This window comes from Hemitrygon akajei, chromosome 12 (genome assembly GCF_048418815.1).
Source record: "Hemitrygon akajei chromosome 12, sHemAka1.3, whole genome shotgun sequence".
NCBI classification, from domain to species: Eukaryota; Metazoa; Chordata; class Chondrichthyes; order Myliobatiformes; family Dasyatidae; genus Hemitrygon; species Hemitrygon akajei.
Window position 1 is genome coordinate 115747854 of NC_133135.1, and position 72089 is coordinate 115819942.

The following is a 72089-nucleotide window of genomic DNA, read 5'->3' on the forward strand; positions in this document are numbered from 1 at the left end:
TCCACCTTTCTGCAGGCCCCCGTTTCCGCAGCACCTCCTCTGCTTTGACACATTTATCCAAATCCCAGCTGCCACCTAGTGGCCATCTCTCATTCCCTAGTGTTTTATTTAATGATGCTGACAGTCTGCGGAAATCATTTTCATCCCCCGGGTTGTCTTTGCAAATTTTAAATAAAGGCGTATTAGGTCCCGATTTATCAAGGGTCTGATCCATTTCAGAATTCAAATTATTCACCCTTTTTAACCCAGTGCCGTGTCTCTCTGCACCCACTTCAAGGTTCTGACCTTCACGTGCGGGATTTCCCCTCTTAACAACCAGTCTAAGGCAGGGTGTCCAAGACAGGCACTTTCAAACAATATTATCCACTATACTTCAAAGTTTTGAGGACTAACCCTAGATACCTTAATCTTGAGGACTCGAACCTTACCCTCTAATGCCTTAAGTTTGAGGACTCAAACCTCACCCTCATAGTACTCGGGCAGTTTAACTGTGGTTCTTCAAGAGCCCGTCAGACAAAAGGGTCACCAAAGTGGTCAACTAATGAGAGGGATTGAGGTGAACCTTACCTCGTGGGCCCAACCTCCTCAGGTCATTGCCACAGAGTCGACCACTGATGCTGTCTTTACAGAGATACCTCGTCTTGAGCTCCTGGCTGGCTCGCCAAATTGTTGTAAACTTCTTTCAATCTACCCGATGCAAAGATACCACGTACTACAGTGAAAATAACTTTTAACTCTTCAAACTCGAGAGAACCCTCCTTAAGCACTCTCTCTTAGAGGCTGCTTCAAGGGTCTCTCCCTCCTGAAGCAAATACAGTTCTTTCTATATACATGCAGTCACGTACACAGATACAAGTGGGTTCACCCCCTTAGTTTCTGTACAGATGAGTTTTGTTAACTTTATTAGTCATAAATTGTTCATATAACAGTTTTAATTGCTACTATGTCTGGATGCAGACAGGCACAGGCTTACCATCCAAAGCCTCCTGCCCTTGGAAATAGCCACTCTTTTTTATGCTTATCTTGCAGGTGCCATAAGGAATACAAGGATACAAATTACTCTAAGCAAAACCGAAGTTAAGCACAGATCGCATACCAAGGATGACGTCACCCGCTCAGCTTATCTTATAGAATATAGAACATAGAATAGTACAGCACATTACAGGCCCTTCGGCCCAAAATGTTGTGCCGACCCTCAAACTCTGCCTCCCATATAACCCCCCACCTTAAGTTTCTCCATATACCTGGAGGTATATGAGAAAGCAATTGTGCATCTATACTCTTTTTCTCAAGCTCAGCCTATCTTATGAGAAAGCATTTGGGCTTCTATAGGTTTTTTTTCTCAAGCTCTTAGCTGCTATGACCCTTACAGAAAATAGCCAGGGTCACAAGCGGCCTACGAGGTGCTAACTTCTTAATATTACAAAGCCAGATTGAGTGGTCCACCAGTCCTCCAGGTTTGGGGGTTCAGCTCAGGACCAACAACCCTGACTGGTCAAACAGAAACACCAATGAAGAATCCTTTTACATCTGAGTGTGACAGTATACTTGAGTCTCCACCCGGGACTTGCATGGCTGACAGAAGTGAAACCTGGGAGAAAGCTACTGGCATGTTGAAGGAAGCCCTGTGGCCAAGGACAGACAGAGATGGGTGACCTTCATTGCTGCCCTAAACACCAGCAGCATAATGAGCAGTGAGTAGATAGCCACATGAATGATAGAGAGGCGGAAGGTTCTGTGCGATGGAAAGGTTAGATTGATTTTAGAGTAGGTTGAAAGTTTGACTAACACCATGGGCTGAAGGGCCTGTACTGTACTATATTCTATGTTCCTATAATTGAGGACAGGTACAAACGTCGACCTCAGCAGTAATGACAGAGCCTGGAAAAAAATAGCAAATAAAAATACAACCAACGGAAAGAGGATAGTGTCCAAAACGTTTAATTCTGGTGTTTATGCTGCCAGCATTTATTGTATATTAATTATGATTTCCCTCGAAAAAGAGGGGCATTGCTCAGTCGCCTTGATCAACCGTAACGGTTCCTTCCTGCGGAGATGTTTTGCGATGCAGAGAGATCAGAGACCATGGAAACAGCAGACTGTCAGAAACATTCTAGTCCGATGTCGGCACCAGAGATGTCCACTAGCACTAAAAATCCAAGAAAATCCCATTCAGGACAATGGCGAGTTTTTCTTTTGTGCTGGAGGGCTGGAGGGCTGGAGGAGGGGAAAGAAGACAAACAGTATGGCAGCATCCTCTGATGTTGGACAAAGATTCCCAAAGGCATGTGGTTCTCCTGGTGGCAAAACGAGTTCTGCTCATCTGGGTTCAGTGGGCTTCCGTGGAACACCAGCCGCTGGAGCACAGCGTGGTGCCTCCGAGCTCTTAACAGTGGCTCAGCTGGGAAACGTTTCAAAACAAGCGCAACTATTAGACTCGACACGATCAGTGAAATGTTACGGGACCCCAAAGCACACGTGATGACACACCACTCTCCCCACCTGCAAATGCAGAGGCAAGAAATATTCAGGTACAGGGCGCAGGCACACATGTACAAGCGGGACTTTGTCAAAGTGTGGACAGGCATTTAAAAGGCAAATCACACCTTTGGGGCAGCAATTTCTCAGAATACTTCACCATAACTTACACGTGTCACTTGGCTTTAACCCATGTGGCAGTTCCCCCTCTGTGCCCATCAATGGGTTGTTTCCTCTTGGGTCCAAAGATCATTTTGTGGGCTTGGCAGGAAGTGACAAAACAAGCCGATTGGTTTCGCGAATGCGTGTGTCCAGTTCCTCAACTGTCAATGCGAGGTGCGCCACCTGCTGCTCTAAGCCCCTCAGGGTGCACTGTAGTTCCTCCTCCTTCTTGGCGCTATTGGACGACTGCCTCATGTACTCAGCCAAGATGCAAGCGCCTCCGATGAAAAAGACGATGGCCTCTCCCAGGAGCTCCGAACCCAGTTCTGCCGCTGTGTCCTCGTTCAAGCGCTGCACTTGGGCACCTTTAAACCCCATCATCCTCATCTTCATCTTCATCTCGAACCAGTGATAGGCTGAAACAGAACAACCAATGGGTGAGGCCACAGGCTGACATGGAAATCATCAGGCACAATACTGGAGGCTATTTGGCCCATCATGGCTGTGCACATTCTTCAAAACTCACTGAAACTTATCTACGGGGAGAAGGCAGGAGATTGCGGCTGAGAGGAAATTTGGATCAGCCATGATGAAATGGCGGAGCAGGCTCGATGGGCCAAATGGCTTAATTATGAGGGTCCAGCGGTTCACAAGAATGATCCTGGCAATGTAAGGGTTAACATATGAGGAGCATTTGATAGCTCTGAGCCTGTTCTCACTGGAGTTTAGATGGCGGGGGGGGGGAGAGAGATCTCATTAAAACCTAACAAATATAAAAGGCCCAGAGAGAGCGGACAGGAGAGTCTGGGACCGTAGGGCACAGCCTCAGAATAGAGGGACAGAGATGAAGAAGAATTTCTTTAGTCAGAGAGTGGTGGACTGAAGCTGTGGTCTGCAACTAGTGGAGTTCTGGGTCAGCTGCAGTGATGCCTGGCATTGTGAACTTCCGTTCTGAATGCTGATTGCTTGTTCATTGTTTGCAGGCTTTGTATTTTTTCCTCACTCTGCACACTGGGGTTTGACGTTTTGTTTTTAACGGGTTCTATTGGGTTACTTTGTTTTGCGGCTGTCTGTAAAGAAAATGAATCTCAAGGATCTCATTTATATTTACACTGCACGATGCATCCGCAAAGCAAACATCATTATGAAGGACCCCACGCACCCTTCATACAAACTCTTCTCCCTCCTGCCGTCTGGGAAAAGGCACCGAAGCATTCCGGCTCTCACAACCAGACTATGTAAGTTTCTTCCCCCAAGCTATCAGACTCCTCAATACCCAGAGCCTGGACTGACACCTTACTGCCCTACTGTCTTATTATTTACTGTAATGCCTGCACTGTTTTGTGCACTTTATGCAGTCCTGGGTAGGATTGTAGTCTAGTGTAGTTTTTTCTCTGTGTTGTTTTTTTACGTAGTTCAGTCTAGTTTTTGTACTGTGTCATGTAACACCATGGTCCTGACAAACGTTGTCTCGTTTTTACTGTGTACTGTACCGGCAGTTATGGTCGGAATGACAATAAAAAGTGACTTGCTTTGACTTGACTTGAGGTTGTATAAAGTGTACATACGTTGAACTTTGGTGAATCTGTGGAATTTATTGCTGCAGACAGCTGTGGAGGCCAAGTCATTGAAAAGAGGTTGATCGGTTCTTGATTAGTCAGGGTGTCGAAAGTTACAGTGAGAGGGCAGGGGAATGGGGCTGAGAGGACACTTGATTGGAATTGTCTAATTCTGCTCCGATGTGTTATAATCTTACAGTCTCGAAGAGCTCTCCCATATATACCAGTTCCTCCAATTCTTTTCTCATGGTTACAAGTAAATCAAAACACATCATTTTGCGTTAATGAACACCACAATCCCGGGTAAGGCCACAAGTGTCGCCACACGTCCAGTGCCAATGTAGCAGACCCACAACTCAAAAACTCAATGACTCAATATACTCAATAACTCTAACCTGCATGTCTGTGGAAACCCACAGGGTCCCAGTGAGAACATACAGTCTCCTTAAAGACAGTGGCAGGAATTGAACCCCAATTGGTGATCAGTGGTGGTATAAAACAATTACGCTAACAACTAAACTACTACGCCATTCATTCTGATCCCAATGGATTTCATGTGGTTCTCCTCATCTCTCACTGGCTCTTTTCACAATGGATACTAACTCCTTCCCCCAGTCACCAGAAACAGCAGATGAGATGCCTGGGGTGGATGATCATTCCAAAAAGCAGGACAGACTCAGGCTCAGAGTACATGGAACAGTGCAACACAATATCCGGGCATATAGCAAATATTAATCTCAACCAACTTACAGATCTTAGTATGGATTGCAGATTAAATTTAAAATGTTTGTCGGAACAGGAAACATCCAACTGTCTTGAGCTGTCTGCAAGTGCATGAACTCCATCAACATCTCAGTGCACGAATACAACTCAGAGACTACAGCAATCAACACTTACTTTGGGAGTGCTGGTGGAAAGATCTAGGCATTTGAAAAATTACATGCAACTCAGAAGAAGCATTATGAGGGGATTGAATGGTTTGTCATATGAAGATTTTTTGACGGCTCTGGGCCTGTATTCACTGGAATTCAGAAGAATGAGGGGTGACCGCATTGAAACCTGCCAAATGGTGAAAGGCCTTGATAGAATGGATGTGGAGAGGATGTTTCCTATGGATTGGCTGGAGGCAAAGAGTGGGAATACAGGGAGCCTGTTCTGGTTGACTCCCAGTGTTCCACAAGGGTCAGTGTTGGGACAGATTCTTTAAACGTTATACGTTAATGATTTGGATGATGAAATTGAAGGCTTTTTTGCAAAGTTTGCAGATGATATGAAGATAGGTAGAGGGACAGTAGTTCTGAGGAAGAGGAAAAAGTTTAGAGAATGGGCAAAATAGTGGCAGATGGAAAACAGTGTCAGGAAGTGTATGGTAATGTACTTCTGTAGAAAAAATGAAAGGGCTGGCTATTTTCTAGATGGAGAGAAAATATTTAAAAAAATGAGATGCAAAGGGACTTGGGAGCCCTTGTGAAGGATTCCTTCAAATTAATTTGCAGGTTGAATGTGTGGAGAGGAAGGTAAATGCGATGTTAACATTCATTTCAAAAGGACTAGACTATATATAACATGCTGTAAGGTTTCACTGCTAATGTAATGGCCTGTCTGTAATGTTTCACTACTAAGATACTGGTTTCTCTGTAGCAGCAATGTTTGGGTTATGGCTAGAGATAACGGGGCATGTTAGCCAATGAGCGGGATGCTGTTCTTTCTTGTGGGTCTGGGAGCAGCGATTTCACAGTTCTTTTGCCGGGGGGAGATGAGGAGAGAAGACGTGAATGGAGAGTGGGTAGACCGCTGAACAGAGTGGACTTGGAGCAAGGGTCCGAAGGTCAGCAACCATCAGTGGAGGTCAATGGTGGATAAACGGCCTTGTCAGTGAGCTCCAACATTTGTGCATCAGACTGTTTCATAAGAATGGACCTTTTTTTGTTTCTTTACCTAACCATATAGTCAAATTAAGAGTTATAAAACTCAATCATTTAATCACATATTGTGTACTGTTTGTTATTTTGTGGTACTAATTTGTAACAGGGGACACATCGCGCAGCATCCACCCAAATGAGATTTCTTAAGTTTGACTGGGGGGGGGGGGGGCGCTATCATCCACTAGATTAAGACACTAGCTGAACTAAGAGTTACATACAAAAGCAAGGATTTAATGTTGAGACTTTATAAAGCGCCAGTAATACCTCATTTGGAGTATTGTAAGCAGTTTTGGGCCCCTTATCTCTGAAAGAACATGCTGAAACTGTAGCTGATTCAAAGGAGGTTCAGGAAAATTATTCCAGGATTGAACAGCTTGTCATATGAAGTGTGTTTGGCTGGCTGCCAGTTACCAGTGGAGTTCCACAGGGGTCAGTGTTGGGACCGCTGCTTTTTACCATGTATGTCAATGATTTGGACTATGGTATTAATGAATTTGTGGCTAAATTTGCCAATGATACAAAGATAGGTGGAGCAACGAGTAGTGTTGAGAAAACAGAGTCTGCAAAGAGACTTAGATAGTTTAGGGGAATAGGCAAAAAAGTGGTAAATGAAACACAAAGTTGGAAAGTGTATGGTCACATGCTTTGGAGGAAGAAATAAATGGGCAGACTATTATTTAGATGGGGAGAGAATTCAAAATGCAGAGATGCAAAGGGACTTGGGAGTCCTTGTGCAGGACATCCTAAAGGATACCCTCCAGGTTGAGTCGGTGGTGAAAAGTTTAATAGAATGTTGGCATTCATTTCTAGAGGAATAGAATATAAGAGCAGGGATGTGATGTTGAGGCTCTATAAGGCACTCGTGAGACCACACAGAGTATTGTGTGCAGTTTTGGGCTCCTTATTTTATAAGGAATATACTGACATTGGAGAGGGTTCAGAGAAGATTCACAAGAATGATTCCAGGAATGAGAGGGCTACCGTATGAGAAACGTCTGGCAGCTCTTGGGCTGTATTTCCTGGAGTTCAGGAGAATGAGGAGGGGATCTCATAGAAACATTCCGAATGTTAAAAGGCCTGAACAGATTAGATACGGGAAAGTTAATTTCCCATGGTAGGGGAGTCTAGGACAAGAGGGTACGTCTTCAGGATTGAAGGACGTCCATTTAGAACAGAGATGCAGAGAAATTACTTTAGTCAAAAGGTGGTAAATCTGTGGAATTTGTTGCCACGTACGACTGTGGAGGCCAAGTCATTGGGTGCATTTAAGGCAGAGATAGCTGGGTTCTTGATTAGCATCAAAGGGTATGGGGAGAAGGCAGGGGAATGGGGGTGACTGGAAGAATTGGATCAGCCCATGATTGAGTGGTGGGGCAGACTCGATGGGCTGAACGGTTCCAATATCTTATGGAGTGTCTGATGGCTCTGAGCCCATATTCCCCGGAATTCAGAAGAATGAAGGATGACCTATCAAAAAGTGAAAGGCCTTGATACAGAGGATAGGGAGAGGATGTTTCCTATGATGGGATAGTCTAAGACCAGCGGACACAGCCTCAGAATACAGGGACATCCTTTTACAAAATAAATGAGAAGGAATTTCTTTAGCCAGAGAGTGCTGAATCTGTGGAATTCTTTGCCACAGGCATTTGTGGAGTCTAAGTCTTTATGTGCATTTAAGGGAGAGTTTGATAGATTCTTGATTAATCAGAGCATGAAGGGACAAGGGGAGAGGCAGGAGACTGGGGCTGAGAGGGAAAATTGGATCAGCCATGATGAAACGGCAGAGAAGACTTGATGGGTGAAATGGACTAATTCTGCTCCTACATTTCATGGTCTTGACTGGATGCCCTCAGTACATACTGTACAACACACCGTAGCATAGCATCAGATTCCCACTGCCATCTGTAAAGAGGTTGTACATTCTCCCTGTGATCACATGGGTTTCCTCTGGGTGCTTCGATTTCCTGCCACATTTCAAAGACCTACGGGTTAGGGTTAGTGAGTTGTGGGCATGCTACGTAGGCGCCAGAAACATGGCAACTCTTCTGGGCTGCCCTCATCACCTGCACATCCTCAAACAGTTGATCATTAACGCAACGACACATTTCACTGTATGTTTTGATGCACATATGGTTCCTTAAGGTTGTTATAGCTGGGGATGGTAATGGAAATAAGCTACCACTACCTGATTAAATGCTCCCAATGGTGGTCATCTCAAATAGCCCCTGACAACCAAGTCCAGTTCCCGGCCTTCACGTGTGGCTTAGCCACTAAGCCTGGCGGAACCGTTTCTACTGACAGGAGAAGGGGCAAAGGTGGGTTAATGGCACCTTAAAAACAGACACTTTGGGCAGAAAGGGCTTGTCTGCCATGTTTGGCAGCTCAACTAGGAGAAAGAAAGGTCTGATCTCAAACCTCTGCTGCCTTGCGGCTAAACCCACTCATGGGAAAGGCTTCAAGAGTAAACCACCGAGGGAAATATCCGCAGCTGGAGTCCCTAAGGTAGTCTGATATTCTCTTATCCCAGATTTGATTGGGAGGAGTGTGCAGACGCAGTAGCTCATCATCGAACAAGGCTGCTGAGAAGATTTAAAGAGCCAGGAGTGTCCTCCTTAACGATACATTTGTGTACTGTGGGGGGGGGGGGGGGGGGGGGGAGGTGAAAAATGACCTACCTGGGGGAAGCAACAGTGGCCATGCCTCTGGCACCGAGTCTGGCCCTGGGGCTCAGAAGGGTAGGGAACTGAAGAGGATTGCAGCAGTTATAGCAAGACTATATATTCAGTGGGACAGATATGCAATTCTGTGGGCGCAAAAAGGAAGCATAAATAGTAGTTTGCCGCCCAGATGCCAGGGTTCCTGACGTTTCTGAACACATCCACAATATCTTGAAATGGAAGGGTGGGCAGCCAGAGGTTGATGGACAAATTGGTACCAACGATATGAGTAGAAAAAGGGAGGAGGTGCTGAAAGCAGACGACAGAGACCGGAAGCTGAGAAGCAGGACCTCAAGGGTAGTAATCTCAAGATTGCTGCCTGTACCATGTGGCAGTCAGGATAGGAACAGAATGAGGTGGGAGAAAAATGTTGTGTGGCTGAAAGATTGGAACAGAAGGCAGGGATTCAGATTTCTAGATCATTGGGACCACTTCTGGGGCAGGCATGACCCGTACAATAAGGATGGGTTGCACTTGAATCGAAAGGGAGGTTTGCTGAGGCTGTTGGGGAGGGTTTAAACTAGATTTGCAACCTGAAGTGAAGAGGCAGAGGATGTGGGGGTTGGGGGTTGGCGGATAAGTAGGGACAGCTTGTAGGGAGTTTGTACAGAAGGATAAGAGGTGATATAGCAAAGATGCACAGCCTGATGGTTTGAGTATCATAAACAAGGCGGATGAACTTAGAGGGTGGATCAATACGTGGAACTATGATGTTATGGCCATTATGAAGATTTGGATGTCTCAGGGGCAGGAATGGCTGCCGTGTGTTCCAGGCTTTAGAGGTTTCAAACAGATAGGGAAGGAGGCAAAGAGGTGGGGGTGTGGCATTGCTAATCAGGGATAGTGTTGTGGCTGCAGAAAAGGAAATCATGGAGGGATTATCTATTGAGTCAGTGTGGGTGGAAGTCAGAAAAAAGAAGGGGCCAATAACTCTACTGGGTGTTTTTTATAGTCTCCCAAAAGTAACAGGGACATCAAGGAGCAGAGGGGGAGGCAGGTTCTGGAACAGTGCAATAATAATAGGGTTGTTGGGATAGTTGATTTTAACTTTGCTAATATTGACTGGCATCTCCTTGGAGCAAGGGGTTTAGATGGGGTGGAGTTTATTAGGTGTGTTCAGGAAGGCTTCCTAACACAGCATATAGATAAGCCTAAAAGAGGAGAGGCTGTTCTTGATCTGGTATTGGAAAATGAACTTGGACAGGTGTCAGATCTCTCTCAGTGGGAGAGCACTTTGGAGGTAGTGATCTGAATTCCTTTACTTCCGCGCTGGAGAGGGATAGTGATGAAGGGAAAGGTAAACTGAGATAGAGGGATAGATAGATGGGGGAATGGATTAAGGGGTATGATTACCTTATGATCAATTGTCTTATAGATACCTTACGTTACTGAGCAGTCAGAAAGAAACTCTACCCGGCAACAAGTGACACACTAGGCATTGTTTTCTAAAAGTGCTAAGCATAACTAAATATGGGTATAGAATGATTGAAGGGGCAGCTCAAGGTGTAACTAAATTTGGGACAGAACGTTCGAGAGAAGGGGGGAAGTGTCAGGGGCAGGTGCCAATATGAGGAACTTAAGTTGTATCCAGGCTAGTCTTGGCAGAAGTAATTATAACTAACCAATAATGATTTTACATCTAATTGTATCTTAGCATGTGATTGAAACTATTCTAAAAACTGTATTAACTCGCGTAATTATAATATTTCCTGTAATGATCAATGTTATAAATTGTGTGGAATTGTGTTCGGGGGGGGGGGGGGGGGGTGGTGGGCAGTGTCCGGACTGTCTCTTTGGGAGATCAGTCTGTAATTCCCCCATAGCATACTATGAATAAAAGTGAAGTTTGACAAAGTATCGCTTGTTTTATGGTTTTATTGAATTTGTGGTACCCTGCATTATTGCATCGGGTCGATCCGCCTTTGACAATTTGGCGAGCCAGCCAGGAGTCCAAGACGAGGTATTCCCAAGAGACGGTGTTAGTGATCGCCTCGGTGGCCGTGACTTGAGATAGATGGGCCACAAGGTAAGATTTACCTTGATCTGTCTCATTAACTGTCCACCTTGACGACCCATTCGTCTGCCAGGTAACACTCTAACGGACTCCTTCCGAAACCTGAGTTGAGGATCACCAGAGTACCACAGGTCAGTAGATTCGGGGTAACAGAGGACCCGACGAGGTATTGTGAGTATTAAAGTTTATGAGGTACTGCGAGTATTAAAGTTTATGAGGTATTGTGAGTATTAAAGTTTATGAGGTATTGTGAGTATTAAAGTTTATGAGGTATCGGGGTAACAGAGGACCCGATGAGGTATTGTGAGTATTAAAGTTTATGAGGTATCGGGGTAACAGAGGACCCGACGAGGTATTGTGAGTATTAAAGTTTATGAGGTATTGTGAGTATTAAAGTTTACGAGGTACTGTGAGTATTAAAGTTTACGAGGTACTGTGAGTATTAAAGTTTATGAGGTATTGTGAGTATTAAAGTTTACGAGGTACTGTGAGTATTAAAGTTTATGAGGTATCGGGGTAACAGAGGACCCGACGAGGTATTGTGAGTATTAAAGTTTATGAGGTACCAGGGTAACAGAGGACCCGATGAGGTATTGTGAGTATTAAAGTTTATGAGTTATCGGGGTAACAGAGGACCCGATGAGGTATTGTGAGTATTAAAGTTTATGAGGTATCGGGGTAACAGAGGACCTGATGAGGTATTGTGAGTATTAAAGTTTATGAGGTATTGTGAGAATTGAAGCTTGTGCGTGCTGAAGAATTGGGCAGCGGATCATTAAGTGATCTATTACATTTTTCTTTGGGTGCGTCATGTGAATTGGGCAGTGGGTTAGTGGCAGTAACCTATTACATTTGTAGCTGGTGAGCACCTTAATTGGCGGGGGGGGGGGCGGGGTGCGTAGCGCGGTAAACTGACTAGCATGGGACAGAACGAAAGCTTGGCAAAACACAGGGGAAGTGGCTCTCCTGCAGTCTATCCGGATGTTGTAAATACGCTTTGGGGGTACGCTTATGATAATTTGCCTGTCTCAGCATCCTGCTTAGACCGGTTGTTAAGAGGGGAAATCCCCCACGTGAAGGTCAGGACCCTGAAGTCGATGCAGAGAGACATGGCACAAGATTAACGGGGAATAGGGGTTGTAGGGTATCTGGTGGTAAAAGCCGCACTCTGAAGTATCAGCTGCCAGCCTCAGACCGGTTGTTAAGAGGGGAAATCCCCCCACGCGAAGGTCAGGATCCTGAAGTGGATGTGAGAAAAGGAGGCGACTGACTCGCTCGGTTAGGAAGCATAGGGCAAACATTAGATAAGTCCGGGAATAACATGCCATTATTTAAAATATGCAGAGATGACCCTGAAAGAGAAAATGATTACCGAAGGTTATCGGCATGCCTGAATAAGAAATTGGGTAGTGAAATTTAGCTTTTGGGTGGGACCTGGGACTCAGATAAATGTCTGAAGGCAGAGGAAGCAATTTGGAAACGTAGTGCCAGACAAAAATGGAAGGTTTTAATGTCCAATTGGAGAAAACTGGCCAAAGAATTAAATAATAGATCTAAGCAAAATAGTTGGGAGTCTAATGCACGTCGAAGAGGGATTAGTGTATGTAATAATGAAGGAAATTTGAAATCTTGGGAGACACTAAAAGGACTGTGTGAGGATTATGATAGGAATAAGGGAAAACAGAATAGGGAAACAAAAGATAGGCGGGTTAAGGGTAGGCGACAAGGTAAAGGTGAAGCCAGCAAAGGTAAAACTGAGGTACCTCTTGACCTGTCTGGACTGCCCATGCTATTTGATGATAATGAGACTGAGGAGGAGGAGAATGAAGCCTGGCGACCCCAGCCCATGGTACCGCCACCCCCGTATGCTCTACCTAAGTGGTCACCCCAGGATAATCCCAACTCGCCCACACCAAGCCCAGTGGCCACCCACACGAGGGGACAGTTGAGGTAGCGGAAGGGACCAGGAAACCACAACGTAGGTGGAATTTTCTGGTAGGAGGCGGTTAACGGCATCACCCATCTCACAGAATCCTTCTGTAAGCAGGGCATTCTAGTCCCTTGCCAGTCCCCTTGCAATATTCCTATCTTGTCGGTTCTTAAACCGGGAAGGGAAGAGTGGCGGTTAGTACAGGACCTCTGTAAGACTATTAAAATTGTGCAGTCGACACATCTGATAGTCCCTAATCCCGCTACGATTATAAGCGGCATTCCACCGGGCTCCCGAATTTTTACCATAGCAGATCTGCAGCATGCATTTTTTTTGCGATCCCCTGGCTCCTGAGTCGCAATACCTTTTTGCATTTACCTTTCAAGGCCAGCAGTACACTTGGACTCGGTTACCCCAAGGGTTCGTGCACTCTCCCACCATTTTCCTGCAGATATTGCATAGGCAGCTTAGAGATTTACAATTTCCCGGGGGCTCTACAGTAATACAGTACGTGGATGACCTCCTACTGGCCATCACTCATGGGGTTACATGCTCCCTCCCCAAAAGGTACAGAGAGCCCAAAGACAAGTGAAATTTCTGGGAACCCTTTTGAGTGCATCCAAAAGGCAGCTCACTCCTGAAAGGGTGACCCCGATTCTTGCCACTCCCCTGCCCACTACGCCGAAAGCCATGCGTGCTTTCCTTGGTCTGGTAAACTTTTGTCGGCAGTGGATTCCGAATGTCGCTGTATACTGTATACGCGGCATTTGAGCCCCTGGTGTCTGGCGCGCTTAAAGGGCCCCTAGAACTGACCGAGCAACAGAAAGAGGCCTTTGAAGAATTGAAGAAATCACTCTCAAAGGCGCCCGCTCTTGGTCACCCGCTCTATGACCGTCCGTTTCAGCTTTTTGTGAATGTTTTAGAAGGCTGCGCCACTGCAGTTCTCACTCAGGCTCATGGGGACAGGCCTGTTGCCTATTACTCCACCAAGTTAGACCCTGTAGCGCAGGGATTGCCCCACTGCTCGCAGATGCTCCCGGCCATTTACTCCCTAGTTATGGCTGCTTCCAACATCACTCTCCAACAGCCGGTTACAATGTATTCGTCCCATGACATTGTAGCCTTGCTGACGTCCCACCAGACCCAACATCTTACTCAAGCCAGTCTGAGTCGCTATGAAATAGCTTTACTAAATAACCCACCCCTCGCCTTGGATTTTGGACAACTCTGGGCACAGCGGGAATTTCTCACCTCCTCCGAGACCCCCATCCAGAATGCCACGTATGTAAAGAAGCTTCTCCAGGCTATACTCCTCCCCGAAAATTTGGCCATTATTAAATGTTTGGCTCACCTAAAAGACGACTCTGCAGTGACTAAAGGCAACAACAGGGCCGACTTGGCAGCTAAACAGGCTGCACAGGAGGCGACCATTATAGTTTCCACTACTGAGCGACTGGCTTTCAACACGACTAAATTGCCACCAGCACCGGACACTCCAGACAGGGCTACAATTCAAAAGCTCCAGGGGAACACCCCCGATTCAGAAAAACAACTCTGGAAGACACACGGATGTGCGCATTCGGTGTCCACAGGCCTCTGGCAGACCCCAGTCGGCCAAGTTTGTATTCCTGATGCTTTGTTACCAACGCTTATTGATTGCCTGCATACGGACTCCCACCTTGGCAAGGAGGGAATGAGTAATATTTTGCTCCGCACACGGTGGCATCCAAGGCTGGAGGAGGCTGCCACAACAAAGATAAAAGCCTGCTTGATTTGCCAAAAGACAAATGCGGGAAAGGGAGTAAAATGTGCCCAAGGTAAAACCCCCTTGCCAAGTGGTCCTTTTGAATGCATTCAGCTTGATTTTATTGAATTACCGCGTGTACACTGTTATAAGTACTGTTTAGTGATTGTAGATGTGTTCAGTAGATGGATTGAAGCCTTTCCGAGCTTCCACAGTGGTAAGGGTGTTGCTTACAGAGATTCGGGGTACCAGACAGGTAAGTTCAGACAATGGCCCTCATTTTGTGGGAAAAGTAAATAAAGAGCTATGTGAGGGGTTGCACATTGAATAGCGGTTTCACTGTGCCTACCACCCAAAGGCTGCAGGAATAGTGGAACGGGCTAACGGCACCCTGAGAAATAAGCTAGCTAAGTTAAAGTCTGAAACCGGACTGAGCTGGCTGAAGCTCCTTCTGTTAGCTTTATACCATATGAGGATTACCCCACATTCCACTACAGGGGTATCTGCAGCTAAAATTGTTTAAGGACATCCTGGAAGGACCCCATGGGATGCTGACATGCAGCCTCCCACCCAAATTGACCTTAATGTCATAGAGGATGAATTGCAGAAGTACTTTCGCCAATTAACGTCCTCTCTAAAGTTTCTCCACTTCCAGGTAAAGAATACCCTTAAGGATTCTGGAGGGCAAGGAGCGGAGTAGCTGGAGCTGAAAATTGGAGATTTGGTACTGATCAGGGATTGGGAGCGTCCCAAACTTGGACCCCGGTTAAAGTACAAGGGCAGGAACGTTGGCTACATCTCAGTGACTGTAAAAGTCGGCTTCCTGGCTGCAATTAACCATTTGTGGACTCATTTCTGTATTGTGTGTTGCAGTTGATTCCTCAGAGGACAACTTGTTTTATCAAGTACGTGAATGACTGCACGGTAACCGTATTGCTTGTTATCCTTTGGTACAGTCTGTGGAAGCACAGTTTGTAGCTAACCCATTAGCGCTAGCCTGGAAGAGCCGTGACCTAATAGTGGAGGATACATCAGGGGGCAGAATGTAAAGGGATAGAGGGGAAGTTCCGTAGAGGGACTAGGCGAAAATGTATTGAGGGAATACGTGACAACTATGCCGCGTACCCTGAGTGTTTGGGGACCCGCAAACGGCATGCAGTGGGGGACGGGGAAGAGTGGGTACCTAGTACACGCTTTCGAAGCACCAGGGATTATCCCTTTTGTTTTACGGGAAAGGGATGGGGATGCGTTTTTGCCAGGGTACCCCGGGAAATACCTTGCCTGGAGAAGCAATGTTTGGACCACCGATGTAGGACAGACAACGGAATACTCTCTTGCAAATGTATCCAAAAACGATGCGTGCCCCTCTCTAAGGGGAGTTCAGTATGTATGTGGATATTCTAATGGGATTCATGTGTCAGCTGGTTCAGGGACTTTTGAATACTCCTCCCTGTATCCCGAGGAGTACTTATGGTATGATACAATAGCACTTCATAAGAATTCTTGCTATCGGACCAAACACAGATACGTGTTCCTGTTTAACGGCACCTATACTACAGCCACCACCAATATGCCTACCCTCTTTGCGGTAGGAACAATTGGACCACTCTCTGTTCCCTGGCCCCAGAAGGCTCACATTCGGCGACGACTGATAGCTCGAGCCGTGAGTCAGGAATTCTGTGCTGACTGGAGGAATCCTGTTACTCTGGACTCTTCTTTGGGCTATGGGTCCCTGAGCACTCTCTCTCTAGGGGTTCAGCAGGAACCATAGCTGCAAAGAACTTCATTTGTGGGCTAACGGCATTGGGAAACAGTACGGTGGAAGGCCTGGAGCTGTTAACAGGGAATTGGTGGAGTTACGACTCTACGCACAGCAAACCAGGTATGTTGTGGATTATCAGCTGGCCCAGCAGGGAGGGGATAGTCAGAGACAAATGCGTCACCCGTGTTACTGATGAGTCCTACAATGTAACCCATGCTATTAGGAAACAGCTGGATGACTTCAGGCAAGGTTCCAAGGAAGGAGAGGGCTGGATAGGGTGGCTGCTGGGAGGATCTTGGGGGGCTTATTTACTGCACGGGCTGATTGTTCTCATTGTAATAACTATTCTGTGTTGTGTGATAATGACCTGCCTAAATACTGGCTGTAGAATTGTCACAGAGTGGCTGATGATGATGTCCTTTTCGACCCCCGTGTAGTTGGTTATCTTGGTAGATAAAGGGGGGGGGGGGGGGAATGATGAAGGGAAAGGTAAACTGAGGTAGAGGGATAGGTAGATGGGGGAATGGATTAAGGGGTATGATTAGCTTATGATCAATTGACTTACAGGTACCTTATGTTATTAAACAGTCAGAAAGAAACTCTACATGGCAACAGGTGATGCAATAGGCATTGTTCTCTAAAGTGCTAAGCATAACTAAAACACACACAAAATGCTGGTAGAACACAGCAGGCCAGGCAGCATCTATAGGGAGAAGCGCTGTCGACATTTTGGGCCGAGACCCTTTGTCAGGACTAACCGAAAGGAAAGATAGTAAGCATAACTAAATATGGGTATAGAATGATTGAAGGGGCAGCTCAAGGTGTAACTAAATTTGGGACAGAACGTTTGAGAGAAGGGGGAAGTGTCAGGGGCAGGTGCCAATATGAGGAACTTAGGTTGTATCCAGGCTAGTCTTGGCAGAAATAATTATAACTAACCAATAATGATTTTACATCTAATTGTATCTTAGCATGTGATCAAAACTATTCTAAAACTGTATTTAACTCACATAATTATAATATTTCCTGTCATGATTGCTGTTATAAATTGTGTGGAATTGTGTTCGGGGGTGGGGGGGGGGCGGTGTCCGGACTGTCTCTTTGGGAGATCAGTCTGTAATTCCCCCATAGCATGCTATGAATAAAAGTGAAGTTTGACAAAGTATCACTTGTTTTATGGCTTTATTGAATTTGTGGTACCTTGTGTTATTGCATCGGGTCGATCCACCTTTGACAATAGGAGCAGACAATATAGTAATATGATGCTATTAGGCAGCAACTTGGGAGCATAAATTGGAAGATATTCTCAGGAAAATGCATGACAGAAATGTGGCAAATGCTCAGGGAACATTTGCATGTGTATGATAGCCAGTTGGAAGCTTTTCCCCATTTCAACTGTCCAAACTCAGGACAGGAAGACCAAAGAACTGATTGTGCACTTCAGAAAGGGCAAGGCAAGGATTCAGAAGTTAAAAGGGACAGCAACTTAAAGTTCCTGGGTGACAATCTATCCTGGGCCCAACATATCAATGCAGCTACAAAAAAGGCACCACAGCAGCTATTATTTCATTAGGAATTTGAGGACATTTGCCATCTCAGAGAAGACGTGCAAATTTCTACAGATGTATGGCGGAGAGCATTCTAACTGGCTGCATCACCGTCTGGTATTGGGGGGAGGGGACACTGCACAGGATCAGAGAAAGCTGCAGAGAGTTGTAAACTCAGTCAGCTTCATCATGGGCACAAGCCTCTGTAGTATCCAGGACATCCTAAAGGAGCGATGCTTAGAAAGGTGAGGAAATGAGGATATAAAAAAATCATTTTGAACCTATGAAATCTCTGGCTAAAAGAATAAATGGGACTGAACAGGAATTTTTGAACTGAAGTAAATTCTGTCTTCAGCGGTTGCTAAGACAGGCTCATTACCAGTTCTCCTCAGCTTGCAGAGAGACACTGAGAGTTTGATAACATTGTACATTGTACCCTCATTTGACTAGGGGAGGAGGACTAGCACAGGAATGAACATCTATCTGTAATTAAGTCAGGGCCCAGCAAAGGGAATAACTGATAAGGACCGGACAGCACATCCATCTGTAATTAAGCCTTGATCTAGCAGACTCTCTTATCTGTAACTAAGTTTTGCACCAACAGACTTGGTGGGTGTACCAGTTCAAATAACATCTTGCAGCAATAACGTATGGAGTTAACTGTGTATAAATATACAGTTGTAACCGGAGAGAGGGGGTCCACTTGTCGGATGGTGGCAGTACTTACATGCCTTCCCTCTGACAACTGGGTCTCAAACTCCTGCAGCAGGGTGCACAACAAACTCTTGTAAATATAAGAAGCTGGTCTCCCGAGTTTTATTTTATTTAACAAAGGTGGTGTCCATCATTAAAGACCCCTATCACCTAGGGCATGCCTTGTTCTCATTGCTACCATCAGGGAGGTAGCACAGATGTCTGAAAGCACACACTCAACGATTCAGAAATAGCTTCTTCCTCTCTGCCCTGATTTCCAAATGGATATTGCACCCATGAACTCTGCCTCACTAGATTTTTGCGCAATTTATTGAATTTAACTAATATATAGTTACTATAATTCAAAGTTTTTATTATGTAATAGTAAATTATGTATTGCATTGTACTACTGTTACACAGCAACAAATTTCACGACATACGCCGGTGATATCAAACCTGATTCTGATGTACATTTAAAGCAGAGCAAACCCAAGAAAGATTTTTCTTTCACTTAAACGGCGGCTGGAATTTGAAATACTTTTTTTGGACACAATTGTGTGCCGTTCTGGTCACCTGCCTATAGGAATCACAAGATCATAGTTATAGGAACAGAATTAGGCCACTTGACGTGGAATGACATGTGCGTGGAATGGGTTGCTGGTGGAGGCAGAAACGATAGGGTCTTTCAAGAGACTCCTGGATGGTTACATGGAGCTTATTGGTATTTGAGTCAAAACAGAAAGTAGGATTTTAGTTCATATCCCTCTCTGTTATTCGCCAGCCCCTCATTCGTGTAACCCACCAGCAATTATGGTGCAGACAGAGCACAGTTCAAACATTTACCGATGTCCGATCCCTTCCCCAACCTCCCCACACACCCTCAACCCTACCCCACCTCCTCCCTCCCACTGCACTCCCCCCTTATCTCTCCTTACCCTCCACCCCTCACAACGCCCCAACCCCCCCCCCCAACATTTCTAACTCAATGTCACTTTCTGCCTCTCAAACTCTACCGACACCCGCCCCCTTACAACTGCCGTCTCCTCATTGGATATTAATTCTCCGCCCTTCTACTCCCATTGCTTAAGGTGTCCGTCAATCAAGTCCAGCTCAGCGGGTTAGGTTGCGGCTGCCGGCCGCCGGGAACTGGGATAAGGGGCCCGGGCCTCGCGTACTCACCCTGTGCCGGCGGCTGGCAGATGTAAGTCTTGAAGAACTGGCTTCGGCGGGCGCTGGCCTTGATGCTGTTGGCTAGCGGCCGACTAATCTGCCGCACGCCCAACATCATTAACTTCGCAATGGGAAAGGCGCCGATCACCATGCCGCTGCTCTGACGTCACTTCCCGTGCCGCGGTACCGCACGCCCAGTGACGTCACTGGGAGTATTTAGCGCCCCCCCCCCCGGGTGTCAGGGAGTCAGTCAGTCTTTCCGGTGCAACATGGCGGCGGAATGGCTCTGTAAGCTCTTTGTTAGCGGCCTCAACTTTGGAACGGTGTGAGGGGACCTCAGAACCCATTTCGGGCAATGGGGCCGGATAACCGACGGCGTCGTAGTTTGAGATGCGATTATTGCATCTACTATTATTTCTCCTATCATTTCGCATTTCCCCTCCTCCTCCCACTACTTTCAAATCTCTTACTATCTTTCCTTTCGGTTAGACCTGACGAAGGGTCTCGGCCCGAAACGTCGACAGCGCTTCTCCCTATAGATGCTGCCTGGCCTGCTGTGTTCCACCAGCATTTTGTGTGTGTTGAGATGCGATTACCAGGTGCTCCCGAGGCTTCAGCTTTGTTACCTATTCTCTGCTGAGCGAGGCGGATGCCGCAACGGCCGCCAGGCCTCATCTTTTACATGACCTCACGGTCGATGTCAGACAAACCGTGCTGAAGGAAGACTCGAAGAAGCCGGGCTTCAACATCAAGGTAAAGAAGCTCTTCGTGGTCGGCATCAGAGAATACCTCAACGAAGGCGATTTACAGAGTTATTTCTCCGATTATGGGTTGATTGAAAATGTGGATGTGGCCTGTGACCGCAACACTGGCAAGAAAAGAGGCTTTGCCTCTGTGCACTTCCAGGACTGTGATTCTGTGGATAAAGCTGTTATCCAGAGGCACCACACAATTAAAGCTTCAAAACCTCCACAGTCATCCCTGTAGCAAAGAAATCAGTTGTAGCATGTCTGAATGATTACCATCCCGTTGCCCTGACCCCCAAAGTGATGAAATGTTTTGAACGGCTTGTCAAGCCTCAAATCACAGCCAGCCTTCTCTCATCGCTGGATTCTCTAAAGTTTGCTTAACTTCCAAATCGCTCTATGGAGGATGCAATATCCACCACACTGCACACAGTTCTCTCGCACTTGGACAACAAAGACACCTATGCCAGAATCCTGTACATTGATTTCAGTTCAGCGTTCAATACCATCATCCCACAGAGACTAGTGGAGAAACTGTCGCTGCTCGGCCTTAACACTGCCATGTGTCGCTGGATTCTGGATTTCTTGACAGAGAGACCACAGTCAGTCCGTGTTGGCAGGAACATCTCTGACTCCATCACACTGAGCACTGGATCCCCACAAGGCTGTGTGCTTAGCCCATTGCTGTTTACACTGCTAACACATGACTGTGCAGCCAGATTCAAGGAGAACCTGATCATTAAATTTGCTGATGATACCACAGTGGTGGGGCTCATCAGCAAAAATGATGAAACAATGTACAGGGAGGAGGTTAAACATCTAGAGAGCTGGTGCAGTGACAACAACTTGATGCTTAATGTCACCAAAACCAAGGAGATGATCGTCGATTTCAGACGGTCTCAGCCTGAGCACACACCCCTCAGCATCAGTGGCTCCACAGTGGAGAGAGTGGAAAACATCAAGTTCCTTGGGGTGCTGATCTCAGACAATCTCACTTGGTCCAGGAACACCAGTGGGATTGTGAAATGAGCCCAGCAGAGATTGCACTTTTTGAGGAAGCTTAAATAAGCATCAATCCCCACTAACATCTTAACTACATTCTACAGAGGAGTGGTTGAGAGTGTGCTGACCTTTTGCATCATAACCTGATACTCCAGCTGCAGTGCTGCCAACAAAGAAGCCTTGCAGAGGGTGGTTAGGGGAGCAGAGAAGGTTATCGGGGTCTCCCTACCGTCTGTCCAAGACCACTTTCAGAGTCGATGCCTCCAGAAGACATGGTACATCATTAAAGACCCCTCACACCCTCTCTATGAACTGTTTGTTCTTCTGCCATCAGGTAGATGTTACAGGGGCATCAAAACTAAAACCACAAGGCTATTAAACAGCTTCCTCCCACAGGCAGTCAGACTGCTAAATAGCTGCTCTACCTGACTCTGCTTTGGACACTTATAACTTGTTTTTAACTGACTTGTGGCTGTTGTGTTTTACTATTTATTGTTGTGTTTATTATTTAGTGTTGCGTTTGTTATGTTATGATTGCACTGCTCCTGGGAAACGCTGTCTCATTCTGCCCTGCAGAGCTGATGTACGGTTAGAATGACAATAAAGTTTTTGAATCTTGAATCTTAAGAGGCTACCAGTGTGAAGTCAAGAAGAGGCTGTCGAACGAAGAGGGGCAGAGCGGAAGTACATCTCACGGTCGAATTGGTAGCTTTCCCCAAAGAGACGGTTGGAGTGATGGCAGTTTTGGGAATTCTGCTGGGTACACTAATACAAGGTGGCGGCTGCGGCTACGGTGATTGAGGAGGCTGCTTTGGTAGCTATGGCGATGTTGGCCATCCCCGACGTGATTGTTCCTTCTCTGGAGGATGTTGTTGACCTCACATTGGGAGCAATAGAGGCGGTGGTGGATGCGATCGTGGTAATTTCCCGTTTAGCCATGATAACTTCGGAAGCTATTCCCCTGAGCCGTCCCACTATGGCCCCATGAGAGGTAGGGACGGTACGGAGAATTCTGCTGCTGGACCCTACAGGGGAGATTAATGTGTCTGTCGAAGCAGTAACAGAGATTATGGTGGCTATGCCCTTCATTTTGTTTGTGAGGGGTGGCTGAGGGGAGGAAAACTGTGTTCAAGAAAACTGCACAAATTTTTGTTAACTTATGTTCGCAATTAACTGCATTGAATTAAAAAAGGTTTAAAGGAGTCAGATCAAAGACAAAGACCAGTTTGTTGTCAATGTATAAATCTATGCATGTACAGAAACTCACTTGAAGCAGCATCAAAGCAGAACAAAAGAGCTGGCCATTGGCCTCGGATGGATGTGGGGCACATTGTTGTCAGTGGTGCTGAGAATCAGATTCGGGGTTAACAGCACTGTCATATGTCGTGAAATTTGTTAACTTTGCGGCAGCAGTGCATTGCAACACAATAATAAAGATAATAAACGTGAATTACTGTATGAGAATATATATAAATTAAACTGCAAAGATAGAAATAAAAAGTAGTGCAGTCATGTTCATGGGTTAAATATCCATTCAGTAATTGCATGGCAGAGGAAACAAGCTGTTCCTGAATCGTTGAGTGCGTGCCTTCAGTTTTCTGTACCTGCTTCCTGATGGTAACAATGAGAAGGGGGCATGTCCTAGGTGGTGGAGGTCCTTAATGATGGATGCCGTATGTTTGAGGCATCACTCCTTGAAGATGTCCTGGGTACTATGGAGTCTGGTGCCCATGATGGAGCTGGCAGTGTTTTCAATTCTGCAGCTTATTTCAATCCTGTGCAGTAGCCACCCCCCACATTCCACCATACCTGACAGTGATGTAGTCTGTTAGAAATCTCTCCATGGTAGAACTGTATAAATTTGTGAGTATGCTGGGTTACATGCCAATTCTCAAACTCCTAAAGAAATATAGCCACTGTTGTGCCGCCTTTGTAGCTTTATAGAAAGATAGAAAACCTGCAGCACAATACAGGCCCTTCGGCCCACAAAATTGAGCCAAACATGTCCCTACCGTAGAAATTATTAGGCATACCTATAGCCCTCTATTTTACTAAGCTCCATGTACCTATCGAAAAGCCTGTTAAAAGACCCTGTCGTATCTGCCTCCACCACAGTTGCTGGCAGCCCATTCCATGCACTCACCACTCTCTGAGTAAAAAACTTGCCCCTGACATCTCCTGTGTACCTGCTCCCCAGCACCTTACACCCATGTCCTGAGTGGCAACCATTTCAGCCCTGGGAAAAAGCCTCTGACTATCCACACGATCAATGCCTTTCATCATCTTACACACCTCTATCAGGTCACCTCTCATCCTCCATCACTCCAAGGAGAAAAGGCCAAGTTCACTCAACCTATTCTCATAAGGCATGCTCCCCAATCCAGGCAACATCCTTGTAAATCTCCTCTACACCCTTTCTATGGCTTCCACATCCTTCCTATAGTGAGGCGACCAAAATTGAGCACTACTCCAAATGGGGTCCTATATAGCTGCAATGTTATCTCTCGGCTCCTAAATTCAATTCCATGATTGATGAAGGCCAGTACACCATACACCTTCTTAACCACAGAATATAGCAGGCCTACAGCAGATGCCATCTTGTTGGCTCTTCACACAACCCTGGAAAATCCAGACAGCAAAGATGCATACATCAGGAAACTCTATTGATTATAGCTCGGAATTTAACCATCATTCCTTCAAAACTAATCAGTAAACTCCAGGACCTGGGCCTCAATACCCCCTGTGTAATTGGATCCCGGATTTTCTCACTTGTTGACTCCAGTCAGTTCAGATTGGCAAAAACATCTCCACAACCTCCATGAGCACAGGAGCATTGCAGGGATGTGTACTTAGCCCCCTGCGCTATGCACAGTCACACCTATGACTGTGGCTTAGTAAAGCACCAACACCACTTGTTAATGGCACTACTGTTGTGGGCTGTATCAAAGGGGGTGATGAATCAGCATACAGAAGGAAATTTGAAAGTTTAGTAAACACAAAGTACACTGCAGATGCTGTGGTCAAATCAAGGTGTACAAAAAAGCTGGATGAACTCAGTTCAGTTGGAGGAACAACATCTCATATACCGTCTGGGTAGTCTCCAGCCCCTTGGTATGAACATCGAATTCTCCAACTTCTGGTAATTCCCTCCCATTCCCTTACCCCATCCCACCTTCATTCTGTCTCCTACTCTAGCTGCCTATCACCACTCATGACTGCCTTCTTCTACCCATAGTGCTTTCCCCTTAGATTCCTTCTTCACCTCTCCTGCCTATCCCCTCCCTGCTTCCCCTCCCCCACCCCTTGATCTTTCCTCTGATTGGTTTTCCACCCTTCCCCCACCTTCTTTATAGGGCCCCTGCCCCCTCCTCCTTTAGTCCTGACGAAGGGTCTCGACCCGAAACATTGACTGCTTCCTTCAACAGATGCTGCCCGACCTGCTGAGTTCATCCAGCTTTTTTGTACGACTTGAGATTGAAAGTTTGGCTGAGTGGTGTAATAACAACACCCTCTCATTCAATGTCAATGAGACCAAGGGATTGATTGTAGACTTCAGGAGAGGGAAACAAGAGGTCTGTGAGCCGGTAATCATCAGAGGGTCAGTAACTTTAAATTCCTGGGTGTCACTATCTCAGAGGACCTGTCCTGGACTCATTATATAAATATAATTGCAAAGAAAGCACACCACTTCTTTCTAAGGAGTCTGCAGAGATTCAGCATGTCGTCAAGAATCTTGGCGAATTTCTATTGATGTGTGACAGATAGTGTGCTGACTGGCTGCATTAGACCTGACTGGGAACAGCAATGCCTTTGAGCAGAAAATCCTACAACTGGTAGTTGGTCGGGGCCCAATACAACACGGATAAAACCTTCCTGACCATTCAGCACGTCTACATGAAATGTTGCTGTAGAAAAGCAGCATCCATCGTCAAAGATCCTCACCACCCAGGCCATGCTCTTTTCTCTCTGCTGCCATCAGGTAGAAGGTACAAGAGCCTCAGACTCACTCCACCAGCTTCGAGAACAGTTACTACCCCTCAACCATTAGGCTCTTGAAAAGGGGGGATAGCCATACTCACTTAAGAACTCTGTTATTTCATGTTCATTATTTATTGCTATTTATTTATATCTGCATTTGCACAGTTTGTTTAGTTTACAGTTCCTGATATTTAGTTTAGAGTTACTGTTCTACGGATTTGCTAAGTATGCCTGCAGAAAAAGAATCTCGAGGTTGTATGTAGTGACATGCATGTACTCTGATCATGTATTTTACTTTGAACTTTACAGAGAGACAGGCAGAAAAAGGAAACTCCAGGCCAGTTAGTCTGAGCTCAGTGGTTGGGAAGATGTTGGAGTCAATTATTAAGGATGAGATCTCAGGGCACATGATAAAATAGGTCGTAGTCAGCAAGGTTTCCTCAAGGGAAGATCTTGCCTGATAAATCTGTTGGAATTCTTTGAAGAAATAACAAGCAAGCTAGACAAAGGAGGATTGGTTGATGTTGTGTACTTCGATTTTCAGAGGGCCTTTGACAAAGTGCCACACGAGGCTACTTAAGCTATGAGCCCATGGTATTACAGGAAAGATTCTAGCATGGATAAAGCAGAGGCCGATTGGCAGAAGGCAAAGAGGGAGCCTTTTCTGGTTGGCTGCCAGTGCCTAGTGGTGTTCCACAGGGGTCTGTTGGGACCAATTGTTTTGTTATATGTTAATGATTTGGATTGATGGAACTGAAGGCTTTGTTGCAAAGTTTGCAGATGATATGAAGATGGGTGGAGGGGCAGGTAATTTTGATGAAGCAGAGAGGCTACAGAAGTATTTAGACAGATTAGGAGAATGGGCAAAGAAATGGCAGATGGAATACAATGTTGGGAAGTGTATGGTCATGCACTTGGGCAGAAGAAATGAAAGGGTTGACTATTTACAAAATGGAGAGAAAATACAAAAATCTGAGGTACAAAGGAACTTGGGAGTCCTTATGCAGAATTCTCCAAAGGTTAATTTGCAGGTTGAGTCTGTGATGAGGAAGGCAAATTTATTTAGAGAGGACTAGAGTATAAAAGCAAGGGTGTATTGTTGAGACTTATTGTGGGCAGCTTTGGGCCCCTTATCTTAGAAAGGATGTGATGAAACTGGAGGCGGATAAAGGAGGTTCACAAAAATGATTCCAGACCTGAATGGTTTCTCATATGAAGAGCGTTTGATGGCTCTGGGCCTGTATTCACTAGAATTCTGAAGAATGAGGGGGTGATCACATTGAAACCTATTGAATGGTGAAAGGGCTTCATAGAGTGGACATGGAGAGGATGGTTCCTGTGGTGGGAATGTCTAAGACCCGATGACACAGCCTCAGGATATAGGGGTGTCCTGTCAGAACGGAGATAAGAGGGTATTTCTTTAGCCAGAGGATGGCGAATCTGTGGAATTCTTTGTTACAGGCAGCGTGGAGACTAAGCTTTTATATTTAAAACAGAGATTGATAAATTCTTGATTGGTCAGGGCATAAAGGGATACAAGGAGAAGGCAGGAGACTGAGGCTGAGAGGAAAATTGAATCAGCCATGATGAAATGGCAGGTCAAACTCGATGGGCCAAATGGCCTAATTCTGTTCTTATTACCCATTCCTCTGGAGGCAGACAGATGTTTGAAAGATCAGGGTTTAAGGGATCAATAGAGATCTGATACTGAGGAGAAGTTGCCTGGGGCAGGTCAGCCATGATGATAATAGAGGAGCAGGCTTGACTGACCTCCTCCAGACCCTATTTTCTTGTATTTCTTGCATGCATTGTGAATGTGAGCATGGATATTGTACGGTCAAGTCTCAGGAGAGGGATCTAGCCCACCTGAGGGCTCCGAGCACCCTGCGGTCCATTTCTGCATTGACTCTTGCCACCACAATCTCTCGTGCAGCTTGAGGAAAATCCACAGGAACATGAACGGCCTGGCCAGCAATGAGCGAGGGCGCTCAAAGTCCCGGAACTGCTCGCGGGATGGCAGCACCAGCAGGATGCGAGTGGGTAGTGGAGTCCGCAATCGTAGCTCCTCAGGTATGTAAGACCTTATGAAGTGAATGGGTGGGGAAGCAGAGGTCTGAATTGCACTGGGAAGAACATCTGGGTAGTTGCTCTATGCCAGCTGGGGAGAACTTATCCCCAGTGAGAACAATTAGAGATGGTTGGTATGACGTTGTGGCCGTCACTGAGTCGTGGCTGAAAGAAGGCCATAGTTGGGAGCTTAACATCAAAGGATATAATTTGTATTGAAAGGACAGGGAGGAAGGCAGAGGAGGAGGTGTGGCTTTGTTGGTAAGAGATGGAATTACGTCTTTAGAAAGAGGTGACGGTCAGAGAATGTTGAATCTTTGTAGGTGGAGTTTAGAAACTGTAAGGGTTAAAACACCATTATGGGAATCATATAAAGGCCTCCAAATAGCAGCCAAGATGTGGGGTTGAGATTGCAAAAGGAGCTGGAAAAGTACAAAGTAAGTTCAGGACTGCATAAAAGCCAAGGAAAGGGCATATAAAATCGCAAATGTGAATGGGTAGTTGGATGATTGGAAAGCTTTTAAAATTCAACATAAGGCTATAAGAAGGGAAAAGATAAAATATGAGAGTAGACTAGCTAATAATATAAAGCAGGATATCAAGTTTTTTTCAGTTACATAAAGAGTAAAAGGGAGGTGAGAGTTGATATTGGACCACTGGAAAATCATGCTGTTGAAAGTTTCCTAATAGGCCAGGGCATCAAAGGATATGGCGGGAAGGCAGGTGTAAGGGGTTGAGTGGGATCCCAGATCAGCCATGATGGAATGGCATAGCAGACTCGATGGTCTGAATGGTCTAATTCTGCTCCTATGTCTTATGATCTCATGGTCTTCAAGTGCAGTGGGGGGGGGGGGTACAGGGCGGGGAGAGTCTGTTTTGCCCAACTTTTCTTAGGTGTGTTCAGGAAGGTTTCTTGACACAATACGTAGATGAGCCTACAAGAGGAGAGAAGCTGTACTTGATCTGGTATTGGGAAATGAACCTGGTCAGGTGTCAGGTCTCTCACTGGGAGAGCATTTTGGAGATAGTGATCACAATTCCATCTCCTTTACCACAGCATTGGAGAGGGATAGGAACAGACAAGTTAGGGAAACGTTTAATTGGAGTAAGGGGAAATATGAGACTATCAGGCAGGAACTTGGAAGCATAAATTGGAAACATGTTCTCAGGGAAAAGTACGGAAGAAATGTGGCAGGTGTTCAGGGGGTTTTTGTGTGGCTTTCTTAGCAGGTACATTCCAATGAGACATAGAAAGGATGGTAGGGTACAAGATCCATGGTGTACAAAGGCTGTTGTAAATGTAGTCGAGAAGAAAAGAGCATATGAAAGGTTCAAAAAACTAGGTAGTGAAAGGAATCTATAAGGCTAGAAGGAATGAGATTAATAATGAAATTAGGAGAGCCAGAAGGTGCCAGATGGATTGGTGTATTACTCATGTTGTTCCATTGTTTAAAAAGGGTTCTAAGAGTAAACCTAGCAATTATAGGCCTGTGATTTTGACGTTGGTGGTGGGTAAATTAATGGAAAGTATTCTTAGAGATGGTATATATAATTATCTAGATAGACAGGGTCTGATTAGGAACAGTTAACATGGATTTGTGCATGGAAGGTCATGTTTGACAAATCTTAGTGAATTTTTTGAAGAGGTTACTAGGAAAGTTGATGAGGGCAAAGCAGTGGATGTTGTCTATATGGACTTCAGTAAGGCCTTTGACAAGGTTCCACACGGAAGGTTAGTTAGGAAGGTTCAATCGTTAGGTATTAATATTGAATAGTGGCTGGATGGGAGATGCCAGAGAGTAGTGGTGGATAACTGTTTGTCAGGTTGGAGGCTAGTGGTGTGCATCAGGGATCTGTACTGGGTCCAATGTTGTTTGTCATATACATTAAAGATCTGGATGATGGGGTGGTAAATTGGATTAGTAAGTATGCAGATGATACTAAGATAGGTGGCATTGTGGATAATGAAGTAGGTTTTCAAAGCTTGCAGAGAGATTTAGGCCAATTAGAAGAGTGGGCTGAAAGATGGCAGATGGAGTTTAATGCTGATAAGTGTGAGGTGCTACATTTTGGTAGGACTAATCAAAACAGGACATACATGGTAAATGGTAGGGCATTGAAGAATGCAGTAGAACAGAGTGATCTAGGAATAATGGTGCATAATTCCCTGAAGGTGGAATCTCATGTGGATAGGGTGGTGAAGAAAGCTTTTGGTATGCTGGCCTTTATAAATCATAGCATTGAGTATAGGAGTTGGGATGTAATGTTAAAATTGTACAAGGCTTTGGTAAGGCCAAATTTGGAGTATTGTGTACAGTTCTGGTCACCAAATTATAGAAAAGATGTCAACAAAATAGAGAGAGTACAGAGAAGATTTACTAGACTGTTACCTGGGTTTCAGCACCTAAGTTACAGGGAAAAGTTGAACAAGTTAGGTCTTTATTCTTTGGAGCGTAGAAGGTTGTGTGGGGACTTGATAGAGGTATTTAAAATTACGAGGGGGATAGATAGAGTTGACGTGGATAGGCTTTTTCCATTGAGAGTGGGGAGATTCAAACAAGAGGACATGAGTTGAGAGTTAGAAGGCAAAAGTTTAAGGGTAACACGAGGGGGAACTTATTTACTCAGAGAGTGGTAGCTCTGTGGAACGAGCTTCCAATAGAAGTGGTAGAGGCGGGTTTGATATTGTCATTTAAAGTAAAATTGTATAGGTATATGGACAGGAAAGGAATGGACGGTTATGGGCTGAGTGCGGGTCAGTGGGACTAGGTGAGAGTAAGCGTTCGGCATGGACTAGAAGGGCCGAGATGGCCTGTTTCCGTGCTGTAATGGTTATATGGTTATAAGGGACCATGAGAAGGCCTTGACGGACAGGATTAAGGTAAACCCCAAGGCATTCCACAAGTATGTGAAGAGCAAGAGGATAAGACGTGAGAGAATAGGACCAATCAAGTGTGACAGTGGAAAAGTGTGTATGGAACCAGAGGAAATAGCAGAGGTACTTAATGAATACTTTGCTTCAGTATTCATCACAGAAAAGGATCTTGGCATTTGTAGCGATGACTTGCAGTGGACTGAAAAGCTTGAGCATATAGATATTAAGAAAGAGGATGTGGTAGTGCTTTTGGAAAGCATCAAGTTGTATAAATCACCGGGGCCAGGCGGGATGTACCCCAGGCTACTGTGGGAAGTGAGGGAGGAGATTTCTAAGCCTCTGGCAATGATCTTTGCATCATCAATGAGGATTGGAGGCTTGCGGATGTTGTTCCCTTATTCATAAAAGGGAGTAGGGATAGCCCAGGAAATTATAGGCCAGTGAGTCTTAACTCAGTGGTTGGTAGGTTGATGGAGAAAATCCTGAAAGGCAGGATTTATGAACATTTGTAGAGGCATAATATGATTAGGAATAGTCAGCATGATTTTGTCAAAGGCAGATTGATTTTTTTGAGGATGTGACTAAACACATTGATGAAGGTAGAGCCGTAGATGTCGTGTATATGGATTTTAGCAAGGCATTTGATAAGGTACCCCATGCAAGGCTTATTGAGAAAGTAAGGAGGCATGGGATCCAAGGGGACATTGCTTTGTGGATCCAGAACCGGCTTGCCCGCAAAAGGCAAAGAGTGGTTGTAGATTGGTCATATTCTACATGGAGGCCAGTGACCTGTGGTGTGCCTCGGGGATCTGTTCTGGGACCCCTGCTCTTTGTGATTTTTATAAATGAACTGAAAGAGGAAGTGGAGTGATGGGTTAGTAAATTTGCTGATTACACAAAGGTTGGGAGTGTTGTGGATAGTGTGGAGGGCTGTCAGAGGTTACAGCGGGACATTGATAGGATGCAAAACTGGGCTGAGAAGTGGCAGGTGGAATTCAACCCAGATAAGTGTGAGTGGTTCATTTTGGTAGGTCAAATATGATGGCAGAATATAGCATTAATGTTAAGACTCTGAGAAGTGTGGAGGACCAGAGGGATCTTGGGTTCCAAGTCCATGGGACACTCAAAGCTGCTATGCAGGTTGACTCTGTGGTTAAGAAGGCATATGGTGCATTGGCCTTCATCACTTGTGGGATTGAGTTTAAGAGCCGAGAGGTAATAATGCAGCTATAAAAGGCCCTGGTCAGACCCTACTTGGAGTACTGTGTTCATTTCTGGTTGCCTCACTACAGGAAGGACATGGAAACCTTAGAAAGGGTGCAGAGGAGATTTACAAAGATGTTGCCTGGATTGGGAAGCATGCTTTATGAGAATAGGTTGAGTGAACTCGGCCTTTTCTCCTTGGAGCGACGGGGGATGAGAGATGACCTGATAGAGGTATACAAGATAATGAGAGGCATTGATCGTATAGAAAGTCAGAGGCTTTTCCCCAGAGCTGAAATGGCTAACATGAGAGGGCACAGTTTTAAGGTGCTTGGAAGTAGGTACAGAGATGTCACGGGTAAGTTTTTTTACGCAGAGAGTGGTGAGTACGTGGAATGGGCTGCCAGCAGCGGTGGTGGAGGCAGGAATGATAGGGACTTTTAAGAGACTCCTGGATGGCTACATGGAGGTTAGAAAAATAGAGGGCTATGCGTAACCCTAGGTGGTTCTAAGGTAGGGACATGTTTGGCACAGCTTTGTGGGCCAAAGGGCCTGTATTGTGCTGCAGTTTTCTGTGCTTCTACCTCCAGTTGTAGTCGCACCCAAACTCTGTGGAAAAAGACTTCTTGCATTTACCCTATCCAAACCCCTCATAATTTTGTATACCTCTATCAAATCTCCTCTTAATCTTCTACATTCTAAGTCCTAACCTTTCCAATCTTTCCTTTTAACTCAGGTCCTCCAGACTTTACAACATCCTTGTACATTTTCTCTGTACTCTTTCAACCTTATTTACAGCTTTCCTGTAGGTAGATGACCAAAACTGCACACAGCACTCCAAGTTAGGCCTCACCAATGTCTTGTACAGCTTCAACATAACATCCCATCTCCTCTACTCAGTACTTTGACTTATGAAGGCCAAAAGCTTTCATTACAATCCTAACTACCTGTGACACCAACGTCAATGAATTATGTACCTGTAATCCCAGATCCCTTTGTTCTACAGCACTCCTCAGTGCCCTGTGTAAAATCTAATGAGTGAAATTCTGGGAATGAAAAGGTTAATGTATGAGAGTGTTTGATGGCTCTGGGCCATCATTTACTCCCTGTATACCCACAGCTCTAATCAGCTAATTGAATTTACCCAAGACACTACATTGATTGGCCTAATCTCAAACAATAACAGCATTCAGCTGCGTATAGCCATCAGCAATCTGATAGTTGTAGCAATAGGTGTTTATCTAATCTGTGGAGAATGGTGTCATGGACCCTGTGCAATACACACTTGAAGATTGTAGTGCCTGCAGGGTCGGTACTATGGAAAGTTACCCTTCAGTGGGATGTTGCTCACATTGTTGTATCTCTTGCAGCAGAAAATGTTCGAAGCAGATTCTCCTCGGCGAGCTCAGTCAGTGACTTCGAGGACAGCGGGGCAGCAGGCAATTCCAGGTATGGTGGTGACTGAGGTGGGCAGAGCTCCCACTGAGTTGTGACTCCAGTGTTGTGAGGGTAGGGAAAGCCTCTGTGCCTTAAGGTTCTCATATGTGATATTCCTTTATTCATCTGAAATTGTGCTCAGTAGTAATAACGGGTTATCAAGCAATCCCTTAGTCTATTGAAATTCAATGTTAAGAGGGCTTACAGTGGTGCTAGAAAGTTTGTGAACCCTGTGGAATTTTTTCTATTTCTGCATAAATATCACCTAAAATATGATCAGGTCTTGTTCAAAGTTAACATTTCAGTTCAAAGTTTTAGAATCAGAATTGAAAAAATGAGGACTTAAGTTAGTTTCAAACTGAAAAGATGGTGGTAGATATTTTACAGAGTGTGGTGTTTGAGGGAAAAACTGGAGGGCTATGAGGGAGAGAATCTGGGTTCCTAACCTGGGGTCCATGGATCCCTCGCTTAATGGTACTGGTCCATGGCATAATAAAGGTTGGGAACCCGTGGACTGATCTTGGAGTGGGGTTTAAAGGTTGGCATAACATTACGGGCCAAAGGGCCTGTACTGTTCTATGTTTTAGTTTATAGTTCCTTTAAAGAGTATGATGGGCCAAATAACCTCCTCAGCTGTAGGTGCCTTGTATTAAGCTTTGTCCGATTCACGTGGCAGCTTAGGCCCAAGGTGCCCGCTGTGTCACTTCCTTACTGATTCAGAAACTTGCTGAGAAATGATGATGAGGGCCTGGGCCCAAAACATCAACTCTTTATTCCACGCCATAGGCGCTGCCTGACCTGCTGAGTTCCTCCAGCATGTTTGTGTGTTACTGTGGATTTCCAGCATCTGCAGAATCTCCTGTGTTTCTGAGTAATGTTGCTGATTGCTGGTAATTCTGATTTAGCCTGTATTACAGCTTCTTCCTTTCCCTCTCTTCCAACAGATTGCAAAGAGTCAGAAAACCATTGGCATCAGCTTCCTGGACCAGTCCCAACTTGGTAAGTCCCTGGAAAAAATAAGCTTCACCACTAATGTTCTTTGTGCCAAGTTTTACTGTACTCATATCAGTGATACCTGCATCCCAAATATATTTATTACAAGCTCCTAATTGTCTCTGTGACAGTGGTAGTGATGATAAGTTGCCTCTCTTAAGTGCTGATGCCCTTGTAAAGATGCTCCCACATCGTCTGGGAATGAGACCCTGCAACAATGAGAGAATGGCAACACATTTCCAATGGTTTGTGGAATACGAGGCAAACCGGTTAATATTCGGAAGTCCTTCCTTCGAGGCTGCGAGCTTGGGAAGGGTTATTGGCTGGTCTGCTGTAGTGTACTTGAATTTGAAGACACAGCAGCCTAGGTAGAATGAGAGTGGAAGGAGTCAGTGTTCAGACACTTCAAATGGGCAAGTTACCATTTGCCACCAAGCAAGACTTCCTGGTGCTCAAAGATTTCAATTTCAATTCCAATTCCCATTCCTATTGTTCCCACATGTTGGTCCATGACCTCCTCTTGTGCCAAGATGAAGCCACCTTAAATTCCCCTGGGTCTGCTCCATGAATATTAATTTCTCCTTCTGGTAAACTAATTCCCACTCCCCTCTATTCCCCACTTTGACCTTTTACCTCTTCTCAACTACCTATCATTTACCCTTGGATCCTGTTCTCCTCCTATTGTCCACTCTCTTCTCAAGCCTTTGACCTTTCCTACCCAACTAGCTTCACTTCTCACCTTCTAGCTAGCCTCCTCCCCCTCCCCTCACCTTTTTATTCTGGTGTCTTCCCCCTTCCTTTCCAGTCCTGAAGAAGTGTCTCAGCTCAAAATGTCGACTGTTTATTCATTTCCATAGATGCTGCCTGGCCTGCTGAGCTCCTCCAGCATTTTGCGTGTGTTGTTTTAGACAAGCCAAATGATTTGTCCTGGATGGTGCTGAGCAGCTGGAGTTCTTGCAGAACCTCCGTCTGTGCAGTAAACAGGAATCTCATCACACTGTTGGCCTCGATTGGTTTAAGCCTTGTCCTCTGATTATAGTGTTGATCTATCTCTCAATATTCCTTCTCAAAATGGGATTAGTTTGGGTTGGCTTCGTGGTCAGTGCAAGCATGGTTGGGCAGGCCGAAAGGTCTGTCGTCTATTGTTCTATGTAGTGTGAGCATTGAGGAATTTCTGCATGATGGAAAGCTCCTCCAAACAATGTATACTTTAGTAAGTATTTTAAGTTGTTAAAGTAAATTTATTATCGTACATATGTGTCACCATGTGATTAATTTTCTTGCAGGCATACTCTAAGTCCATAATAGAATAATAACCATACTAGACTATATCAACCAGTGTGCAAAAGACAATGAACTGTGCAAATACAAAATGAAAGAAACAATAATAAATAAATAGCAATAGATATTAAGAACATGAAATGAAGAGATCTTGAAAGTGAGTTCATGGGTTGTGGGAACATTTCAATGTTGGGGCAAATGAAATGGAGTTAAGGCCCCTCTGGTTCAAGAGCTTGATAGTTCAGGGGTAATCCCTGTTGCTGTGAGTCCTGCACTCCTATGCGTTCGTCCCAATGGCAGCAGTGAGAAGAGAGCATGCCCTGGGTGGTGGGCGTTCCTTATGATGCATGCTGCTATGTGTGACTGTGTTTCATGTAGGTGTGTTCAATGGTAGGGTGGGCTTTACCCATGATGGATACAACAACTTTTCCCTCAGGTCCTCAATTTTGTTCTCCATCGACTGCACATATGCTAACAAAATGCTGGGTAGAGGAGGAAAGTTAGGTCTGCTGAGTTCTCAGAAGATTGTGAAATCTGAGGGATATTTAAAAATACATTGCTTAAATTAAATGCTGCAGATTGCAGTTAGAGTAATTCAAAAGTAGGATACTTAAAAGTATTGTACAGAACGTTGCCATGGTTCTTTAGCCATCATTTTGTGCATTTAAAAAACAGAAGAGAGACTTGCATTTCTAAGACCTTTCATAACATCCTGATTTCCCAAAATGACCAATGCTTGTATGACATGTGACAACCCATTTATGCTTCCAACAGCAGCAATGTGATGCTTTGTTTTGTGATGTCGATTGAGGCTTAGTCTTGGAGTAGGTTTATGGGGAGCATGATTACTAGTTTCATCTTATCTTAAACTACAATTTAGAAAGTGCTTGGCAATGTATGGTACGGCAGATTTGACTGCAGCGTTTCATGGGAGATTTGGACAGTCTTATAAAGGACATTTGTCATACTTTTTGGGAAAGGGCAGGGTGTGGAATTAGCTGAAGGGCTTGAATAAAGAGCTAGCAAAGATAGGATGGGCTGAATGGATTCATTTGCTGCAGCCTTCCAAGAAATAAAAGCAGCTTTATATTCTGTTTTCTCAGCCTCGGAGGAAGCCCAAACAGAAGCGTTTGGCCAGCACCCCCACAAAATCAAACAAGATGTCTGACAAAGGTAAGAAGGTGCTACAGACTGGACACTGCTCACACCTCACACACCCTCAGATTATTGGTCTGCTGGGTAGTGCAGGTATGTAGCTTGTTCTCACTCAATTTATTTCAGACGTGCCAGCTTTGGTTTGTGTTCTATCCCTAGATGAAGCGTACCTTGTAAAAAAAGTTGTTATTAACTGCTGTATAATCAGCAGCCCTGCTGAAGAGGCACAGTACAAACTGTTGGCTGTTTATTCCCCTCCATAGATGCTGAGTTCCTTATTCCCTGTCCGCTGTGTCCTTTGGGTTATTCCAATGGGAACTGTTGGAATACAGACCATACAAAATTTGTAAAACTGCTTCAAGTATTACTGGGAAAGATTATTCCTGATGGGTGGAAAGTAGTTCAGGCAATGGTACAATGGGGTCTGTAACTGGAAGATGATGACAAGGGAAATGTTTCAGAGTCAGGTTTATTTTCACTGGTACGTGATGAAAGTTGTTTTGAGGCAGCAGTATACATAATATATACCATAAATTACAATAAGATACGTATTATATATAGAGTGCCTATAAGTAGTATTCACCCCTCCCCCGGTACATATGGTATATATTATGGTACATAATATATACCATAAAGTTTTCATATTTTATTGGTTTACAACATTGAATCACAGTGGATTTAATTTGGCTTTTTTGAAACTAATCAAAAGAAAAAGACACTGGTGTCAAAGTAAAAACAGATCTCTACCAAGGGATCTAAATTAATTACAAATATAAAACACACCAAATCATCACTGGTGCAGCCAGTTGGTTTCAGAAGTCATATAATTAGTTAATGGAGATCTGTTTTTGGAGACCTGTGTGCAGTCAAGGTGTTTCAATTGATTGTAGTAAAAATACACCTGTATCTGGTGGGGTAATAAGCTGTCAACAATTACACCATGAAGACAAAAAAACACACTAAGTGACTTCGCAAAAAAGTTATTGAAAAGCTTAAGTCAGGAGATGTATCCAAGAAAATTTCCAATTTACTAAATATCCCTTGGAGTACGTTTTAGTCAGTCATCAAGAAATGTAAAGAATTTGATACAGCTGTAAATCTGCTAAGAGTAACCATCCTCAGAAACTGAGGGACTGTGAATGGGACGAGTGAGGGAGGCCACCAAGAGACCTGTGACAACTCTGGAGGAGTTACAAGCTTCAGGGTGAGATGGGAGAGATTGCACATCTGTAGCCCTCTGCTAAGCCTCAGGCTCCCTCAGCTCGCTTCCATCTAGGGGGAGCAGCCTTCGACCCCGCCAAACTGGGTAATCAGATTTGTGTAGATGCTGTGTGATGACCCCACCACGCCAAATAACATACAGTACACCATATGCGATTAAATGATTACACTCTATAGATCTTACTGGAACTATGTACCTAATAGAGATACAATATAAAAGGAAAAAGTAAAAGGCGCCAAACTTATCAAAGTTCAACCTCTTCATGCACAACAGTTGGAGCTCAATTAACGGAGTTTCTTTCCACCATTCGATCCCCTCCGACTTCCTCGACCCACCGCCTGGGACCAACAACTTGGAGCCCCCTGTCCCGTGTCCAGGGCCCCGCTTCTTTTCCTTCAGGGTCCTGCAGTAACCCAGGCTGCCCACAGCTAGCCTTCCCCACTACCCCTGACTCAATGGGAGAAGGGCCAAAAGTCCTTTGGTCCAAAGGTGGATGGGTTGCACCTGAACTCGAGGGGGAGCAATATCCTTGCAGGTAGGTTTGATAGCATGGTTTGGAAGGGTTTAAACTAATTTGCAAGGGTGATGGGACCCAGAGCGATAGAGCAGTGAAAGAAGTGCATGGAGTAAAGCCAGATCTAACATATAGAGAGGCTTTGAGGAAAGAGCAGCAGAATAAAGGGATTAAAGGTAGTAAGGGCTAAAGTGTGTGTACTTCAATGCAAGAAGCATCAGGAACAAAGGTGATGAACTGAGAGCTTGGGTACATACATGGAATTATGATGTAGTAGCCATTATGGAGACTTGGCTGGCACCAGGGCAGGAATGGATTCTCAATATTCCTGGATTTCAGTGCTTTAAAAGGGATAGAGAGGGGGGAAAAGGGGAGGAAGGGTGGCATTACTGGTCAGGGATACTATTACAGCTACAGAAAGGGTGGGTAATGTAGCAGGATCCTCTTTTGAGTCAGTATGGGTGGAAGTCAGGAACAGGAAGGGAGCAGTTACTCTACTGGGGGTATTCTATAGGCCCCCGGTAGCTGCAGAGATACCGAGGAGCAGATTGGGAGGCAGATTTTGGAAAGGTGCAAAAATAACAGGGTTGTTATCATGGGTGACTTTAACTTCCCTAATATTGATTGGTACTTGATTAGTTCCAATGGTTTAGACGGGGCAGAGTTTAAGTGTGTCCAGGATGGATTCCTGTCACAGTATGTTGACAGGCCGACTAGGGGAAATGCCATACTAGATCTAGCATTAGGTAACAAACCGGGTCAGGTCACAGATCTGTCAGTGGGTGAGCATCTGGGGGACAGTGATCACTGCTCCCTGGTCTCTAGTATTATCATGGAAAAGGATAGAATCAGACAGGACAGGAACATTTTTAATTGGGGAAGGGCAAATTATGAGGCTATAAGGCTAGAACTTGCGGGTGTGAATTGGGATGATGTTTTTGCAGGGAAATGTACTATGAACATGTGGTTGATGTTTAAGGATCTCCTGCAGGATGTTAGGGATGAATTTGTCCCGGTGAGGAAGATAAAGAATGGTAGGGTGAAGCATCCATGGGTGACGTGAGGTGAAAAATCTAGTCAGGTGGAAGAAGGCAGCATACATGAGGTTTAGGAAGCAAGGATCAGATGAGTCCATTGAGGAATATAGGATAGCATGAAAGGAGCTTAAGAAGGGGCTGAGAAGAGCAAGAAGGGGTCATGAGAAGGCCTTGGCGAGTAGGGTAAAGGAAAACCCCCAAGGCATTCTTCAATTATGTGAAGAACAAAAGGATGACAGGAGTGAAGGTAGGACCGATTAGAGATAAAGGTGGGAAGATGTGCCTGGAGGCTGTGGAAGTGAGCGAGGTCCTCAATGAATACTTCTCTTCGGTATTCACCAATGAGAGGGAACTTGGTGATGGTGAGGACAATATGAGTGAGGCTGATGTTCTGGAGCATGTTGATATTAAGGGAGAAGAGATGTTGGAGTTGTTAAAATACATTAGGATGGATAAGTCCCTGGCGCCTGACGGAATATTCCCCAGGCTGCTCCACGAGGCGAGGGAAGAGATTGCTGAGCCTCTGGCTAGGATCTTTATGTTCTCGTTGTCCACGGGAATGGTACCGGAGGATTGGAGGGAGGCAAATGTTGTCCCCTTGTTCAAATATGGTAGCAGGGATAGTCCGGGTAATTATAGACCAGTGAGCCTTACGTCTGTGGTGGGAAAGCTGTTGGAAAAGATTCTTAGAGATAGGATCTATGGGCATTTAGAGAATCATGGTCTGATCAGGGACAGTCAGCATGGCTTTGTGAAGGGCAGATCATGTCTAACAAGCCTGATAGAATTCTTTGAGGAGGTGACCAGGCATATAGATGAGGGTAGTGCAGTGAATGTGATCTACATGGATTTTAGTAAGGCATTTGACAAGGTTACACACGATTGGCTTATTCAGAAAGTCAGAAGGCATGGGATCCAGGGAAGTTTGGCCAGGTGGATTCAGAATTGGCTTGCCTGCAGAAGGCAGAGGGTCGTGGTGGAAGGAGTACATTCAGATTGGAGGGTTGTGACTAGTGGTGTCCCACAAGGATCTGTTCTGGGACCTCTACTTTTCGTGATTTATTAACGACCTGGATGTGGGGGTAGAAGGGTGGGTTGGCAAGTTTGCAGATGACACAAAGGTTGATGGTGTTGTAGATAGTGTAGAGGACTGTTGAAGATTGCAGAGAGATATTGATAGGATGCAGAAGTGGGCTGAGAAGTGGCAAATGGAGTTCAACCCGGAGAAGTGTGAGGTGGTACACTTTGGAAGGACAAACTCCAAGGCAGAGTACAAAGTAAATGGCAGGATATTTGGTAGTGTGGAGGAGCAGAGAGATCTGGGGGTACATGTCCACAAATCCCTGAAAGTTGCCTCAGATAGGGTAGTTAAGAAAGCTTATGGGGTGTTAGCTTTCATAAGTCGAGTGATAGAGTTTAAGAGACGCGATATAATGATGTTGCTCTATAAAATTCTAGTTAGATCACACTTGGAGTACTGTGTCCAGTTCTGGTCACCTCACTATAGGAAGGATGTGGAAACATTGGAAAGGGTACAGAGGAGATTTACCAGGTTACTGCCTGGTTTAGAAAGTATGCATTATGATTAGAGATTAAGGGAGCTAGGGCTTTACTCTTTGGAGAGAAGGAGGGTGAGAGGAGACATGATAGAGGTGTACAAGATATTAAGAGGAATAGACAGAGTGGACAGTCAGCGCCTCTTCCCCAGGGATGTTACGGATTCAGCAACAATAAATATATAAGCGAGGCAGGGTTTTTTATAACAAATAAAACATTTATTACACACTGAAAAACAAACCCCCCCAAAAGTAAACAAACCACTAATGTAACCAGAAATCAGCTGCTGTGCGGCAGCTTAAACAGTTCTTAAAGTGATGTTGCAAAAACAGTTCTTCAAAGTAGTACTGCAAAAGTTCAAAATGCTTACAGTCCATTAAAGGAGAGACTTTTTAGACTATTTAAATGCTCTTTTACGTCGTGTCGTTGCGGTTCCCAGTCGAACTATACTTTTCCCACGGAGAATTTACGAAGATGAAAATGAAACGGCTTAAAGGCACTGACCTTTCCTTTACAAAACTGTACCCAATCCTTTCTGCTATATTTCACAGGGATTAACATGGGGACAGCCAATGAATTCCTTCCGAATGAGGATCAAACAAGGTCGAACCTGTTTCACCGTCGAAATCGACTTTCCTCGATCTTTTAGCTCCCGAACTCCAATCTTCACTCTCCACTGATTTTTAACTGGCAGTATTATAAAGAAACTGACGGCAATGACCTTTTAAACTTTAGGCATTAAATAAAACTCCACCTTTCAACCAAACTGCGTCATAATCTTGGACCACGCAGTGGCATGGAGTCGAAATGGCAAATCCAGCCACGAGCTGCCCCTCCTCACAGGGAGGGGTCCTCCTTTTATACCCTGTGTTTTAAAAAAAACACAAAAAAAACACCTGTCACATGACCTCTACTGGTGGGAAAATGACGTCACTCCACCATCACAAGACCACTACCTTAAGTCCAGTATAGCTTCAACACCACTGTCACGTGACAAGTACAAAACACCCACGGGTACATAACAAGTACAAGAGGACATGGCTTTAAGATAAGGGGAAGGAAGTTCAAGGGGGATATTAGAGGAAGGTTTTTCACTCAGAGAGTGGTTGATGCGTGGAATGCACTGCCTGAGTCAGTGGTGGAGGCAGATACACTAGTGAAGTTTAAGAGACAACTAGACAGGTATATGGAGGAATTTAAGGTGGGGGGGGTTATATGGGAGGCAGGGTTTGAGGGTCGGCACAACATTGTGGGCTGAAGGGCCTGTAATGTGCTGTACTATTCTATGTTCTATGTCTCTTCCTCAATCAAGAGGAAGTTAGCAAAAGGCAGCATGTACCACACATCCAGCACATCATCCTTCGAATCCGTATTCTTCCTCATTTCCTCGATCGGTAGCTACTGTTTGATTTTCTCCAAACTGAAGCACTTGACCTGGGCTGCCTCGGCAACCTCTTCAGCCTACTGTAATCGCGACGTCAGCTTCTTCTCTGATTCCTCCAACTTTCGCCACAATCTCAGCAGTTCTGACTCACGCTTCATGTTCATCTCCATCTGGGACGCAGTTACTCCACCAGTTTCTTGCACCCCGACCTGAAAATCAGCAGTTAAAGATTGGTCAGCCTCCAGTTTAGTGTTCACTGAACTTATCTCCAGCTTTTTCTTCCTAATGACTTCTTCCAGGTCAACTTTCAGGTTTTCCACTTCATTTAAACTGTCGATGGTTATCTTGAGGTTCTCTTCAGGCTTCCGCTTCCCTCTTCCGAGATCTGTCCGCAATTGCTTCACCTCCTCAAACTGGGCTCTCGGTTTTCTCTTGCCCTTAGTCAGACAACTTTCTTTGTCTTCCCCAACTTGCAAGTCTTCCAACTGGTTCTGGATCACTTTCTTCAGAATCTGCTGGGATTTCAGTCTCTCCATCTTCACTTCGGACTTGATCCTGTAGAGACAGTCACTCACGAGCTGCAACCTTCGCCAGATCTGCAATTCGTCCAAAGAAAGTTTTACTTCATTAATTCTTTGTCGCCCGGGCTCCGGCACTCGCCTCGCATCATAGTCCCCCAAGGCGAATCCAAACCCTGGACAATCATCCACATACGCCAAAACTCCAAACACCTCCATATCCCCCATGGTCTTCCCCATGCCCCGCAGGAAGGTTACAAGGGCTCCGGATATGCCCTGTGGCATCTTTTTGGACCGGAAGAATCCTAGTGGACCAATAACGTTCGTCTTCTCCTTGTCGGCCTCACTCGGCGGGATCTGGCAACATCCATTCCTCAGATCCAGCACATTAAACCACTTCGCACCACTCAGACAGGCCATCGTCTCTTCGGCCCTCAGGAACGTATTCTGGTCACTGACAGTGCGCCTGTTCCGAATCGTATAATCCACACACACGCTGCCTACATCTTCCACCGCATTTTTATTTTTAACATAACAAAGAAGCCATTTTATTAGCCTTAGCAGTAACATAAAAGAAGCCCCTTACACATACAATTGTTGCCCGGGTGCTTCACCAGTCACAGCTTTATGGGAGAGTGACAAAGAGAAAGCCACTGTTGAAAAAAACTCCTCAAATGAAATCTTGGCTAGAGTTTGCCAGAAGGCATATAGGAGACTCTGAAGTCACCTGGAAGAGGGTTCTAACATCTGATGAAACCAAAATTGAGCTTTTTGGCCATTAAACTAAACTGTAACATCGCACATCATCGAAAACACACCATCCCTACCGTGAAGCATGGTGGTGCTGCAGTGGGACTTGGAAGGTTTGTGAAGGTCGAGGGCAAAATAAATGCAGCAAAATACTGGGAAATCCTGGAGGAAACTGTGATGCAATCTGCAAGAGAACTGCGACTTGTTTCCCAGCAGGGCCGTGACCCCAAGAATAAAGCCAGAACTTCACAGGAATGGCTTAAAAACAACCAAGTTAATGCCCTGGAGTGGCAAAATCCAGAACTCATTTCATTTGAGAATATACGGCTGGACTTGGAAAGGGCTGTTCACTCATGATCCCATACAATCTGACAGAGCTTGAGCAGTTTTCTAAAGAAGGGGAAGCATCGTAAGGTCCAGATGTGCAAAGCTGATAGAGACCCATCCACACAGATTCAAGGCTGTAATTGCTGCCAAGGGTGCATCTACTAAATACAGTACCGACTTTAAGGGGGTGAATACTTATGCAGTCAATTATTTTGTTTTGTATTTGTAATGAATTTAAATCACTTTGTACAGATCTGTTTTCACTTTAACATGAGAGTCTTTTTCTGTTGATCAGTGTCAAAATAAAACATAAAACTGTGGTGACCCACTTTCTGCGCAGGCGAACCGGCTCACAAATAGCCAGCGCGCGGGGGGAGACTTTGGTAATGCACCTCTGATGTCATTTCCACCCGGAGAGGGTGGGCGCTAGGGATTAAATGCCAGCGCCGCGAAGTTTGAATAAACGAGTCTCGAAACGACTTACCGACTGCGTGTCGTTATTTCAGCGCTGTATGTAGCACATCGCTACATTGGTGACCCCGACGGTCCAAACGGGATTTGGACCAAAGATGACCGACTCCATCTGTTCACGCAGTTTCGCTAAAACTGCCGACTTTCTGGACGCTGCGACCACGCGTGTGGTTTAGCCAAGCAGAAGCCCAGTTCCAGATTCGGCAGATATCCTCTGATTCCACGCGTTACTACCACGTGGTGAGTGCCCTCGACCAGGAGACGGCTGCCCAGGTTGCGGATTTCATACAGTCGCCCCCGAAAGAAGGCAAATATGAAGCATTACTGGGACCTTTGGCCTCTCATGGCGTGAGCGGGGTGCCCGCCTGCTTCACCTGGACGGTTTGGGAGACAGACTGCCGTCAGCATTGATGAATGAGATGCTGGCCCTGGCTGACGGACACAAGCCCTGCCTCATGTTCGAGCAAGCGTTCCTAGAGCAACTGCTCGAGGACATACATCTGCTGCTGGCCGACACAGATTTCAGCGACCCCCGGAAGGTGGTGGCCCGGGCAGACGTGCTGTGGAAAGCCAAGAGGGAGAGCGTGACGTCCGTCAGTCAGATTACCAGGCCACACGCCCAACAGTGGACCAGACCAGGCCTGGCAGGGGGGCGCACACAACACAGAGGCAAGAGTGAGGAGGCCAGTGAACAGTGGTGTTTCTACCACCAGTGGTGGGGCACAGAAGCCCGCCATTGTCGCCCGCCCTGCAAGGGCCAGGGCCAGCTGCCGCTAATGACTATGGCTGCTGGCCACCAGGACAGCCTCTTGTACGTCTGGGACAAACAGTCGGGACGCCGCTTCTTGGTCAACACCGGAGTGGGAATCAGTGTCTTGCCCCCGACGGGGTACGACACCCGCAACAGGAAGCCAGGACCCACCCTGAGGGCCGCAAATGGCAGCTCGATACGGACCTACGGCACCCGCACAGTGCAGCTGCAGTTCGGCACCAGCCAGTTCACGTGGGACTTCACACTGGCCACCGTGGCCCAACCACTCCTGGGGGCGGACTTCTTGCGAGCTCACAGCCTGCTGGTCGACTTGCAAGGGAAAAGACTGGTACATGCCGAGACTTTCCAGACGTTCTCCCTGGGTGAAGCCAATTTGCCGGCCCCACACCTGGACTCCATCACGCTGTCGGACAACGAATTCACCAGAATCCTGGCGGACTTTCCATCAATTCTGGCACTACAGTTCACGCCAGCCATGCCCAGACACGGGGTTCAGCACCACATCCTGACCAAGGGACCACCCCTCCATGCCCGCGCACGAAGGCTCCCCCCGGAAAAGCTCCGCCTGGCGAAGGAGGAGTTCAAGAGGATGGAGGAATTAGGGATCGCACGGAGGTCCAACAGCCCATGGACCTCCCCCCTGCACATGGTGCCCAAAGCAGCCGGGGGTTGGAGACCACGTGGCGACTACTGCAGACTGAACGAGGCTACAACTCCAGACCGCTACCCCGTGCCGCACATACAGGACTTTGCAGCAAACCTGCACGGGGCAAGAATCTTTTCCAAAGTACACCTCGTCCGGGGATGCCATCAAATCCCGGTGCACCCTGAAGACATCCCCAAAAGAGCACTCATCACCCCATTCGGCCTGTTCGAGTTCCTCCGAATGCCGTTTGGCCTGAAGAATGCTGCACAGACGTTCCAGTGGCTAATGGACGCAGTGGGACGCGACCTGGACTTTGCGTTCATCTATTTGGACGACATCCTTATAGCCAGCAGTAGTCGCCAGGAGCATCTGTCCCACCTTCGCCAGCTCTACTCCCACCTGAGTGATTTCGGCCTCATGATCAACCCGACCAAATGCCAGTTCGGTCTCGATACCATCGACTTCCTGGGCCACAGGATTACCAAAGACAGGGCAACACCTCTGCCCGCCAAGGTAGACGCGATCCACCACTTTACCCGGCCCAATACAGTCAAAGGCCTGCAGGAGTTCATTGGTATGGTGAACTTCTACCACCGTATCTTCCCCTCAGCAGCCCGTATCATGTGCCCTTTGTACACCCTGATGTTGGGTAAAGGCAAGGACATTACTTGGGACGAGGAGGCCGTGGCCGCTTTAGTTAAAGCCTAGGAAGCCTTGGCAGATGCCGCGATGCTGGTGCACCCCAGAACAGACGTTCTGACCGCACTCACGGTGGACGCATCTGACACAGCAGTTGGTGGGGTACTGGAGCAGCTCATCGAGGGGCACTGGCAACCCCTGGCGTTCTTCAGCAAGCACCTACGACCACCCGAACTCAAGTACAGTGCTTTCGACCGGGAGCTGTTGGCACTGTATCTGGCAATCCGGCATTTCAGGTACTTCTTAGAAGGCAGGCCGTTCGCCGCGTTCACGGACCACAAACTGTTGACCTTCGCATTCACGAAGGTGTCCGATCCCTGGTTGGCTCGCCAGCAGCGACATCTGTCCTACATATCCGAGTACACGACAGACATCCAGCACATCTCGGGAAAGGACAATGTCGTGGCGGACGCACTCTCCAGACCAGCTGTCCAGGCCCTGTCCCTGGGGGTGGACTATGCAGCACTGGCGGAGGCACAGCAGGCAGACGATGAGATGCCCAGCTACAGGACCGCAGTCTCGGGTTTGCAGCTGCAGGACTTTCTCGTAGGCCCAGGTGAGAGGACCCTCCTGTGCGACGTGGCTACCGGCCAACCTCGCCCCATCATCCCGGCAGCCTGGAGGCGGCGAGTTTTCGACTCCATACACGGTTTGGCGCACCCATCTATCAGGACAACCGTCCGGCTGGTCTCCAGCAAGTTTGCGTGGCACGGACTTCGCAAGCAGGTCAGTGAATGGGCCAGAACGTGCGCGCAGTGCCAAACAGCCAAGGTGCAGTGGCACACTAAAGCCCCGCCACAGCAGTTCGAAACCACCCACCGGAGGTTCGACCACATTCATGTGGATATCGTGGGCCCCCTACCAGTGTCCCAAGGAGTGCAGTACCTCCTAACGATGGTAAACCGGTTCATGAGGTAGCCAGAGGCGGTCCCGCTCACCAACACATCTACCGATTCCTGCGCCCGAGCACTGATTACATCCTGGGTAGCACATTTCGGGGTACTGACCCACATTACCTCCGACAGAGGCGCCCAGTTCACCTCCAGCCTGTTGGGAATGCAGCTACACCACACAACTGCCTACCACCCACAGTCGAACGGACTGGTGGAACGCTTCCACTGTCACTTGAAGTCGGCTCTCATGGGCCGCCTGAGAGGACCTAACTGGGTGGACGAGCTTCCCTGGGTCCTGCTTGGAATTCGCACAGCTTCAAAGAGGATCTGCACGCCTCGTTGGCCGAGTTGATGGACAGCGCACCCCTGGCTGTCCCAGGAGAGTTCATACTAGCCCCAAGGGGGCAAAAGGAAGAACCCGCAGCAGTCCTGGACAGACTACACGAAAGGCTTGGCAACCTGGCCCCCGTGCCGACTTCACAGCACGGACGGACCCCGACCCATGTACCCAAAGACCTGCAGGACTGTTTGTGTTTGTACGAAGGGGCGGCCACCGGGCACCACTACAGCGGCCGTACAAGGGGCCGTTCAAGGTGATCAACAACAACGGGTCCACGTACATTCGGGACATTGGGGGGAAAGAGGAGGTTTTCATGGTGGACCGACTCAAACCAGCCCATGTGGACTTGGCGCAGCCGGTTGAGGTTCAGGCACCGCTGCGCAGAGGCAGACCTCCCAAACAGAGGCTGATCCAGACTGTGGACATTGGGGGGTGTATCGCCGGTTCTGGGGGGGGGGGGGTGGGTTATGTGGCGACCCACTTTCTGCGCAGGCGAACCGGCTCACAAATAGCCAGCGCGCAGGGAGAGACTTTGGTAATGCACCTCTGACATCATTTCCGCCCAGAAAGGGCAGGCGCTAGGGATTAAATGCCAGTGCCACGAAGTTTGAATAAACTAGTCTTGAAACGGCTTACCGACTGCGTGTCGTCTCTAGCTCTGTATGTAGTACATCACTACAAAACACTGATTTTATGTTGTAAAACAATACAACATGAAAACTTCCATGGAGGGGTGAATACTTTCTATAGGCACTGTATTATATACTGTATGTGTGTACTTTTTGTTTTCTTGCACTACTTATTTAACTTTATTTTAGAAATAAAAAAGGGGTTCGTTGTCCATTTAGAAATCTGATGGCAGAGGGGAAGAAGCTGTTCCTGAAAACTTGAGTGTGGATCTTCAGGCTCCCTTACGTCCTTCCTGACAGTAGTGTTGAGAGGTCGTCTGAATCTGCTGCCCAAGGTAGTGGAAGCAGATTCAATAGTAATTATAAAGAGAGAACTGAGTAAATGCTCCTGTAAGCAAAAATAAGAGTGAGGCTAATTGGGTTTACTTATCATGGTCTGATAGCAAGTGAGTTATCATAACCATGATAAATAAATCCAATTCAGAACAAGTCAGTATCTCTAATCACAGAACAGTGCACGCGGATGCTTTCCTGATCATTGTTGGAGGGCTTCAACCAGGCCGGTGTGAATTCTGAACAACCACTGCCAACAAATCATTTGTAGAATCAGAGGAGCCAACACACTCGACGACTGTTATACCACCATCAAGACTGCTTACTGTGCCATCCTACGCCCAGACTTTGAAAAGTCTGATCACCTGACCGTACTTCTACTCCTGGCGTACAGGCAGAGACCAAAGACTGCAGCACCAGTGGTGAAGACCAAGAAAATATAGTCAAGGGAGGCAGAGGAGCGCTTACAGGACTGCTTTGAGTCTGTGAATTCATGGACTTAACTTTGAATCTGAATCAATTCACCACAGTTGTCAATGACTACATTAAGACCTGTGTGGATAACTGTGTGCCTTCGAGAGCATACTGGACATACCCAAACTAAAAGCCATGGATGAACCAGGAGATTCATAGAGTCTACTGAGGGCTGGATCTGTGGCAGTCAAGACCAGAGATCCACAACTATACTAGGTATGGCCGACTGAAGTCTATTGGGTGAGAAAATAATCCCAATAGAGACAGAATCAGATGTATGTTGGCTCTGGCAAAGTTTGCAGCCCATTACTTCCTACAAAGCAAAACCTAACATCATTGCTGGCTGTGATGCTTCACTCCCAGATGTGTTCAACACCTTTTATGCATGCTTTGAAAGGGAGAATAAAACTACATCTGTACAGCTCGGTGTTCCACACAACCATACATTCAGTTCTAACCAATAAGCTCCAAAATCTGTACCTCCCTCTGCAACTAGATGCTTGACTTCCTCACTACGAGACCACAGTCAGCGCGGATCGGAAATGCCATCTCCTCGCTGACAATCAACATCAGCGCACCTCAGGTATATGTGCTTAGTCCACTGCTCTGCTCTCTCAATGCCTACAACTGTGTGGCTAGGCACAGCTCAAAACACCATCTATAAATTTGCTGATGACAAGTATTGCTGGCAGAATCTCAGATGGTGATGAGGAAGCGTACAGGAGCAAGATAGATCATCTGGTTGAGAGGTGTTGCAACAACAATCTTGCACTCAGTATCAGTAAGAGCTTTTGGTAGGGGAAGTTGAGGGAACACAAACCAGAGGGATCAGCAGTGGAAAGGGTGAGCAGTTTCAAGTTCCTGGACGTCAATTCCTGTAGATCTATCCTGGGTCAAACATAGTCGATGCAATTACAGAGAAGGCACTACAGTGGCTATATTTCATCAGGAGTATGAGGGGACTTGGTATGTCAGCAAAGTCTCGCAAACTTCTACACGTGTACCGTGGAGAGCATTCTGCATCACCGTCTGGTATGGAAGAGCTCTGCACAGGATCAGAGAAAGCTGCAGGAAGTCACAACTCAGTCAGCTCCATCTCTTCAGCATCGAGGACATCTCCATCAGCCAGGCCATACCCTCATCTCATTGCTACCATCGAGGAGGAGGTACACGCATGTATCAGGATCTGCCTCTTCCCCTCTGCCATCAGATTTCTGAATGGACAATAAAACAGCCTCGCTTTTCTCAGCTTTAGTTTCCCACACACACACACACACACACATTTGTTTTAAATGTTACGTATTGCAATGCACTGCTGCTGCAAAACAACAAATTTCACAACATATGCCAGTGATTTAAACCTGATACTGAGTTTTGGTTTTAATCAGATAATTCAGGGTTAACAGTAGGGGACCTTGGCATAAAAATGGTTAGGGGGGGAGAAAGTCCTGGTTCTCACAGACATTTCTTTGCAGAAAACTACCTGGACTCCTGCGACCTTTCTGAAATCGATGCCAGGCTGAACGCTCTGCAGGAGTACATGAAGAAACTGGGAGCGCGGGCTGAGTGAGGTGGGTCCCAGACCCTTTGGACGATCACGAATATGAGAAACGTACCAAGGGCAGGGGTGCTGCGTGAGACTGGGGGTGGGAAATGGGACAACAACCTTCACACAGCATCTGCCTGATCCAGGACATGTCGTGAAGCAACAAGAACTTCATTGTCCAGAACTGTATGTCTGTTGGTTTATTGTAAATAGGAATGTATAAAAATGGGGAAAAGAGTACGCATTGGAAATCAATTGAGTGCTTTGTGTCGTCTCTGAGTATTTTTATTTTGTCTTTTGAACAAATGATTACCCAACAATTATTGACTACAATGCCACCTGGATAGCACAGTCACTAACTAGAGCAAGAATAGAGTGTCAAACACCTTAATGACTCGTAGCTTGAGAAGTTGAATCCACAGGGCGATTGTGTTTCTTTCAAAGTTATCTAGCGTCTCCCCAAATTTGCATCGAGTGCTCATTCCCTTTCTGCTGTGTCTACGTGTTATTCCAATAGGAATTGTCGGAATACAGACCATATTAAATAAGCAAAGGTGTTCAAGCCTTACTGGGGAAGAAGGGAGTGCTCCTGCTGGGGGAAGAGTGAACCCCAAGGTAGATGTACAATCTCGATTCAGTGTTTCTGGTTAAAGTACCATTATCTACCATTCCACACTAGTCCAGCTAAGTTTGCTCCTGATTAACTCCAAGAACCTTTTGACAAACTTAGATTTAAGAAGCCTTTCAAGATTGTGTGGTGTCTAGATTGGTGAGCATCTAATATTGTAAAATACTTGGGATACCTACATTGAAACACAGTACACAGGGCAAAGAATAAATAATTCCAATGTGCCTTTCAGTGATTCCCAACCTTTTTTATGCCATTAAACAAGGGGTCCATGTTGGGAAACCGTTTTACATCATCTACCTGTTCCCATGCAATCTATCAGGAAGTTCAATCCATCATTCTCCCATTCTGAAGATCCCCTCATTCTCCAATTTGAAATCTGCACTCATTCCACCCTGTTTCCCCACTCCAACAACTCTGGCATACTTATTACCCATTCCATTTTAACTTTCCTATCATCAACTGCAACCTTGTTTTACTCCAGGAACACATCTCCTGGCTGGCGCTAACTTCAAATCTGGATGAATTATGCCAAAGGCCATCTTTCACTGTCTTTCTTAAATATTCCTTCAATGAATTTTGTGATGAACGTGATGATGGCTGATCAGTACCAACTCATGGGATGACCTGTAAAGTTTAATTCTGGCCTGCCTGAGTTTAACCTAAAGTGGCCAGGCCAGGTGTGAGTAAACCCCAGGGGTCCCATGAAGTCGTAAGGTGTAAGATTTCCACTCAACGTTTCTGCTGAATGTACATTCACCAATCTAACATTCCACACAAGCCTAGTTGTTTGCTCCTGATTAACTCAAAGAACCTTTTGCCAAACTTAGACCTTAAGAAACCATCCAAGCTTGTGTGCTGTCTAGCTTTCAAATAAGCTCATTTTGCAGAAACTGGTTGGTTGAGCTAATATACAGATTGCTAAACATCTAATGCTGTGAACTACCTGTGGCTCTCTTGTCTGAATAGTACCACATAGTACTTCAGAAGAGTTGAACACCAAAAGTTTCCATTTTGGAAAGGGTACATTTATCTCATCGGGATTTGTGGACCCAGTAATCTGAATCCTGAGGCTCTCTAACCTTCATGTTGTGACTCTCAACACTCAGAATTAATAGCATAAATTTTCCTGATGTCTCAGATACCAAGGTTGTTGTGACTGGCCACTTAGAGCAGAGTTATTTGTTTGCAGTTAGACTTGCCTACTGAATATTTATATCAGTAGTGTCCATCTTCCTTGTCAAACCCTTTATTGCACCTTTAAGTATAACAAGGAAACCACAAGTGGAGTGAGTCTACCACGAAGACATGTGAAGTATATACAGTGTGATACAATTGTGCAGTCTATCTGAGGTAGGAGTTCTTCCAGTATTGGACTCAGCCACTGTTCAAGGGAGTATTCTTATATCTATACTGATTCCACCATTGGGAGTGCATGTGGATGATTGAGAACAGTAATCTGCCCCAACGACTGGGGTTATGCCATGGACCCAAAGTGATCTGTGCGGCCCCAGGTAGGGAACACCTGCCCTGCTATAATAGCTCAGACTATAGTGTGTTGTATTTGGGTGGGGAAGGGAGACGGTACACATCCATACTCGATGGAATTTATTTCTACTGATTTTTCTACAATTTTTGTAAAGAAATCTTTTATTCTAATGAAATGTGTGTTGGTCATTTGGCAAAAACCACATCCCAGATACAACAGGTCTATCTCTACGTTCACATCTCCCACTGCCTTGTATCACGCCACAGGGGTATATATGGGGTAGATGGGCCAGGCTAATCAATTCAATTCAAGGTTAATTGTCATTCAGTCATACATGAATACAGCCAAACTCAACAGTGTTACTCCAGGGTGAAGGTAGAAGCCTTCTGACTGAACACACCACCATCTTACCAGAAAACAAATTTCACTGCATGCAAAAAAGATTTTCTTTTAATCAGAACAGACACTACAACTCCATGACACATCTGGCCTACAGGGTTTTTGTTTTTGTTGGGAAATCTCAGCAACAGTGGAAATCTTTGCAGCAATATTTTTATCTTACATATATTCTGCATCTACAAAGCTTGACTCTCTATATTATAGTTCATGACCATTCAAGAACAGAGCTACAAGATTAACCTGAGGAATCAATTCACAAGCAAATAAAACAATAACAGAAAGTTAGTAAGGAATTCTGAAGATTATATTGCAGAGTTACACTACAAAGTTGCGATCAGTGCCACAGACACAGAAGCAAGATGGATAAAAATACTCAGTGGTCACTTTTTTGGTACACCTGCTTGTCAATGCAAATATCTAATCAACCAACCATGTAGTAGCAACTCAACATATAAAAGCATGTAGACATAGTCAAGAGGTTCAGCTTATGTTCAGACCGAACATCAGAATGGAGAAGAAACGACTGGCGGTGGAATGGTTATTGGTGCCAGATGGGGCTGTTTGAGTATTTCAGAATCTGCTGATCTGCTGGGATGTTCACGCACAACAGTTTCTAGAGCAGGGGTTCCCAGCCTTTTTATTAATGCTGTGGAACCCCATCATTAGTCAAGGGGTCCGGGGACCCCAGGTTGGGAATCCCCGGCTCCAGGGTTTATAGCGAATGGTGCAAGAAACAAATAAAAACACTGTGAGCAGCAGTAATGGTAATGAGAGAGATAAAAGGAGAACAGCCAGACTGTTCTCAAGCTGACAGGACAGTCACAAACCTCACATTACAACAGTGGCGTGCAGAACAACACCTTGGAAGCCTAGCCTAGCTGTTAGCGCAATGCTTTACAGTACCAGCAACCCAGGTTCAATTCCCACTACTGCCGGTGAGTTTGTACGTTCTCCCAGTGACAGAGTGCACTTACTCTGGGTGCTCGGTTGGTAGGTTAATTGGTCATTGTAACTTATCCTAGAATTAGGCTGGGATTAAATCAGCTTGAAGGACCTACTCCACGCTGCATTATACATACGTACATAAATAAATAAAAGGAAACTATGAAGTTGCTGCAGCAGACCACACCAGGTTCCATTCCTGTACCTAATAAAGTCACCACTGACTGTAGGAGGATAAGCTTGCAAGAGGGAAAGAGAAGAGTGTTCCCGACCTCCAAGCACAAACAAGAAGGACGTAAGGGAGCCTGGAGATCCACACTCAGGTTTTGAGGATCAGCTTCTTCCCCTCTGCCATCAGATTTCTAAATGGACAATGGCACAACCTCACTACTTTTTTTATTTCTAAAATAAAGTTAAATAAGTAGTGCAAGAAGAAAAAAAAAGTACACACATACAGTATATAATAGTGCCTATAGAAAGTATTCACCCCTCCATGGAAGTTTTCATGTATTGTTTTACAACATAAAATCAGTGTTTTATGTTTTATTTTGACACTGATCAACAGAAAAAGACTCTCATGTTAAAGTGAAAACAGATCTCTACAAAGTGATTTAAATTCATTACAAATATAAAACAAAATAATTGACTGCATAAGTATTCACCCCCTTAAAGTCCATACAGTATTTAGTAGATGCACCCTTGGCAGCAATTACAGCCTTGAATCTGTGTGGATGGGTCTCTATCAGCTTTGCACATCTGGACCTTACGATGCTTCCCCTTCTTTAGAAAACTGCTCAAGCTCTGTCAGATTGTATGGGATCATGAGTGAACAGCCCTTTCCAAGTCCAGCCGCATATTCTCAAATGAAATGAGTTCTGGACTTTGCCACTCCAGGGCATTAACTTGGTTGTTTTAAGCCATTCCTGTGAAGTTCTGGCTTTATTCTTGGGGTCACGGCCCTGCTGGGAAACAAGTCGCAGTTCTCTTGCAGATTGCATCACAGTTTCCTCCAGGATTTCCCAATATTTTGCTGCATTTATTTTGCCCTCGACCTTCACAAGCCTTCCAAGTCCCACTGCAGCACCACCATGCTTCACGGTAGGGATGGTGTGTTTTCGATGATGTGTGATGTTACAGTTTAGTTTAATGGCCAAAAAGCTCAATTTTGGTTTCATCAGATGTTAGAACCTTCTTCCAAATGACTTCAGAATCTCCTATATGCCTTCTGGCAAACTCTAGCCAAGATTTCATATGAGTTTTTTTCAACAGTGGCTTTCTCTTTGCCACTCTCCCATAAAGCTGTGACTGGTGAAGCACCCGGGCAACAGTTGTATGTGTAAGGGGTTTCTTCTTTTATGTTACTGCTAAGGCTAATAAAATGGCTTCTTTGTTATGTTAACTTATCTCTCTCTCGCAGCTTGTTTGGGTTATAATTACGGATTATATTTGGGTTATATTACTGATTATTATAATTACTGATAATGAGAATTGTATTCATTTGCTAACCAATTGGGATAAATGTTATTCTTTCTTGTGTGTCTGTAAGCTATTATTTCACCAGCTTTGGGGAGAAGGCGCGATGAGGACAGAGAGGAGACACGATGCTGTAAGCTGGGCGATGGAACGGACCCCGAGTGGGAGTCCGAGGCCCAGGGTCTTCGGCGAGGAGAGGAGACGAGGACAGATTCGTGTGGAGCGTCTGGTCGACCACCGTGGTTTGTCCCAGGCAGCAGGTCGAGGAGGTCGGAGGGGATCGAATGGTGGAAAGAAACTCCGTTGATTGAGCTCCAACTGTTGTGCGCGAAGAGGTTGAACTTTGATAAGTTTGGTACCTTTTACTTTTTCCTTTTATATTGTATCTCTATTAAGTACATAGTTCCAGTAAGATCTATAGAGTGTAATGATTTAATCGCATATGGTGTACTGCCTGTTTTTTGGTCTGGGGATCTACAGCATCTACACAAACTGATTACCCAGTCTGGCAGGGCCGAAGGCTGCTCCTCCGAGACGGAAGCGAGCTGAGCGAGTCTCAGGGTTACCGGGGGTTACATTGTGGGGTTACTCGTCCGGGATTTGATTTTTGTAGGAAGATATGTGATTGCCCTCTGTAAATTATGCGTGCTGCGGGGATGGAAAGCTGGTGTGCCTCTGTGGGATTGCTGGTTATTACTGCATGTGTGTTGATACTGCATGTGGCTCTTGGTACTCCGGAGGTCGTTGTTCGAGTTCAGACTAGCGTTGACGAAATGGTGGTGGGACTGCCAGTGTCTATTGGTGCCCCAGGTGAGGCGGGACCATGGGCTGTCCATACTGTTAGGAGAGAGAGGAAAGACTGGTCGGAATGTTCCAGCTATGGCAGGCTCCTGCCGGTTGTTGGAATAATGTCCACCCCTAAAGGGGTGGAGGGGACCTCTCAGCTGTTAGGTGAATGGCAGTGCTCGGCTGAGGGAATGCGTCAGGGATTGGTTGAAAGTTTGAGTAGGCGGGCTGGTGATGTTGTTAGAACTGTCTGGTTCAGTTACCTCGAAGTGACAGCTGCCAGTTATCTGAAAACGAGGGAAAATGCGTCTGATTCGACTGGAAGTAAAATGCAGCAGCTGGGGGGCTTTCCATATCTGTAGCAGGAGATTGGTGGAAAGTTTTCAGAGTATCTTCTCTGGCTAGGGGGCAGATAAATTGCTTGCGGTACCAGGGGGATCAGTTAAGGGGAGCAGCCCGTCCCTCAGTTGTTCAGCTGATCAGAGAGGTGTCGGGAATCTTAGTGGAGGCCCCGTGGGAGAACGGCTTGGGGTCTCTGGGGGAGCACGTTCCCAGCAACGTACCAAGGAACTCCCGAAAGGAACAGACCCTATTCCTGAAGTCTTAGAGGGACCACGCACTCAGGTGTCGTTACAGATAGAAGGAAGTTATGTTAAAGTCATCCTCGACACCAGGGCACAAGTCATGTTGCTGTACAGTTCGTTTTACAACCGGTGTTTGAAGCTTGACAACATTAAGGGCACTGGAGATTCGGGGTATCAGTGCCAGTGATTATCCAGACAGCAGTTATTGGTCAGTGAAACTGGAGTTCTTGGAGGCCAATGTGGGGGTGACTGAGGTTCGTGAATCGTTCGTGTTGATGTGTCCGGACACTGTTGAGATGGGCAGAGTTTTGATTCTGGAGGGGACCAACACCCCGCTGGTGAGGAAGAGCATGGGGGCCTGTCAGGAGGAGGCGGGTGAGAGCTGTTTGGGGGCATTGTCTGTGCACCCAGTGTTTCAAGCTGCTTGTGAGGTCATGTGTAGCAGCATTGGGACGGTACCGAATTTGCTGTAGGGTCTTGCGATCCGAGATGGTGCAATTTCCGAACCAGACAGTGATGCAGCTGCTCAGGATGCTCTCAATACAACCCCTGTAGAATGTGATGAGGATGGGGGGTGGGAGATGGACTTTCCTCAGCCTTCGCAGAAAGTAGAGATACTGCTGGGCTTTCTTTGCTATGGAGCTGGTGTTGAGGGACCCGGTGAGATTCTCCGCCAGGTGAACACCAAGAAATTTGGTGCTCTTAACGATCTCTACCGAGGAGCCGTCCATGTTCAGTGGAGAGTGGTCGCTCCGTGCCCTCCTGAAGTCAACAACCATCTCTTTTGTTTTGTTCACATTAAGAGACAGGTTGTTGGCTCTGCACCAGTCCGTTAGCCGCTGCACCTCCTCTCTGTATGCTGACTCGTCGTTCTTGCTGATGAGACCCACCATGGTCGTGTCATCGGCGAACTTGATGATATGGTTCGAGTTGTGTGTTGCAGCACAGTCGTGGGTCAGCAGAGTGAACAGCAGTGGACTGAGCACACAGCCCTGGGGAACCCCGTGCTCAGTGTGATGGTGTTGGAGATGCTGCTCCCGATCCGGACTGACTGAGGTCTCCCTGTCAGGAAGTCTAGGATCCAGTTGCAGAGGGAGGTATTCATGCCCAGTAGGCTCAGCTTTCCAATCAGTTTCTGAGGGATGGTTGTGTTGAATGCTGAACTAAAGTCTATGAACAGTATCCGAACGTATGTGTCTTTTTTGTCCAGGTGGGTTAGGGCCAGGTGGAGGGTGATGGCAATGGTATCGTCTGTTGAACAGTTGGGACGGTACGCGAACTGCAGGGGGTCCAGTGAGGGGGGGTGGTCAGCAGGGTCTTGATGTCCCTCATGACAAGCCTCTCGAAACACTTCATGATGATGGATGTGAGTGCAATGGGACGGTAGTCATTTAGGCAGGACACTGAAGACTTCTTCAGCACGGGGACGATGGTGGCGGCCTTGAAGCACGTTGGAACGGTGGCGCTGCTCAGGGAGATGTTGAAAATGTCAGTGAGAATGTCTGCTAGCTGGTCTGCACATCCTCTGAGCACTCTACCAGGGATGTTGTCTGGTCCAGCAGCCTTCCATGGGTTGACCCTGCACAGGGTTCTTCTCACGTCGGCCACAGAGAGACACAACACCTGGTCATTTGAAGGAGGGGTGGACTTCCTCGCCGCCACATCATTTACCACCTCAATTTGGGCGTAGAAGTTATTCAGCGCATCTGGGAGGGAGGCATCACCTGCGCAGTCAGGTGATGTTGTCCTGTAGTTGGTGATGCCCTTCCACATGCGCTGCATGTCGCTGCTGCCCTGGAAGTGCCTGTGGATTCGCTGGGCATGTACACGCTTTGCCCCTCTGATGGCTTGGGACAGTTTGGCCCTTGCTGTTGTTAGGGCTGCCTTGCCTTCTCTGCCATAGTTGGATGTATCAGCAAGGGAGATGAGCTGAGTACAGGGCGACGGTGGGAAACTTTATCACATGGTGCGAGCAGAATCATCTGCAGCTTAATGTGAAGAAGACTAAGGAGCTGGTGGTGGACCTGAGGAGGGCTAAGGCACCGGTGACCCCTGTTTCCATCCAAGGGGTCAGTGTGGACATGGTGGAGGATTACAAATACCTGGGGATATGAATGGACAATGAACTGGACTGGTCAAAGAACACTGAGGCTGTCTACAAGAAGGGTCAGAGCCGTCTCTACTTCCTGAGGAGACTGAGGTCCTTTAACATCTGCCAGACGATGCTGAGGATGTTCTACGAGTCTGTGGTGGCCAGGTGCTATCATGTTTGCTGTTGTGTGCTGGGGCAGCAGGCTGAGGGTAGCAGACACCAACAGAATCAACAAACTCATTCGTAAGGCCAGTGATGTTGTGGGGGTGGAACTGGACTCTCTGACGGTGGTGTCTGAAAAGAGGATGCTGTCCAAGTTGCATGCTATCTTGGACAATGACTCCCATCCACTCCATAATGTACTGGTTAGGCACAGGAGTACGTTCAGCCAGAGACTCATTCCACCGAGATGTAACACTGAGCGTCATAGGAAGTCATTCCTACCTGTGGTCATTGTCGTGGTTTTTCGTGCCTCACAAATGACCAAGAGACGCAGAAGATTCTTCAAGAAGGGTTAAACTTTAATTTGCAAATCAAAGCTGAGACAGTCATTGAGCTAGTCGCTGATTGCCCACCGATCCTCGGATACAGCATTTTTTATAGCAATCTCCTGGTCCAGTTGCATTAGCATATGTAATCGATCTATAGTTGCGTATTACACGTACCACACGTACATCATGTCCCTATTGTTTCTACCCATTGACTTAATCATGTTCTAATCTACATCTCTTTAACACACCATTGTCTTCTACATTCTTAAGATTTCATTCTCTAGCAAATAGCAAGTTTACATTCTTAATACTTCGTGACTTAATTATGTTCTAATCTACATCTCTTAGCTACCTCTCATTAACACACCATTGTCTTCAGCAAATAACTGACTTCATAGTTTTGGTTACACAGCAAAAGTTATACTTTTATACTCCAATACCATCAAACTTTACAACTCCTCCCTCGGAGTGTCAGACACCCTGAGCCAATAGGCTGGTCCTGGACTTATTTCCACTTGGCATGATTACCTCATTATTTAATTATTTATGGTTTTATATTGCTATATTTCTTCACTATTCTTGGTTGGTGCGGTTGTGACGAAACCCAATTTCCCTCGGGATCAATAAAGTACGTCTGTCTGTCGCCGGAGTCACGGGACCTCAGCAGCGCACGCACCTCCGCGGTCATCTATGGCTTCCAGTTAGCGCGTATGGTGATGGTCTTGGACAGAGTAACATCATCAACGCCCTTGCTGATGTAGCTGGTCACTGATGCTGTGTACTCCTCTAAGCTGGTAGAGTCGCCATCGGTTGCAGCCTCCCTGAACATGTGCCAGTCAGTGTGCTGTTACGATTCAGCAACAATGAGTACAGAATTACGACAGGTTTTTTTTTAAACAAATAAAACTTTTATTAAACACTGCTCAAAAAAACCAAAAGTAAACAAACGTCTAACTTAACCGGAAGTTAACTGCTATACAGAGCTCGAACTGTCCTTAAACGAGAAATGCGAACACTGTTCTTAAAAGTAGTAAATGCAAAAGTCCTAATGATTTACACAGTCAATTATGAGAGATTTTCCTAGAAGTAACAAATTCCTCGACATCACGACGTTACTGCTAATTCCAGCTGAAATATGCCTTGCCTGAAAGATTTACGATGAAGGAAATACAACGGCTTAAAGGCACTGACCTTTCCCTGGCGAAACCCTGTTCCAGTCCTTTCTGCTCTTTAGCAGGGACTATCTCGGATGCAGGTTACTAACTCCTTCCGAATGAGAATCAAATAAGGTCGAACCTGTTTCACCGCCGACAACACCAACTTCTCTCGATCCTTCAGCTTCCCGAACTTCAATAATCCTTCACTCTCCAACTCGACTTTAACTGGCAGCGATTTTCAGAACTGCCGGCACAACGATTCTTACAGTAGAAATTAAAACGCCACTTTAAAACAAAACTGCGTCATGAAGTCAAAAATGCAGCAGAATGGAGTAACTAATGAATTAAGCCACAAACTAACCTGCGTCACCGCTCCTCTTATTCCTGTTGAAACAGGCCATCACATGACCTCTCACTGGGCGGGAACACTACGTCACTCCACCATCAGAAGACCAGTACATGATGGTCATGTGACAGTCACAAGATACCTACAGGGTATGTAACAGTGCTCAAAGCAGTCTTGGAGAGCAGAGATGGCTCCTGCTGGCCAGGTTTTCACCTGCTTCTGAACTGGTCTGTATGCTGGGATTAGCATAACAGAGATGTGGTCTGAGTAACTGAGCTGGGGGCGGGGCTCTGCTTGATGCGCACTGGGATTGCCACCTAAAGGGCATAGCCACCATGATCTCTGTTTCTGCTTTGACAGACACAATAATCTCCCCTGTAGGGTCCATACCGCCCCTACCTCTCATGGCGCCATAGTGGGACGGCTCAGGGGAATAGCTTCCAAAGTTAACATGGCTAAACGGGAAATTACCACGATCGCATCCACCACTGCCTCTATAGCTCCCAATTTGATGACAACAACATACTCCCTAAAAGGAATGATCACGTCGGGGATGGCCTGTTGCAAGGACGTGGTGCCAGAATGAACCCAAATGCTGAACACGGGCACGGAGGCCATGTCGGGAGGCGTTATTAACGTAGCGAGCATGGAGTCGGTATCCAGGAGCGATGCTAGACCTAGAACTGGCAGTCCTAAGAACCATGAAACAAGATTACTCGCACCAGAGTCGACCAACGGACTGGCAGCTCCTTGTTGTGGTCACAGGGTTTTTATACTGCATTGGCTGATGGAAAGCAGGTGTTTGTAGTTAGTGGAACCTGGGAATGATTGGAACTAAACGAGGGGATTCAGGCCCAATTCCTGAGGTAAATAGCCAGGTGGGCGATTGCCAGAAGGGACCATGTCTGTACCCCTCCCTCAACGGGAGCCTCCCGGCGATCCTCCAGGCCTGTCTGGGTGGTCCCGATGAAAATCCTGGATGAGGGAAGGGTCTAGGATGAAGGAGCGGGGGACGCAGGAATGCTCTTCTGGACCGTACCCTTCCCAATCTACCAGGCATTGGAGACCCCTGCCCCGATGGCGCACATCTAGTAGTCTTCGGACGGTGTATGCCGGATGGTTGTCAATGATACGGGCATGTGGGGGAGTCTCAGCCGGGGGGCACAAGGGGCTGATGGAGACTGGCTTTAACTGAGACACATGAAAAGTTGGGTGGATGCGTGTAAGATTCAAAATTAAGATGTGCGTTTCTGACAGGTCCGGGTTAAAGTCAAAGGACAAATGTGATTTAATTATGTCTGGGTTAAAGTCTGTAAACAAGTGTGATCTAATTATGAATGCAGAAGCCTTGACAAAATTAACTGTTTGTGGAATCATTGAAGTCCTGAGATATGGACTATTGTTTTACAGAAACGTGTAAAAAAACAACTCCAAATATGGAATGGGAAAACACTGTGTACCTCCCGAGTCAGGGAGGGGAGGGGTAAGGAAGAAGGATAAAACCTGCTGCCCTGTAAGGTTCAGGGTTCCCTTCTCTGAGGGGGCCCAGCTCTGCAGAACTGTTAATAAACTTTGTTTCCTTGAATTTATCTTGAAGCCATTATTCGGGAGCGTGGCTCGTTTCTGACAACTTGGGGCGCTCGTCCGGGATCCACACTCCAGCCGTGAGGGGGTCAAGGAAGGACATCGGAGAAGGTGCACCCTGCCGAGTTCGGCAGTCCCTGATTCCTTGCTCGTCGCCCCGCGCGGCTTGAGCGAGTGATATCCGGCGGACTCAAGGAAACAAAGAGGGGTTGTCGAGGCAGTTGAGACAGTGAGCGATCGAGTAATTTCTGTGCACAGGACCCAGGTAAGAAATTGAATTCCTGTAGAGACGTAGTACACAAGAATCGTGGAACTGCGGGGTTCCTGCAGGTGATTCTTCCTGTAGAGACGTAGTACACGAGAATTGTGGAACTGCGGGGTGCCTGCAGGTGAATTCCTGGGCGATCGCGGGAATACAGGTTCCGGAATTGGACAGGAGTGACCGAGCTAGGTGGGTCACATTCAAATTAAATTCCTGCAGAGACGTAGTGCACGAGAATTGTGGAATTACGGGGTGCCTGCGGGTGGATTGGAACCGAGCAAGTCCTCGAGATGGGGAATAAGGGGTCTAAGAGAGAAAAGGGTAAAGAAAATCCAGGCGCCAATGATGAAAAATACCCCGGGGTACCCCCTGATAGTCCGTTGGGACGGATGTTAGAAAATTGGGATTATGGGAGGCGAAAAGGGAAGTCAAAGAGAAAATGATACAGTACTGTGAATTCTGGTCCCACCAGCCGATCCAAGGGTCGGCTGTGTGATGGCCTAAGTTCGGGTCTAGCGAGGATTGGGTACAACAAGCCCTTAATCTGTACGTGAATTCAAAACCTAACGTTAAACCCGAAGAACGTGATTATGCCCTATGCTGGTTACCAACGACAAATAGTTATAAATTGAAAACGATAAATGAAGGGGAACAGAAAAAGAATACATGGGAGGTGCTCGACCACCTGCCGCCCCATATGTGCCCCCTACCGCTCCGCAAATCGAAGACCCTGAGACGGAGGTTGGCCAACAGCTGATTCGTGTTGAATTTGTATCGAAAGCATGGCCAGATATAAGAAAAAACTGGAAAAACTAGAAGATTGGAATACTAAACCCTTAAGTGAACTACTTAGGGAGGCACAGAAAGTGTTTGTAAGAAGGGATGAAGAGAAACAAAAGAAGACGGCAAGGATAATGGTCCAGACAGTGCGACAAGTAACGGCAAGAGAGAGACATGGACCATGGTTGGATCGAGGTAGTAGCCAGGAGCAAGGAGGAGGGCTAAGGAAGGCTTTAAGATGTTTTCACTGCAACGAAGAGGGACACTTCAGGCGCGAGTGCCCCAGATACCGACGGGAAGTGCGCTCATACACTATGATGGAAGATGAAGACTAGGGAGGTCGGGGGTTCCACCCCTTGGGGATGAATTATCGGCAGGAACCCCTGGTAAATTTAAAAGTAGGTCCCCAAGGGTCAGATACAACCTTTATGGTAGATTCGGGTGCCGAAAGATCTAGCGTAATCCAGATACCTCCCGGCGCCCGAACCGGAACAAAGGTAATGGGAGTATCCGGTATTGGAGGCAAAATAATACAAGTACCTGTTATAGAAAACGTGAAAATTGAACATGAGGATAGGGTAACGGGACAGGACCTACTTTTGTTACCCTCTGCGAGATTCAACCTGCTCGGGCGGGATCTGCAAGTCAGGCTAGGCATCGGGACTGTGCCCAGGAACGGGAAGATAATGGTACAGCTGTTTGCCCTCAGGGAAGAAGACGATAGGAAAATAAGCCCGGAGGTATGGTACCAGGAAGGGAACCGGGGGGGTTTGAACGTCCCCTCTTGCAAATCTCACTATTACCTAACAGTTCGCCAGTACGGAGAAAACAGTACCCTATTTCAATGGAAGGAAGAAAAGGGCTGCAGCCGGTGATTGAAGGACTGATCGCTGACGGACTACTGGAGGAATGTATGTCACCGTATAATACCCCAATACTCCCGGTGCGAAAGCCAGATGGGACTTATCGGATGGTACAAGACCTGCGGGGCCTAAATGCAGTAGTCCAAACCCGATACCCGGTAGTGCCCAACCCTTACACACTGATGAGTAAGATCTCCCCTGACCATGAATGGTTCAGTGTAATAGATCTAAAAGACGCCTTCTGGAGTTGCCCGCTAAAAGAGAGCAGTCGTGACATGTTTACGTTCGAATGGGAAAATCCTACGACGGGGCGGAAAAGACAACTCCGGTGGACGGTCCTGCCACAGGGGTTCACCGAATCACCTAACCTATTTGGGCAGGTCTTGGAGCAAGTACTAGCAGAATTCCAATGTGCTCCAGAGAGCCAACTGCTACAGTATGTGGACGATCTATTACTATCCGGGCCAACACAGGAAGGGGTGCAGGAAGACACCATCAGACTACTGAACTTCCTGGGGAAGCAGGGGCTATGGGTCTCAAAGAAAAAGTTACAATTTGTAGAAAAGGAAGTAAGGTATCTGGGACACCGGGTCAGTAAAGGACAGCGATGCATTACCCCAGAAAGGATAGCTGGAATAACGGGAATGTCACTACCACGTACCAAGAAGGAGATACGCACCAGTTAATTTGCGATGCACTTGATATCGAATGGAAGTACCATACCCCGTGGCATCCCCAGAGTTCGGGAAGAGTAGAACGAATGAACAGCACCCTGAAGGCACAGCTAACCAAGTTGATGTTGGAAACCAAGCTACCATGGACCAAGTGTTTGCCGATCGTTCTCCTGAGAATACGAACTGCACCCCGCAAGGATATAGGAATATCTCCTTATGAGATGCTCTTTGGACTGCCATATTGGAATAAAATAGAGGGGTATCCCACACTACAGGGGGGTGATTTATTTGTAAAGAACAATTTACTGGCCTTGTCCCGTTCCTTTGCAGAACTGCGGAAAAAGGGTCTCTTGGCCCAGACTCCGCTGCTCGATTTTGCTTTACATCAGATCGTGCCTGGAGATTGGGTTCTGGTAAGGACCTGGAAGCCGGAGAAGTTACAGCCACAGTGGGAAGGCCCTTTCCAGGCCCTGCTAACAGAGGCGGCTGTACGGACAAAAGAAAAAGGGTGGACACACGCATCCAGGGTAAAAGGACCGGTGAAGCCCGAAAGCCGCACTGAGTGGACCTGTGTTCCCGGTGAAGAACCGATGGTGGTGAGGCTAAAAAGGCAGCAAAAATGAACTCTGGACTGTAACATTATTGACTGTAATATATTTGATTCTATATGTCGGGGAAATTGAAGGGAAATGTGACAAGTGCAGAACCGTGGTACGAGTGGGGCAGAGGGTGTTCCCAGGATCATTTGTGTCCCACTCGCATGTGAATGATCGATGCTATGATCTAAGCAAGAGAGAAACATGTTGGGAGAATAGTAAACCTTATTACCAAATCTATAATAAAGGATACATGGGACAGGGGGGGACCATGAGAAGTCTCAGCTGTCCCAGGAAAGACCGGTGGTTGTGTATAAACAAGGGAGGGCAGTGGGACATCCCATCTACACTGGTTAAGGAACATGCAGATAAGGTAAAGGAGATTATAATACAAGATGAGAAGAAAAAGGAGGCGGAAGAGCGCGAGCAAAGGAAGGCGGCAGTGGTCTCCACGGACCCGTCTATATATCAGGAGATAGAGAAAGATATAGTCCTCCCCGATGTTAAAGAGAACCTCTTTATAGACTTAGCGACTCGGATTGCCACGAGCCTAAATGTGAGTAGTTGTTGGGTCTGTGGGGGACCGCACATGAGTGAACAGTGGCCGTGGAGGGGTGAGAGCTTGAGTGTGTGGGAATTGCTTGCGCACAATTGGACAAATGTCCCAGACCGGAAGAAGCAAAGGTGGAAATTGACCAATTACCCGGAGAGACAAGTATGTGTTGAAAGGAAGGGGAAAGTAAAGGTGGGAGAAAGTCCCTGTCGAAGCATTAAATTAGCAAAGAGGGAAGGTAATGTTACCTGGTGGCCAGAGGAGCCAGCATGGTACATAACCAGAGAACCGAATGGCAGTTGCGAGGCCGTAGGAAACGGCTCTAAACTCTGGAAGTGCAGCGGAACGAATCCGTACGAAGGGGTCCCCAGGGTCAGGGAAGTATGGAAGGAAGCAAAGAAAGGAGGATTTGCCCCGGAGGGGTTATTCTGGATCTGCGGTAATCAGGCGTATACCAAACTACCGTGGGACTGGGCGGGTGTTTGCTTCCTGGGTCTCATAAGACCGGAGTTCTTCCTCCTGCATCAGGAGGGTGACCGGAAGCTGGGAATTAAGCTGTTTGATTCATTAAGGAGAGAAACACGGGAGATAAAGGTGGGCGAGTGGGGTGATGAGTGGCCACCGGCTCGCATCATTGAATACTATGGGCCAGCGACCTGGGCCCAGGATGGGTCGTGGGGGTATCGCACTCCTGTCTACATGTTAAACCGATTAGACTGCAGGCGGTGGTGGAAGTGATAACCAATCAAACGGCACTGGCATTGGAGCTGTTGGCAAAACAGCAGAGTCAGATGCGAACAGCAATATACCAGAACAGGCTGGCTGTGGATTACCTATTGGCCTCTGAAGGCAGGGTATGTGGGAAGTTCAATCTTACAAACTGTTGCCTTAAGATAGACGACAGTGGAAAGACCGTGTTAAAAATATCCGACAAAATTCGGAAACTGGCCCACGTGCCAGTACAAACCTGGAGATCCCTGGGGAACATGAGTTGGCTAGACGGGCTACTGGGAGGTAGTTGGTGGCGCACCGCTCTCCTAGTAGCAGGCGGGGGTCTAATGATTCTCTTACTTTTGCCGTGTTTGATTCCTTGTATACGAACACTGATCAGGCGCAGTATATTCCAGCTCCAGGCAGTAGCGATATCCCATCATGGGACAAACGAGCTAAAACTTATGCTATTAAAGAAAAAGGGTGGTGGGCCCCCTGGGAGTGAGAGAAATGCTAGCTGAAACGCACATCTTAAAAAGAAAAAGGGTGGTATTTATTGTAAGATTCAAAATTAAGATGTGCGTTTCTGACAGGTCCGGGTTAAAGTCAAAGGACAAATGTGATTTAATTATGTCTGGGTTAAAGTCTGTAAACAAGTGTGATCTAATTATGAATGCAGAAGCCTTGACAAAATTAACTGTTTGTGGAATCATTGAAGTCCTGAGATATGGACTATTGTTTTACAGAAACGTGTAAAAAAACAACTCCAAATATGGAATGGGATAACACTGTGTACCTCCCGAGTCAGGGAGGGGGGTGGTAAGGAAGAAGGATAAAACCTGCTGCCCTGTAAGGTTCAGGGTTCCCTTCTCTGAGGGGGCCCAGCTCTGCAGAACTGTTAATAAACTTTGTTTCCTTGAATTTGTCTTGAAGCCATTATTCGGGAGCGTGGCTCGTTTCTGACAATGCGCATGGACCTTGGCAGCTTTAGGCGGATCGCTGTGGGATTGATAACCCTTTCAACCTTGAATGGTCCCAGGAAGCGAAGGGCGAGTTTCCTATGTTCGTTTTTGAGCGGGATATCCCTGGAGGAAAGCCACACCATCTGCCCCGGTTGGTACTCTGGTGCCAGAGTCCGGTGTCGGTCGGCTGTCTTCTTATTTCGATTTGTTGATCGGAGTAGGGCCGTGCGCGTCTCCTCCCAAATCTTAAGGCACCGATCAATATGGTCCCGAACCGACGGTACCGCAATCTCCTCTTCCTGCATGGGGAATAGTGGGGGTTGGTACCCCAGGGAACACTCAAACGGGGACCTTCCAATGGCAGAGCTCACCAGGGAGTTGTGGGCGGACTCAACCCACGGGAGGTGGTCGCTCCAGGTCGACGGGTTGTTCGCCGTTACACAACGTAACGTCGCCTCCAAGTCTTGGTTGACCCGTTCCGTCTGGGGGTGGAAGCCGGATGACAGGCTGACCGATGCACCTAAGGCTTGACAGAAGGCTCTCCATACCTGTGAGACGAACTGGGGACCTCGATCGGAGACGATGTCCGCACGGATTCCGTGGAGGCGGAAGACGTGGCGAACGAGAAGATCTGCGGTTTCTTGAGAGGAAGGGAGTTTAGTGAGGGCCACAAAGTGCACCGCCTTGGAGAATCGGTCTACCACGGTGAAGACAGTGGTGTTTCTGCGGGAAGGGGGTAGACCGGTGACGAAGTCTAGGGCGATGTGTGACCAGGGACAGGTAGAGGACGAAGAAGACCTGCAGGTGGTCGGTGAGAGACCTTTCCCCGGGCACAGATGGAACAAGCCGAGACATAAGAATGGGTGCTTCCTCAGGAGAGCCAGGGTCCGATCACTCCCGGGGTGGCAGGCAAACCGTGACGTGTGTCCCCATTGGAGAACCTGAGGCCTGACAGAGACGGGCATGTACAGGCGATCGCCGGGTCCATTGCCAGGGTCGAGGTTGTCCTGCTGGGCTTCCTTTACTTTACCCTCAATTTCCCAAGTGAGGTTGGCGGATGGTGGGAGGACAGTCTCGGGACTGAAGGTGTCATCCTTGGAGTCATGTTGGCGGATAGTACTGCATCCGGCTTCCTGTCCTTGGATCCTGGACAGTACGTGAGGGTAAACTTGAACCGTCCAAAAAACAATGCCAAACAGGCCTGGCGGGAGTTCAATCGTTTGGCGGTCTGAATATACCCCAGGTTCTTACGATCAGTCCACACCACAAACGGGTGTTCTGCCCCCTCCAACCAGTGCCTCCATTCTTCCAGTGCTAGTTTGACTGCCAGCAGTTCCCGATTCCCCACATCGTAATTCCGCCGTGGCAGGGGACAGTCGGCGAGAGTGGAAGGCGCAAGGGGTGAAGCTTTTCGTCCGAACTTGCCCATTGATAGATAGATAGATAGATAGATACTTTATTCATCCCCATGGGGAAATTCAACTTTTTTCCAATGTCCCATACACTTGTTGTAGCAAAACTAATTACATACAATACTTAACTCAGTAAAAAATATGATATGCATCTAAATCACTATCTCAAAAAGCATTAATAATAGCTTTTTAAAAGTTCTTAAGTCCTGGCGGTTGAATTGTAAAGCCTAATGGCATTGGGGAGTATTGACCTCTTCATCCTGTCTGAGGAGCATTGCATCGATAGTAACCTGTCGCTGAAACTGCTTCTCTGTCTCTGGATGGTGCTATGTAGAGGATGTTCAGAGTTTTCCATAATTGACCGTAGCCTACTCAGCGCCCTTCGCTCAGCTACCGATGTTAAACTCTCCAGTACTTTGCCCACGACAGAGCCCGCCTTCCTTACCAGCTTATTAAGACGTGAGGCGTCCCTCTTCTTAATGCTTCCTCCCCAACACGCCACTACAAAGAAGAGGGCGCTCTCCACAACTGACCTATAGAACATCTTCAGCATCTCACTACAGACATTGAATGACGCCAACCTTCTTAGGAAGTACAGTCGACTCTGTGCCTTCCTGCACAAGTCATCTGTGTTGGCAGTCCAGTCTAGCTTCTTGTCTAACTGTACTCCCAGATACTTGTAGGTCTTAACCTGCTCCACACATTCTCCATTAATGATCACTGGCTCCATATGAGGCCTAGATCTCCTAAAGTCCACCACCATCTCCTTGGTCTTGGTGATATTGAGACGCAGGTAGTTTGAGTTGCACCATATCACAAAGTCCTGTATCAGTTTCCTACACTCCTCCTCCTGTCCATTCCTGACACACATTGGGATAGGACCGCTCCCACCCCGGAGTCCGCGGCCAAGGTTCGGAACTCAATGGAATACCCGGCCACACTTCGCGAAGCCTGACGAAGAGTAAGCAACTGTTTTGCGGCGTCCTTACCGCGAATGGACTGTTCGAAGACTCTCCTCATTTCAGTGACAAAGGAGGAGTAGGAGGAACAAACCTCTGGTCGCTTATCCCATGTCGCGGTTGCCCAGGCCAAGGTATCCCCCTGTTGCAGCCCCATGGTGTACGCGATCTTTGGTTTACCGGAAGGGTAGGTACGTGGTTGCCGCTCACAGACTAGGGAGCATTGTAACAGGAACCTACCTCGGTCCCCGGCGTAGGGTTCAGGCTCGGGTACATACGGCTCTCGAGGAGATGGTGTTGCTGATTCCGGGGGTGAAGCCATCCCAAGTGGTGCGGTTTGGATAGCCGGGGTTCTTGGAGGGGACGGAGAAAAGGAAGCGGAGACCCGGTCCACTTGTTCACTGATCTTCTGCACATTCATGGTTAGTGTCCGAAGGTTTTCCGTGATCTCCCGAAGTAGTTGGTCGTGGGCGCCCAGTAGGTAGCCCTGGTTGGCCAGGGCCTGTTGTACGGGATCCGTGTCCGCTGGGTTCATCGTGGCCAGTTCATTCTGTTATAAGGACACGGCGCTGGAACGAACCCAAGTGCAGAACACGGGCGCGGAGGCCATGTCGGGAGGCGTTATTAACGTAGCGAGCGTGGAGCCGGTATCCAGGAGCAATGCTAGACCTAGAACTGGTAGTCCTAAGAACCATGAAACGAGGTTACTCGCACCAGAGTCGACCAACGGACTGGCAGCCCCTTGTTGTGGTCACAGGGTTTTTATACTGCATTGGCTGATGGAAAGCAGGTGTGTGTAGTTAGTGGAACCTGGGAATGATTGGAACTAAACGAGGGGATTCAGGCCCAGTTCCTGAGGTAAATAGCCAGGTGGGCGATCGCCAGAAGGGACCATGACAGTTGCCTTTGACCTGACTCCTTTAAATCATTTTTTTTATTCAATGCAGTTTAGTACGAAAAAAGGCTAACAAAAGTACGCAGGTTTTTTAGTGTGCAGTTTTCTTGAATACAGTTTTCCTTCCCCCCCAGCCACCCCTCACAAACAAATTAAAGGGCATAGCCACCATAATCTCTGTTACTGCTTCGACAGACACAATAATCTCCCCTGTAGGGTCCAGCAGCAGAATTCTCCATACCGTCCCTACCTCTCATGGGGCCATAGTGGGACGACTCAGGGGAATAGCTCCCAAAGTTATCATGGCTATCCGGGAAATTACCACGATCATATCTATAGCTCCCAATTTGATGACAACAACATCCTCCAGAAAAGGAACGATCACATCGGGGGTGGCCAACGTCGCCATAGCCACCAAAGCGGCCTCCTCAGCCTCCTCGATCACTGTAGCAGCCACCGCCGCCTTGCAGCCCGTACCCAGCAGAATTCCCAAATCTGCCGTCACTCTGACCGACTCTATTAGGGACCGCGAGATGTACTTCCGCTCTGCCTCTCTTCCTTCAATAGCCCTTTCTAGACCACACCGGTAGCATTTAATGGTGTGGTACCTCAGGATAACAGCTTTATCCACAGAATCATAGTCCTGGAAGTACACAAAGGCAAAGCCTCTTTTCTTGCCAGTGCAGTCATAGGCCACATCCACTTTTTCAATCGGAGAAATCAGAGAAATAACATCTGCAAATCGCCTTCGTTGAGGTTTTCTCTGATGCCGACCATGAAGAGCTTCTTTATCTTGATGTTGAAGCCCAGTTTGTTGGAGTCTTCCCTCGGCACGGTCCGTTTGACATCGACCGTGTGGCCATCTAACGCATGAGGCTTAGCGGCCACTGCAGCATCCGCC

At 46.7% G+C, this 72089-nt stretch overlaps 1 protein-coding gene and 2 pseudogenes across 1 annotated transcript; 1 reads left to right on the forward strand and 2 right to left on the reverse strand.

The window, feature by feature from the left end:
- Positions 1-873: 873 nt before the first annotated feature.
- On the reverse strand, positions 874-19898 carry opa3 (outer mitochondrial membrane lipid metabolism regulator OPA3). Its single transcript, XM_073063898.1, has 2 exons — positions 19711-19898; positions 874-3056 (listed from the first exon to the last, which is right to left on the reverse strand). Exons 1-2 carry the CDS (start codon positions 19850-19852, stop codon positions 2728-2730), a joined length of 471 nt encoding a protein of 156 aa, XP_072919999.1. The 5' UTR covers positions 19853-19898; the 3' UTR covers positions 874-2727.
- Positions 19680-22897, forward strand: LOC140737409 (heterogeneous nuclear ribonucleoproteins A2/B1-like; annotated as a pseudogene).
- A 48544-nt stretch (positions 22898-71441) lies between these two features.
- LOC140736654 (heterogeneous nuclear ribonucleoprotein A1-like) overlaps positions 71442-72089 on the reverse strand; it is an 818-nt pseudogene continuing 170 nt past the window's right edge.

Excerpts from the sequence above, each read along its gene's own strand:
- opa3 (XM_073063898.1), bottom strand. The coding sequence starts at position 19,852 with ATGGTGATCGGCGCCTTTCCCATTGCGAAGTTAATGATGTTGGGCGTG. Across the intron at positions 3,057-19,710 it reads CTGCCAGCCGCCGGCACAGG|CCTATCACTGGTTCGAGATG; the intron begins GTGAGTACGCGA and ends GTTCTGTTTCAG.